The sequence below is a fragment of the Lytechinus pictus genome, chromosome 9, assembly GCF_037042905.1.
Source record: "Lytechinus pictus isolate F3 Inbred chromosome 9, Lp3.0, whole genome shotgun sequence".
NCBI lineage: Eukaryota > Metazoa > Echinodermata > Echinoidea > Temnopleuroida > Toxopneustidae > Lytechinus > Lytechinus pictus.
Window position 1 is genome coordinate 18069287 of NC_087253.1, and position 72089 is coordinate 18141375.

Below are 72089 nucleotides of genomic sequence, written 5' to 3' on the forward strand. Positions count from 1 at the left end.
CGATTTTGATGAAATTTTCAGTGTTATGCTAGTTTGATTTTTTTCTATTTATTAAAATCAACATTTTTCTGGGGTGGACTTGACCTTTAAACGGTCAATTCAGAATGCAAAATAAAATTATTTTGTACAATAAGAGATTTCTCCCTTTTTTAACCAAAATTTGAAAACAGTGAAGGTGAGGTTCCCACACATTGCCAATTTAGACATTTTAGGGATTACAACTGAGATAAAGATATTGATTCATAGAAATATGCTATGTGTAGATCCTGTTTTTGTTTCTTCTGCTACATAAATTTGCATGATATAAAAATATATGCAAACGCCTGCTATTCTTATTTATTCATTTATTTTAATCAAAATTTGCATATGAAAACAGTAAAGGTGAGGTTCCTATACATTGCCAATTTAGAAATTTTAGGGATTACAAGTGAAACAAAGATATTCATGCATAGAAATATTCTATGTGTAGATCAATTTTTGTTTCTTCTGCATGTACAGCAATTTACATGCTATTAACACTGCAAACGCCTGCTAAAGTGAATAATGAATCTGTCATAAATAAATGCAAATAGAACTACATGTACAGTAGAAATATAAAATTTTCATCTTTATTTATGTAATTTCTTTCTTGAGAATTCCATTACAAAACATACTATACACAAAGCATTTTTCGGTTGATAACACAGACCAGCTAATATTTAATATTCATGAATAATGATATCATAAACTCTCATGATAATAACAATAACATGCAACATTTATATAAAACCTAATACAACTTATTCTAAGCCTAAGGGCTGCAATACTACCTGACGTTAGCTCGACTATTGGGCGCTTAAACATTCAAGGAATTCTTCCTACCAATAATCCATTTACTACACCTGGGTTGAGAGTGACAAATTTACGCATTTGAAGATTTTGAACCCTGGACCTTGCACATGTAGTCCACACACATATCCACTGAGCCACATCATGTCTATCACATCTATTCCAGAGAAAAAATATAAATCAGTGGGAATAAAAATCACATCATGTAAAACGATGTCTTTTTATTCAATTAAAAGCTATGAGGCGCCGTTTGTACCAAAATTATATAGAACAATTATTTGTTATGTAATCATTATTTAACAAATAATATTAATTATATAGAATAAACATTTTATTTATCAATAATTACTATTATTTATCAATAATTACTATTTTATAATTTAACAATTTTCATTATTCATATATAATTACAAGCCACGCTTCATTATTTATAAATAATAGCAATTCAACATTCTATTATTAATAAATAATGATTATTTCTTTTCATTATTTATAAATATTGATTATTGTTTGATTGATTTTATTTTATTCATATATATATAATATATATACATCATTTTCAACATTACATGATATTCATATTAGTATAAACATTCATATTATATATACATGATTGGAGCATCTTAAGCTCTATGAGCTTGAGAATGATGTTCCAAGAAAAAAAACAAAGATACATTATACATTGGCTAAAATAATACATTCAATGATGCAGACATCAACTAAGAGTTAAAGGAAGAGTAAGAGAGATAGAGTGAGGGGTGAAACAAGTGGAATGCCTCTGGCCGTCTCACCTGCATCACGCGATTCAATATAGCAGCAGTGCTGATTTTGAAAACTACAATAACTCGCACAAGATGTTCAGTGATACTTGGTTACTCTTATTTCCACGTTTTATGAACTAGACCAATACACTTATAGAGATATGATGGCAATTCAACAAATACCCCCAACGTGGCCAAAGTTCTTTGACCTTACATGACCTTTGACCTTGATCATGTGACCTGAAACTCGCACAGGATGTTCAGTGATACTTGATTACTATTATGTCCAAGTTTTATGAACTAAACCAACACACTTTCAAATTTATGGCTGTAATTCAACAAATACCCCAATTTGGCCAAAGTTCATTGACCCTAAATGACCTTTGACCTTGATCATGTGACCTGAAACTTGCACAGGATGTTCAGTAATACTTGATTACTATTATGTCCAAGTTTCATGAATCAGATCCATAAACTTTCAAAGTTATGATGGTAATTCAACAGATACCCCCAATTCGGCCAAAGTTCATTGACCCTAAATGACCTTTGACCTTGGTCATGTGACATGAAACTCAGGCAGGATGTTCAGTAATACTTGATCAACCTTATGGCCAAGTTTCATGAACTAGGTCCATATACTTTCTAAGTTATGCTGTCATTTCAAAAACTTAACCTCAGGTTAAGATTTGGTGTTGACGCCGCCGCCGCCGTCGCCGCCGCCGTCGCCGTCGCCGCCGCCGTCGGAAAAGCGGCGCCTATAGTCTCACTCTGCTATGCAGGTGAGACAAAAACAGAGTGGGAAAGAAAGAACTAAATAGAAAGAGAGAAACATGAAGAGAGTTCTAACAATATATAAAATACAAGACATCATGTTTTGATAACGAAAACTCGTTGTTGAGGTATTTTGTTTGTATAATAAATACAAACAATAGCAAAAAAAAGGAATTACATATGTGTGATGGTATATTATTTAACCATGCAATGGTAATACAACATACATGACATTATTATCAGCCTTGTGCTTCATATTTTGAAAGAAGGACATTTTTAACTTGCTTCTTAAAGGAGTTTTTCGTAGGACACGAGCGAATGTATATAGAAAGAGAATTCCAAATATCAGGGCCAGTATGTCGAATAGATCTATGGGCAAGAGCTGTCCTTGGGTTTTCTAAATGAATATTTGTAGAGGTTTGGGTTGGGTAATTATGAATAGATGTATTGAAACGGAACATTTTTAAAAGGTTGTCTGGAAGTTTGCAGATTTGCAGATCTGTACATGAAAAGAACAATTTGAAGGTAATGAATGTCATGTATGGTTAGGGTTCTCAGCTTATGGAACAATGGGTTTGAATGAGCTGATAGTCTGAGTTTGTACAGATACGAACAGCTTTTTTCTGAAGAAGAAATAAAGACTTTTAAAGAGTTGATTTTTGTTTTTTTGACAAGCCCATACAACATTACAATATGAAATATAAGGCAGTATGATAGAATTATATATAGTAAATAATGTTTGGCAAGGAATAAATGATCTGACCTTATATAATACACCGACTCCACGTGATACAGAAGTAACAATATTAGCTATATGTGTATTCCAGTTTAATTTATCATCGACAGTTACACCTAAAAACTTTTGTTTTTCATTATTTATAAATAATCATTATTTATTAATGATGACATTTCACATTTCTTTATTTCCAAATAATTGTCCATAGTTTCATATTCATATATAATGTTCGAGTTTCCATTATTTATCAATAACGATTATTTGTTAAATAATGAAATATCTACCTCATTAATCATAAATAATGAAAATTCATTGTTTCATTATTCATAAATTATAATTTCGTTTCACTATCCCATTATTTATAAATAATAATTATTTATAAATAATTTCTACAGTTTGCAATTATATACAAATAATCATATATAAATAATGGAAAACTCACCTATAACATGCAAATGTAGGACCGCCCATAATATGAATATCATGAGGTGCCGATTGTACCATTATTACATAGAACAATTACTTGTTATATAATTATTATTTATTAAATAACAATTATTTTATATATAATTTATATTTCATTTGGAAATAATTACTATTATATAAAATAACATTTCTAATTATTTATATATAATTCCAACTAATACTTCATTCTTTGAAAATAATAATAGTTGGACATTCCATTATTTATATATAATGATTATTTGTTTTTCATTACATAGTAATTATTTGTTTTTCATTATTTATAAATAATGATTATTTGTTTTTCATTATTTATAAATAATGATTATTTGTTTTTCATTATTTATAAATAATGATTGTTTGTTTTTCATTATTTATGAAAAAATGATTATTTGTTTTTTCATTATTTATAAAAAATTATTTTGGTTTTTCATTATTTATAGATAATTGCAATTTGTTTTTCCATTATTTATAAATAAGTTTATCAAGTTTTCTATTATTTATAAATAATAATTATTTATTAAACAATGCCAGTGCACATTTCTTTATTTATAAATAATTTGTTGAGTTTCCCATTATTTATAAATGATGATTATTTGTTAAATAATGAAATATCTACCTAATTATCTATAAATAATGACAACTCATCGTGTTTCATTATTTATAAATCACAATTTTATTTCAATTTTTGATATCCCATTATTTATAAATAATCATTATTTATAAACAATTTTTAGTTTGCCATTATATACAAATAATCATTATTTATATACAATTAACCATTATTTATAAATAATGGAAAACTATAACATGCAAATGTAGGACCACCCATAATATGAATATTCATGTTCAAGTGCGACCTGTATTCTAGGGTTCAGATACACCGTACCATTTACTTTTCAACCCACAACAACCCATCTGTCCTGCTCTCTCGTTCCAACGGCCGCTATCATTGTCCCTTAAACGTTTATGTGAAAATTGCATGGTTATGTATTTTCTTAATCATGAAGTTTATTAATAGCATGATTTTGAAAAATTATTACTATATTTGTGTTAAATTTACGCGCCTTAGATAATGTTTGGTGATAAGGCTAAGCTCTGGCCGCTTTAAGCATGCGGTATAGCTAAGCATGCAAGCGCGAAAACGGTGCAATACAACTAACATTATAAACAGTTGCCAAAGATCTACTGCCGGTGCTTTATTCTTCTTCTTCCAGTAAAGTACAGACTGCCGTTGGCATATTATCGTACTTGTTGTGCTTGTCTACTTCAGCATGAATTATGGAAGAAAACATAAGAAATGTCCCTTATAAAAATCGCCAATGGTATTTGAATGGTGGCGAATGGTAGTTGAATGGTGATCTGAATGGTAAATGGTACGCGAATGGTATTTAAGTGGTGTTTCAATGGTAAGTTCTTAATGGTAAGTGGTAGTTTATGGTAGTTGAATGGTGATCTGAATGGTAAATGGTACGCGAATGGTATTTAAGTGGTGTTTCAATGGTAAGTTCTTAATGGTAAGTGGTAGTTTATTTAATGGTAAATGGTATACCATATACCCAATGGTGTCTCAGTGGTATGTGTCTAATGGTATGATTGGTATGATGAATGGTATACCATACCCAATGGTGTCTCAGTGGTATACAATGGTGTCTCAGTAGTATGTGCCTCTAATGGTATGATTGGTATGATGAATGGTATACCATATACCCAATGGTGTCTCAGTGGTATTCAATGGTGTCTCAGTAGTATGTGCCTCTAATGGTATGATTGGTATGATGAATGGTATACCATATACCCAATGGTGTCTCAGTGGTATTCAATGGTGTCTCAGTAGTATGTGCCTCTAATGGTATGATTTGTATGGTGAATGGTATACCATATATCAATGGTGTCTCAGTGGTATACAATGGTGTCTCAGTAGTATGTGCCTCTAATGGTATGATTGGTATGATGAATGGTATACCATATCCAATGGTGTCTCAGTGGTATACAATGGTGTCTCAGACTCTCAGTAGTATATGTGCCACTAATGGTATGATTGGTATGGTGAATGGTATACCATATACCCAATGGTGTCTCAGTCGTATTCAATGGTGTCTCAGTAGTATGTGCCTCTATAATGATATGATTGGTATGGTGAATGGTATACCATATACCCAATGGTGTCTCAGTGGTATCCAATAGTCTCAGTGGTATATGTGTAATGGTATGATTTGTATCAATGGTATACCATATGCCCAATATGGTGTCTCAGTAGTATGTGCCTATATAGTGGTATAATTAATGGATAGTTGTTGGATAATTGTAACGCAATTGTGGCTTAGTGGTGTGTGCCTAATGAATGCTATTTATGTTAATGGTGAATGGTATGCCCAATTAGATTTAAAGAAAAAAAAAGATCAAAGATTAAAAATTAGAATTATTAAAATTTTTGAGTTGTGACTTTTATGCGAGCAGCTTCCCCAAATCAGGCCCATTCGCTCATGATGGCAAACATGGTATGTTGCATTCTTTTAAATTGTCTTTGTCTTTATTAAGTAAAAGGCCTATATGTGTTTAATTATAATTGAACCAGTGCTTAAAATACAATATTATTAATTTTTTATATTTTACAATTGTACATATTACCTTCTAAATTTATATCTGATGCATTGAGTGCAAAAATAAAAGGAGTCAATGAAATCTTATTTGATAAAAAGGGTTTTTATTGTACCTTAATATCAACGGACAAATTATTTCACAGCCACTCCCGAAAGGGAAGAATATAATCATCATTTACCGTAAAAATCTTGAAATTAAAACATGCAAGTTTTAAAGAGCATGAACAAGATGTGTATCGTACTAAATAGAAAATTGTACATTTCACCATCCTTTCTTTTCTCTTTTTGTTTCTTGGTATAATTTGAACGGCACACCACCTCTCCTATCTGTACGGTATACAGTTTTTTATGTAACGCCCCCCCCCCCTTCTTGAAAGTTTTGTTCTATTTTTAAATTAATTTTCTTATTTAATTATGGCCACTTTTTATAAAGAGAGCTATGGGGTGTTGCAAGAAAATATTTGCAGTCAATCCCAAAATTCGGTTGCAAATTTACAAGTGATAGACTAATTTCATCTAAAGTAAACAAATTTATAGATTTATTGATGGAAGAAACAATAAATCAGTTGCAAGTTTGCAATGAAAAGTAAGACTTTCAATTGATTTTGGAGTTTGAAATTGACTTGCGTTCAATTGCAAGTTTCTTGCAATGTCCCATAGGTCATTATTTTGCTTAAAATGAATTCACTGTTGGTTGTCTTCCTCACCCAACCCCTATTTAAAATTCCCATCGGCAAACCCTGATTTTGGTCTGCAACGACCAAAGCCCCCTCCCGGCCAATTTATATTTAGCTACTACTGCTTTTGATCATAAAACGTTCCTCTTTTTTTTTCTTTACAAATTGTGTTTTAATTATTTTTCTCACTCATGGATGGTGTTTATAAAGAGGAGAGCTATTCTAGGCCGGTCATTACTTGCTTAATTGAAATGATTTGTCTGTTATTGTCTTGCCCCCCCCCCCCAGTATCAAAATTCCCTGCCGCCAGGTTAGTACAATATGTAACAGAAAAAAATCTAATGAACGAAATTCTCAATTGCAATCAAAACAAAAGCGAAATTAAACAAAGAGAGAAAAGGAAAAAAGAAATAAGTAAAAAATATATATATCGAGAAACAGAAAAATAAATTTAAAAAAAGAAAAGAAAAAGACTAAGACAAAGAAAAGAAGAAAGACTGAACAGAAAAAAAGAAGGAAAAAGAAAAAAAGACAATGGAAAAAAAAAAAGACATGGAATTATAGAACAGAATAAAATTGAGCAAAATGATTTTTTTCATAGATCCTTTCAAAGGATAAGCAGTGGCAAAAATTGACTGCATGGTTAATTGCCAACCCAGAACCAATCAAGAAAAAGACACCCCTGATTTGGTCTTACATGCAATTCACTCCTCCCCCATATCGGGATGTATCTTGGCTAAGAAGCCCCCTCCCCCTGATTTGGTCTTGATTTACCCCCCCCCCCCCAATATTGGGATGTGTTGGCTGCGCTGCTAGCTAGCTCGCTCTATGTTTGTAAGTGTTGTTCTCGCACGCGCGCGCGCACGTACGCATGTAACCGCCAATTGCAATATTTGAAAAAAGAACCCGATCAACCACTGTTTTGCTGTTCAGAAGTCCGTCTATAATTCATCATAAACTAAAGGAACACAGGTCAGATTCGGACAACGACTTCAAATTCATTCGCAGAATACGCTAAACAGTAAGTTAGATAACAATTTTCTTTGATATTGTTTTCGTAGTTAGTGGCTCGGCCTGATTTTCTAGAATGTTACTGTTAGTGTTACTGTTAGATGTCGTTGTACTGCCACGGGGTTTCACTGCCACCGTACCGCAAGCCCCCGAAGCTACCGCCATTTTGTTTAATCCATTAGAAGCTAAAATAAGCCCTCATTAATATTAATTTCGTACGATGCTCCCTCGTCGACTGTGGTTTTGTACGTGTATTAGACAATACGCACATCAGCGCAATGACAAAGGTCAACTTGGCAAATTCATTAATGTATTCATTTTGTTACGCGCTCGTGACGCGAAGGATTCAGCGAATCAAGCAAGCGCAAATCTGAGACGATACATTGCGCTCAATAAAGTATCGATATCACAATCGATATCACTTAAAAACAAAGCATTGTTTGTATTGTGTCTTATAGGCCTATAAAGGGAAGATGAAAAGAGTAGTCTTCAAGTCGTGATTAGTTAAAGAGGTCTCAAATGCTTTTGCCATCCCCAAATTGTCACATGTTAAGATATACAGCAATCTTAGTTTTTAACAAATGTAAAGAATCAATATTAATTAATCAATATTAGGGGGGCCTACATTATACAAGCTCTGCTTTTCAGTTGGCCCTCCCTCCCTTTCAATCATTTATATTTCGATTTGATAATTTTTATTGTAATTTTATAATGTTGTCAATTTTTGTATGTACTTCAATTGTGATTATATGTTACTTTGTCAATTGTATCATAATTGTAAATATGAAATTGAAAGTGGAAAATAAAATAATTGAATTGAATCTAGACTCTAAATAGCCGGCAGAGGCCGCCGAACGGATCAAAGGGGGCTGTTGCACTGACCCAAAAGTCTTGTTTTCTTTTTTTTTCTAGAGAGGGGGGGGGGGGGCGGGTGGGGGCAGAACATGGTTATTACAATTTGATGGTAATTTTCACTGGTTGAGTATGGTTACTGAAAAAAATAACTGTCACCACTAATAGAGTTCATTTCTTGTTACAAATTTCGAGAAGCAAAAAAAAAATATTTTGTTCAAGGTATAATACGTAAGGGGCCGGCCCCGGCCCTCATGGATCCCCGTGCCTGTTTTCTTCATCTGGCGTCCGTTTCATAATGAATTACAGCTATTTAAACATCGCTGTTATTGTGATTACCGTGGTAACCTAGATTATGATTGGTTATAGCAGTTACCATCGTAGTTAACTACGATGGTAACGGCTATAACCAATCATAATTACCATACTTGTAACTCATGATGAAACGGGCCCCAGTTTATCATGTTTAATACGTTTCATGTCCCCTCTATTCTCCATGCAGCATTTCTTGCTCTGTTTTTCCATTTAATAATTTTCCCACTCACGTTATTTTGGTGCCGCCTTTCTCCTACATATATTTCCTTCTTCTTTTCCCACTTGTTATCTGTCTCCTGGTTTCCATAAATCTCGTCTTATTTCTCTTCCACCCCTTTCCACCCCACCCCTACTTCCCACCATTCGTGCTCTCTTACCCCCCCCCCTCTAAATTATCTCTTCATATGTGCCCCTCCATTTCTTTCTCATCTCTTTTCAACCCCCTTCTCATCACTCTTTCTCTCTCTCGATCTCCATCTCATTTGAATTTTGCCAATTCCAAATCCCTTTCATTTTAGCTCTGTACAAATACTATATGAATACAAATGAAAGACATGAAGGTATTTTCTGGTTAGTTGTGAATTTTATTAATAGCCAGAAAAAATATCACATTATCAGAGGATTTAGGCTTACTTTTTTTCTTAAGCAGGGGCAGCGATCCTGGGGGGCACAGTTCCGGCCCCTACTTTTTGAAGCACTAAAAAGTGCCTTTAATTTTATGTAAGAAAAATGCCCCCTCACGAACGTGTACTGTGTCCCTTTTACCTGACGAGAACCTGTTTTAGGCGTTACCAAGTGCTCTTCCTTGTATGCAAATTTTTACCAAAAAATGCCCCCCGAACGTGTTCTGTGCCCTTTCATCTGAGGGCCCGTTTTAAGTGTTAAAAAGTGCCCCCTCGCCTTCTTGTAAGTGCCCTTTCTCGAATAACTGCCCCCTTTTACCCAAGAAAAGTGCTCCTAAAGAATTTGTTCTGTGCCCCTTTCACCTGAGAAGGACCCGTTTTATGGTCACCATGACGAGTGCCCTTTGAAACAAGAAAACAATAAGGAAATCCTTTGTGCATTAAGTTTAATAATTCATGTGAGTGGGGGTAGATAAGCAGTTTCGTACACTACATATGGAGGGGGGGGGGGGCTTGAAGGACTCTTGCCCCCCCCCCCCCCCAAAAAAAAGGGTGAAATATATAATTCTGAATATTTTGTCGAAATCTATCACAAAATTGGATTTTCTTTTTAAAAATGTCAAAATTTTGCTCTCTCGCAACTTCTTTAAAATTTCACATAATACAGCATTTTCCCTGTGCCCCCCCCCCCCCACTTTCAACTTCACTTCGCCGCTCCTATTTGTATGTTTATAGCTTTTCCTTTTGCAACCAGTTTAAATGAAAATCGACAGGAAATTTCATACTTCATGAATTTGGGGTTGTGATGATAATTAAAAAAAAAAAAATTGGACTTGAAAAAAAACAAACTTTTCCATCTTTATCAAGTGCTTCCTAAGCTAAGTCACTCTTCAATTTGTTGGATTTCTTGAATGAAAACATCTGTTACACCAGTCCTGCAGATTGAAAAAATAGAGAAAGAAAATCAATGAATTTAAATTAAAATTGTCATGATTTGTAAAACATAATTGTTTTAAGAAAAGTAAGACTATACATACCGGTATATAAATTTCTTCATCACATAACATATGAAATCTTACTTCTACTAATTATAAACTTGTACTTCTACAAAGCATATCACTTAAACCTGTTCTATGCAGTTTGCATACCACTCTCCATTATAACTACATGTACTCTATAAAAAAAAAATGTCAGAGATTTCCCATAAATATGAATATATGAATTAACATATATAAATTATATATAATAGTCAGAATTAAAGATGATATGTTTTGTTGCACAGAATATTTTGATCTGCGAATAAAAACAACACCTAACTATAACCTAAAAGCAGAATTGAAATGTTTTTTTTTCAAAGGCAGGTCTATTTGTTGCCTAAAAATATTGTGAAAACCCCCCATTATTAAAAATAATCACTTATTAACTCACTCATATAACTGCTGTAGGTTGTATTTCTCTTTGTGGTCCTATCACTGTTCTATTAGGCCTACTTCACCAATTGTTTATCATCATCAATCACCTCCATGGAAATTGTAGAGTTGCATCATCCTATTGGACAAAATGTAAAATAATAAGATTTAAAAAAAATTGTAAATCTACAAATATGAAATATGAATATCACACTAAAGAATGAATAAAATGAATTTTATAAAATATAATCATGAAAAATAAATATTGCTTTGTTTATAAACAAATAGGAAATAAAAAGGCCATTTAAATAATAGTAGATCAAGGACATGACCTTATTTTATAAATTTGCCCAAGGTACATAACTTTTGGCATTGGTTCTATTTTAGACTCGAGAGAGTCGAGAGCCTGTATATATAAGAAGTGTTTATTCAGTATAGATCCTACCTCTTAGCAGTGGCTCAGGTTATTTTTATTTAATGTAAACATGGTTAACATTCATTTCAATGCATGTAATGTATCTGCAATTTTTTATGGGTTAGTTTAACTTTTATACCTGGATGAGAATCTGCAAAATGATACATGCACTTATGATCATCATGTTTAACCATAGGTACCAGGTAGACCTCTACTGTTTTTCTTGTTCTTCAAACTCAACCTGTTTGTGAAAGAAAAGAGAGAACAATAAGTGTCAAGTGATCTCTTTTATGGCCGTATGTACACTGTAAAAAAAACCCTGATTTTACAGAAAAAAAACAAGATTTTGCAGAAAGCAATAACAGAATCATTCTGTAAATTCATAAAACAGGCAGTTTTCTACAGAACAGGTCTGTTTAAAAAGGGGAAAATGGTGTTTTATTTAAGGAAATTTGTAAGGTTCCATACACCAAATACCAATTTCCTGTAATTTTACATGATATAATGTAAGATTATGCAATCTGGTAAAATTACAGGTGTTCTCGAGACTCTGCTGCAGGAACTTCTTTTATTTTAAGAATAAATTTTCAAACAGTGTAGGGGGAGGGGTTTGGGTGGGAGCTGAAATGTGAAAACCTTCATAAAAAAAAAGAATTGCATGAAATCCTTCAATTTTACTTTAGAAAATGCAAAAAACAGCCCTAGGCAATATTGGTAGCTTCGGGCCCTCACTTTCTGAATTTCAGGTTTCTCTAATTTTTTTTTTTACATGTCTGCCCCCCCCCAAAAAAAAAAAAAAAATCTGCATCTCATTATTCCGAATCTTAATTCATTTGATTTTAACAACATAATTTCATAATCTCATGCACTAGGTCTAGACTAGATCTATTTGTAAGAAAGTATAGATCTAGTCCAACCAGAATCAGTGCTGCGTGACAGCATTCATGTATCTAAATAAGTTCTAGATCTAGACTATCGATAGACTCTCGATCTATTTAGACCTAGAATGTAAAGCTAACCCTTCGGTGACTTTACCTAGATGTATATCGATTTAGAAATTTGTGATGTCTGACTTTTATTCCTGGCTAAACCTTCATTGCCATTATTGACCGAGGGTAGATGATTGCATCTAGATCTAGTCCTTAGTCCACCGACAGTCATACTCGTACATGTAAATGTAGTCGTTTAGGCCCAGACCTATCTAGGCCTAAAATTATAGACCTAGATCCTAAGCCCTGGGGGTACGTGTCGAGGGTTGGGAAAGTATAAGTTAGATGACTAGATTTGAATTAGGTAGGCCGCCCAGATCTACGTACAAGCATCGATGGATAAAAGTAAAGTAACATAAACCATGTAGGCCCTAGGCCTAAACTGATAAAGTAAAATTAAGAAGAAAGACTAGGCTCTGTTAACCAGAAATTAGATCTTGATCTATTGATAATGAGAGTGAGACAAACATGCAGAGCAGCATGTTATTTCTAATACCGAGTCTAACTATATAAATGACAATAAGAATTAAAATGGATGGGGGCTAAATGCAGAAGAAGCCTGAAGTTATGCAAAATAAATTTGATATCTGAAACTGACGAGAATCTAGTGAGGATTGACACAATGATGACAGGCATATCTTCTTCCACACTCCGCTTCACAGTATTCCTGACCGAGTCTCGATCTACTGAAGATAGATGCTGATCTCCCTCTAGATCTAACGTTATACAGTGTACAAAAAGAAGCTTCATTCTTCTTGTTTTAATCAATCGTGGGCTCCCGGCCCGATTTTCTCTCGATGCCCAGCCGGCTAGGAGCCCGTACAAAATACATGTGGTTGACACAGCGGCATAACCACTGAAAAGCAACATACAGGCTGCACTGGGCCGGGCGACGATGACAATCTAACTTCAATTTCAAAGACCAAATTCTGCTTTTCTTTAACAGAAGAACGATAGCAAACTCTCTAATTAGTTAAAGAAATAATCTAAGATCACAAAATACAGTGTGAAATGTGTAAATAGTCCACATAATTAATGTGGTTATATCAATTTATACGTACTCACCGGAGTGTTCGTAGGTCCATTTTTGTGTGGAAAGAAAAGTTTCATAATGAATAAATTAGATGACGTAATGAGGTCAAATGAATAATTAATTCTGCAACACGATACCACTAGTATCGATGACAAAGAATCGGGGAAATTGCGTATTAATGACGCTCTTAGCCAATGAAAAGGCCGGATTATGAATATCTTCATGCTCATGAATGTCAATGAGGGCTTATTTTTGTCTTCAAATGATCGCGGTAGGCGGAGCCTAATCTCATTTGTTTTGTGCTGAACGCGCACGCAGCTTTCGGTCTAGTAATATATTATAAGGTCTTTGCCGTACCGCCACTGCCCCGTTGGCGCGGGCCGGGACACGCCTGTCTCTGGCGAGATGGATTATGGGGTGCGTTAATATGCTTTGTATTGGCTGAGGTGAGCTGAGCCGTGCATTGTCATTGAGTAGTAATTCGCTCGTAGGGCCTGATATCTATTGTCAATGTTTTACAAAACCATATTTGAATACCGGTATGAATTTATGAATGAATGACTTGTTAAATTAATGCTGTACAGTGCAGTACTGTCATGACATTGACTGTCAAAGTGTCAATTAGGCCATTGGTTACTGCACAACATTGACATTGTTTCACTGAAATGGAAACCTTGCCGAAAAATATTGCTCTGGAATGAGGCCTATAATTTGTTGTTGTTGGTAGATAATGTTGGTAAATTAAGATGACATGGACATGGTAGTATTCAGGTGAAACATGGTAAGGTGTCCTAAATTTTAAAACATAAAGTAAAGCCTTAAAGGCTACGCAGGCCCTAAAAAGCTACGCACCATTTATTGCGCATGCAATTTCAATGGTAAAATGTGCACTTTGTGTGCGGAACTGTGACTGGAGAGAGTGACAAACGATTCCTATTCAATTTTTCTAGAGAGACTGCAATAATTATTCAGAGAAAACCTACAACTGTTTGGAATTAACATATTTTAGAAATTGAGGCAGATAAATATTCCATGATAAATCAAGAAGTGTTCTGAAAACATGGCGGGATTTTGGTATTAGTGAGTTATGTGATATTTTCTTCTTGGTTAGGCCTAAGGTTTTTTAGAATATTTATTACATATGAATACGATATAATTTGTTCAAATATAAAAATTGGCATAGTTTTTTACGTTTGTAATCAAAATTTGTAGTTTACATGTATATGTAAATGTATCCCCCCAAAAAGGGCCTATGCTAATCTGAACTCAGCCATGCCAGCTGACTAAAATCACAATTTCTGAACTTTTTCCTTGGGATTTTTCCGTGGGATTGGGCGCTAATTTCGCACCGACCAACTTCGAGCAAAATTCACCACCAAATGTTGTTCTCAAATGTCATATCAAGTCTGAATTGCATTTGAATGTCCATATGCCCACCGCTTTTCCGAATATCGCGGGAACAGCTGTATATCGGCTTCGATCTCTACGTCATTGTTTGAATCCTCATGCGTTGCTGTGCCGTAATTTTGATATGGACTGAAATTTAACGGGGGTTTTTTTTTTGATGGTCAGACGACAATCGCACATTATAGACAGCCTAAAATAATGTACTGAAAAACCGGATATGAATCGTGCATTGCATTCTAGGTAATGTAGGGACTTTCCCTATTGGCAATCGGGGCTAAAACATGACCGTCTTTGGTCGAAAGAGGGCCAGTGATCGATCGGTGACGATCATTGGCCGAAAGGAGCTTGTGTAAACAATCGCCCCGGGCGGTCGTCGTAAAAACCGCGTAAAGAGAAAGTTAAGGGTTAGACAGCGATTTTGACAGCTGGAAACAGGTGGTGGTCATAAAGAGCTCTCGTTGAATGTCCATTCGTAATAGGTCCATGCTTTAACAAGCACAAAAAAGGAGATCTTTACTTGTGTATGAGACAATTACTGTGTTTACACTTGATCGGCTTTTGGTTCAGAACCAAAAGCTGATGCAGAATCGGCTTTTGGTTTATCTTGCACTGCATTTACACGCTGTTACAGCTTGCGGTGCAGAATCAGCTCGCGTGTCAAAAACCTTAATACGCTCACCAACAATATACGTCATAATAAAGACAACGCTGGATCCGTGCGCTTACAATTATGTCACAATGGTAAAGTAAATGAAATGCGCACCAATTGCCGATGCAGAATCGGCTTTCTGTTTACACGTAGTAAAAAAGCCGATTCTGCATCGGCTCGTGGTTCTGAACCTACTACTTTGGTGGTGCAAATTGCTGATTCTGAACCGCGAGCCGATGCAAGTTAATCGTGTTTTACACGCTATGAAAAAGCCGATTAAGTGTAAACACGGTATATATTTCCGTTAGAAATATTTGCTGTAACTTTCAAAAGGAGGGATACACTTGTGTAAGGACGCCATATTTACATTAAACACATTGGCCCGAATTCACAAAGGTGGTTTTGAAAACCCACGGTTGAGTCCATGGTGTATGCAGATTTCCTGTATAAATTACGCTTAATTTAGCATGTATCTGGCGCGTGTATAAAAAATGTCAAATTCTGATGCGCGCTTTTGTCGCAGTGCGCCAAATTGACGCCTGTTACCATGGTTAGATACGCTATTTTATTCATGAGTCCACTGTTTGAAGAGTGGACTCATTAATTCAAAACAGTGGACTCGTGATTAAAATAGCGTGGATAACCACGGCAACAGGCGTCAATTTGGCGCACTGTGACAAAAGCGTGCATCAGTATTGGACATATTTTGATATACGCTGTAAATAAGCGTAATTTATACAGGAAATCTCCATAAAACATGGACTCAACCGGGGTTTTAAAAACCACCTTTTTTATTTTTGAATTCGGGCCATTGACTATTGCTCTCAAGGGGGGGGGGGGGGGCACAGGTCAATTGTGCCCATCTGGATCCGTTACTGTGATTGTCAATACCAAGAAAAGAAAATCATATTGAATGTTATCAATTAATTGATTAGGCCTACCTTTTGAAAACTGCTGCTCTGGAAATATGACTTCAGATCATTCTTTTTCTATTAGATAATTTTCTCTTCCATATCTACATGATTGCTGATCAAAACACGTTACGCAGCAGAGTAACTGTGTTATATTGATCTATATATTTCCAGCATGCACACACAGAAAATCTTTGGTGGGGGAATTTTATTTCTGTGACATCAATTTGAAACATATTTTCAAGTGAATTTGCTGCATATGTTGAAATAAAAATTATAATGATGCTGTATATGAGTGAATCATTGCATTTTGGAGCTTAAAGAAAGTTTTACTATATTAGTATTATATTTTTGTTTTTATCTGCACATGCATATTTTCCAACACTCAAATTGATTTTATTTCATTTAAGATTGGACGACGGATACACTGGATGATAATGTAGATGGTCCAGGATTATCTGAGAAGGAAACTACAGGTGTTGAACACAGAAAACCGTTTACAAGAAAACAACTGGAGTTTATGAAAGGTAATTGTGTAAGAATTCACTTCAGTGGAAAAAATTGCAAAGCTTCATTAAATTAAACAGATTGTACTCCTGCAGTGGCATAGCTGAAACAAAACTTGTGAGTAATGGTAAAAATACTGAAAAAGACCAAATGTCATCCCCATTTATAGGATTACACGTCCTTTCTAACACCCCCCCCCCCTGGAAAAAAATCAATATGCTGGCGGGGGGGGGGGGGGTAGACACTTTGGCCCAGGTATGCATGTGGTATGGTATTTGTCATCATTTGGGCAACCTCCCATTAATATAACGGGTTATTTTCTGCTAATCTATGGTTAAACATGAATTTCTTTATCATATTGTACAAAATGTTTTGTTGATATTTGTTAATTGGTACTATTCAATTGAAGGGTAGTGTATTATGCAAATTTCTCGATATTTTAGAAAAATATATCAATTTCTCAAGAAAGCTTGCACGCACGACAAGCATTGATGTTTTGAACCCGTAGCTGACATACTGTCCTTTGCATTGTTTTCATCCCATATTCTTTTATTACAGCTGCAAGAAATTAATCTTGCCGGGTACGCATTCACTTCACCTTGGTCGAGTGCAGCACAGTGGATAAATGTGTTGCTGAAGGAAAACACCATTGCTAGGATTCAAACCCACGACACTCTGTTGAAAGGTGAGAGTCAGAACCACTAGACCACGACGCACCCACAGTTAACAAGCTGATGTCATACCCCCACTTGTTCTTTTGTATTTTATAACAAGAAGTCATGTTTATTCACATTTTGACCTCCAAGAACTAAAAAGTGGAGTGAAGATTTATTTAATGTAAACACATGCATTGCTTGAAATCATTTTATGCTACGTGGGACATATCATACACACGTGTACGAAAATATGAAATTATTATGATTTCATTTTATAACATAAGCCTAACACATATTCCTGACGATCATGTGCACATTCCAGTAAATTTTCCCAAAATGTTGCTAAACCTTCAAATCAAAGACTTTGTTATCAGATTTTTACGAAATTGTCAACATTATGCTTTTCTGATTAATTCTCTTCCTACCTAAATCTCCCCTTTCCTCATGCTTTCTTTTTATGGTCCCCTTCATTCTCCTTATAACTATGTTATATGTAAAATGTAACCGGTCGTCCAACCCATTTGATTGAAGGGCTAGGTACTCTAGACTGAAAGTTATGTGATTTTAATTCAAAGAGTACATGAGACAAAAAAAAAATGAAAATTTCATCAAAATTGAATGAGGATTAACGAAATTATGATGAATTAAAGTTGTTATTTTTTGGTAAAACTGTTCTCTGCAAGTCCTCATGAATATACAAGATCCCAATTTATATATTTTTTTGTATTATATGAATTCAAATTTTGTCCAAGCTAGGTTGTAAAAAATTACGATTGACTACTGATATACTGTGTAAGACAAAAATTATATTATTTCTCACACATAGTTGAGTTATTCATCTGATTCAACACAACAAAAATAGACAAAAAAGAAATAAGTGGGAATCTTGTATATTTGAACTATGGGAAATAGTTATAAAATAGATGTGCTACTAAGAATTATTTTGTATATGATTTGCAAAATATTAAAAAAAAATGTCGCTATTTTTCTTGTTTTTTTTTTCTATTTTCATGATATATTCTTTATTATTCTATTATTCTATATATTCTATTTTTGATATAGATATTATTTATTTCTTTATGTATCTTTAATGTATTTATGATAAACTTTTGGCATATTTCTACAGAAAATCATTAAAAAGGATTTATCTTTTCCGGACTCGAAAAACCTTATTGCCCTTAAACCAACCTGCTTCTACAAACCAAATAATCTGATTAACTCGCTTTTCACGTTGCAAATACGGCGGAAATTGGAAAATTCAACCTATAACCTCACGTTGCATTGTACATATGTCCAAAATTGCATCTTCTTAGGAAAATTTTCAAAATTTGTGGTAGATCTCACTCAATGTAGCAGGTATACGTGTTGCACGATCAGCTGGCGAGATCGAAAAGGCCAGAATGTGCAAATTTATTTACTGCGAAATTGCACTTCCGGGATTAAGCACTTCCGCCAGACACGATACGCTATTTTGCCGTGTGTTTTTACAGAAAAGTTAAACGGATTAACATGGCAATAACCACCTCTCAGAGATGGTTATGAGAAACCATATTTTGCTTGAAACAGTTTATCAATAAACTGCATCGCGTCTGTTTCTACAAAATTCTACAGGAAAGTTTTCCGGGATTCTGGATACTTACGCGGGTAATACCTTTTAACGATTCTATGTAGAAACACGCCGTTTGATATATCTTTTAGGTGAAAAGAAAATAGAGAAATATTAGGAGGTTCTATTTTTATGGGGGTACTATTTTCCCCCCTTTTGGGGATATTTATTTCCTCTAAGTTTGGTACTCTTTACCTTTAATCATTTGGCCATGTGAAGGCTATCACACATTTTGAGTTTAATCTTCGAAATTTGGTGTTCATCAGTTTGTTGTCCAAACTCTGTCTTACATTTAGATTTGTTTATAGGAAGATTAACATAATATCTATGTGGAGTGCAATCATTGACCTCTTGTAGAGTCGTGCAGTCACATGTATTCATAATGCTGGTGCTTTTATGCCATACATGTACTTGTCAATACTGGGTTCTACTCTTTTGTACTTGAACTTATTAGCAAAAAAAATATTTTATTAATGTCATTGAAGTAGCTGTGTGAAAGCAATTACACGCAACAGATTTAAAATCAAGGTTATTGTATTACAAGTATCAGGTTTGTTTGCAGAACAGTGGTTTTGCCAAGTACTCAATCCACGTAAAAAGCCATCAGAGAGAACATGTTTATTCTTGGAAATGTTATTCATTTGTTGTGCTTTTCAATTAAACTCTGTCTTGATACATGTTTATTTTAGATACCAAGATTGACAGAGTATAGATGTCAACGAGGAGCAAAGTCATATATATTCATAACTTATGTGCTTTAATTATAAAGTCTATACTTGTGAATACTGTGTTCCATTTATGCTGTACTTAAACTTCTTATAGTAAAAACATTTGACGTTCTTGAAATAACTGTTATCATCATTTTTTTCTTGTGCATACTTAATCCATTATCAAACCTACCATTAACCCGAGCTATATATGCTGTTCACCATTGGTCTACCATTCACTGTACTTTATTGGCCTACTATACATTGTACACCTTTGGTCTACTAACTATCATTCAGTGTAAACCATTGGTCTACCATTCACAGTACACTTGTGGTCTATAATGTATGGCCAATGGTGTAAATTGAATGGTTGACCAATGGTATAGAGTGTATGGTATGGCAATGGTGTACAGTGAACGGTAGGCCAATGGTGTACGGTAAATGGTAGGTCAACGGTGTATGGTAAGCCAATGGTGTACGGTGATTGGTAGGTCAATGGTGTATGGTGTATGGTAGGCCAATGGTGAACTGTAAATGGTAGGTCAATGGTGTGCGGTGTATGGTAGCTAGTGTACAATGTATGGTAGGTCAATGGTGTATGGTGAATGGTAGGGCAATGGTGAACGGTGTATGGTGAATGGTAGGTGAATGGTGTACGGTGAATGGTACGCGAATGGTGTACGGTGAATGGTAGGTGTACGGTGTATGGTGAATGGTAGGCGAATGGTGTTTGGTGAATGGTACGTGAATGGTGTACGGTGAATGGTACGCGAATGGTGTACGGTGAATGGTAGGTCAACGGTGTATGGTGAATGGTAGGCGAATGGTGAATGGTGTAAGGTGAATGGTAGACCAATGGTGTCCAGTGAACGGTGGCTGAATGGTAAATGGTAGGCCAGTGAATGGTGGCTGAATGGTGGTCAATGGTAAACCTGTCTATAGTGGCCATGGTAGATCAATGGTGAATGGTGTTTGATCAATGGTATATGAATGGTAAATGGTGCTCATGAATATGGTAATAGTAACGTCCCAATTATTTAAATTAGTTTGAATGGTATACCATTGGGGCTTGAATGGTATACCATTGGTGTATGATGGGTGCTGTGCGAATGGTATTCCAATGGTATATCAATGGTGTTTCAATGGTGTATGGTGTATGGTATTTCAATGGTATACCATTCAATTTTTTTTATAAGGGGTAGTTAGGCGCGTGGTCATGGAGATGGGCCTTGCCCGTACTCCTTCAGGTTCAGCTCCATCGTCTTCGACTTCGACTCCAAATAACGTTACCGGTAGTGGCGGTACTCCACTGCCGCGGCCACCAGCACCTGCACCTGGCCTTGGATCTCCAAGTGCAAATGGAGAGACTCGTCGCCTGGCTGAAGACGTGGAGGCAGCCGTAGCCGTGCCACCAGCTGCAGCTCTGACGACACGTGCCAGCCACAGGTACACTTACAATTAACTTTTATAAATCATTTAACTTCTGATAAGTACTGTTACTCCAGTTGGAGATATATATGGGCAATTATCATGGTATATGCTCCCTAGATTTATTTCTTATGCTGACCTAGACCTAGTCTGGACTTTTTGAGCCTCTGCTCTGTGACTGTGAGGAGCCATGCCCATGAAAACATGTCACATTGATAGATAATCAACTTGGGTCTTGGCTGCCAGAAATTGTGAAGATATTGCTACATTTAGCTACATTGTTCACTCAAAATATAGAATGAAAATTTGAAGCAAATTCACATCATGACATAAACAACTCTTTTGACGGAAGTCTAGTACAGCAAAACCATGACAATGCCCCAATGCAAATCTGGTGCCATTGCCCACGTCCACCCTAACACCTAACACAGACAGCTCGCTATCGTGCAGCCACCATATAGGGGTTGACAATGCAAAATCCCTCGACGGGCTCATCGATTTTTTTGTCTTTCATAATAATATATTGGCAAAAAGAAGCTGCTGAAAACTGCTTATCTAATAAAAGAGAGCCAATGGAGTAAATTAGAAAATCAAAAAGGGGCCTAAGCTTTCGATCCTAGCAGAATCTTCGTCGGAGGCAAAATGACAAACATATAAAGTGGAACAACCATAATATAGACCACAAACAAGCTACAGCAACGCTAGAAACAAGGAGACAAAAGGGGCATAAGTGAGTAGAGAAGACCAATCGGGTTAGTGAAGGGGATGAAAGAAAAGGAGTAGGCAGACACAAAGGGAAGTTAGTGTAAGTAAGGCCAGTAAAAGACCTCAAGCCAAGAGGGATTAAAATAATGAGGCAGGCAACATCAAACAGGATCTGGAACAAAACAGTGATAATGGGATGAAAAACAAGAGAATTAGTGAGAGGTGGGTCAAACAGGTTACAAAGAAAGGCTTAATAAACTGGTGCATAAGAGTGGGGGGAAAAAAGAAAAAGAATGGGGAACAACTGATAATGTGCAAAAGACATATAAGTATATATGATAAAGCATTAAACAAACTAAGAGAAGAAGGTAAGTGTAAATATGTATCTATAAGTGATATGTATATAAATATATCCAAAAAAGAAATGTATATGAAAAAATATAAAAAAACACATATGGTGTAACTGATATTGTAATCCGCTAGGTGTGACGGGAAAAAAACATAAGACTATATAGTAGGGGGGGAAAAAGAAAAAAAACTGTATATGTGAAAAAGAGGAAGCAAATTGCCTAAAAAGGTAAAAGCAAATATAGAAGAGAGGGGGTGTATTATGAAGAAACCATAGTATACATGTAAATAAGCAAATGATGTGGTAAATCTAAAAGAGGTGAGTGGAGAAAAAACAAATATATATATATAATAATTATTATATCGCCTGAATAAGGAAGGAAAAATTGGAGCTGAGCTTGTATGAGATATGGGAGGAAAGTAGAGTAAGAAACTATAATGTAACTATTCAAAAGAGCTGAGGGGAAAAATTATATGTATATATAAATTGAAAGTGGATAGGAAAGAAAAATCAGTCGTTCCCCTCTTGGATGTTCAGGCCATGAGGTTTGGTGGTGCGAAGTCGTCTCATCCAGAGCTTCTCCCTGCTAGTACGGACTGAGTCAGGGCGGGTACCTAAAGATTCGATGCCCTGTAGCATCATGTCAGTGATGGAGTGGTTGGGGAGGTTAAAATGGCGGCCAACTGGAGTGTCCAGCTTTGCTGTGTTGACGGTGGATCTGTGCCCGTAGAATCGTTTCTTGAGTGTGGTCTTGGTTTCCCCTATGTATTGTACCCTACAAACTCTGCAAGTGATGAGATATACAACATTAGTGGTAGTGCATGTGATGTTGCCCTTGATTTGGTGAGACAGAATACCGCTTGTGACCACCTTCCATCCCAATCTACCCCCTCTCCGCAAAATCCTGTTTGATAACCACCACATTTTACACACTTCTGATCGTCTCCAACAGGCCGTTCCCGACACTCCCCTTCTAGCATACCGACGCCCACCGAATCTCAGGGACCTCATTGTCCGTGCTGAAGTGCCCTCCCTCACTAACCATTCTTCTCCCATACAGCATGGCAATGCACCAGCAACAGGTGCATCATATGTGAAATACACATTCACGAGGGCGACACTTTCACCAGCAACTCTACCAGCCTGTCTCACCAAATCAATTATTATTATCATTATTATTATTATCATTCCTCTAAACAGGATCAAGTCCTTTTTTTTTCTTGAAGTCCGTATTTTTTCTTCGTATTTTTTTCTTCGTATTTTTTCTTCGTATTTTTTCTTCCGTATTTATTCTTGAAGTCCGTATTTTTTTTTCTTCAAGTCCGTATTTTGTCTTATTATCATTATCATTATTATTATTATCATTATCATTATCATATCATTAATATAATGATGGTGATGACATTAATATTGATAACAGCAATGATGCTAAAAATATAATCATGGTCATAACTATAATGATAATAACAATAGTAAATGATAACAAAAATGATGAATAATGTTATAAAAAATACATGATTATGACACTGCTAGTATAAGTATAAATAGTAGTAGTGGTGGTGTTGGTGTTGGTGGTGGTAGAAGTAGTAGTAGTGGTAGTAGTAGTAGTAGCAGTAGTAGTAGTAGTGGTAGTAGTAGTAGTAGTAGTAGTAGTAGTAGTAGTGGTAGTAGTGGTAGTAGTAGTAGTAGTAGTAGTACAAGTAGTAGTGGTAATAGTGGTAGTGGTAGTAGTAGTAGTAGTAGTAGTAGTAGTAGTGGTAGTAGTGGTAGTGGTAGTAGTATTAGTAGTACTAGTAGTAGTAGTAGTAGTAGTACTAGTAGTAGTGGTAATAGTGGTAGTGGTAGTAGTACTAGTAGTAGTAGTAGTAGCAGTAGTAGTAGAAGTAGTAGTAGTAGTAGTAGCAGCAGTAGTAGTAGGAATAGTAGTAGTAGTAGTGGCGGTAGTTACAACATCGCAAAATATGTATGTTATAAAATATCGAAAATCTATTTCTAGACGATAATTCACTTTCAATCTTTATTGATCAAAGTATAAATTACAATATTAGATAATTTTCTTACCTTGTTCCCGTCATTCGCTGCTAAATGCTGTATCGCTTCGACGACTTCGATAGCAAAGTGATCGGTATTGGGTGAATAATGATCGGATTTTTCCTTGTCGTCTGCTAGCGTACTTTGGAGAACATTTACCATAAATTCAGCGTTCTTTGGGCTTGTGTTCAATTTATCATTCTCATCTTCAGTCACAATGTAGGCTAGGATATTCAAGGCCTGTAAAGTATTGACGTAATTACACAATAATTGCGAAACATGTATATTTTTTTTAAATAAAGGGAAAGTCCGTGGGTCTTCACTTTAGAACAACTGGGAAGTACGAATGTTTGGTAGCGAAAAAGAACAAGATATATATTTCGTAGAATTGATCGAATATTGTTGAATCATTAACTCAATTATGTCGGCAAGTGTTTTGCTAATTTGACTTCTTACAGAACCGTGTCCAAGGGTAAACATCAAGAGGTCGACATTGCGGAAGGAAATACGTCGTCATGATGGCATCTCCTCTTTAGAAGTCGACTTTGCATGATACTGTCGCAATGTAGACTTAATAATATTATAAGGTAAATATATATTCTTTAAATGAATAATTGTTTGGTACCGGAAAATCGTTAAATATTAAAAAAAAAACGGAAATACTGAAGCTTTTCGACATGTAGGCCTACGCCGTTTAGCGTCCATTTTCTCTGTCGGTTCTATTATACATGTATATTGTTTCGCTATTGCGTTCTGGTCATTTTTACTCTGATGAGTGCATTGTTGAAAAGCTTCAGTATGTTCGTTTTTAAGGCTATATATATTTTACGATTCTTTTACACCTCGTCAACTTGCTGATATTTTACGGAAGGAAGCCTCAAAAGTATCCTCTACTTGAATTTTGAGATGGTGAGACACGTTACCTTGCCAAGTCGACTTACACACTTCATAAAAAGCAACATGTCTCCATGGACAGACACATCATTTTACCAAGTCAATTTATAAAGACCACCGCATACCTTACGATTGGCCTGCGACCCAATTTTGGAATAAAACGTATAAATTTGATGCAGATATTAAAACATGGAACATCTTACTTTGTAAAGTTCTAAATCATCATACGAATACTTCAAATATGTGACTATACTACCATTCTTATTAGAATGAAAGCGAATTAAATATCTTTTCGTGATGACGTCATTGCAATCGTACGATTCAGGGCTGTGATTTGAAACCAATTTGGCATTTACTCCAAATGAAAGGCTTGTAATTATCTGAAATGGTTATATTAGTATTTGAACCTGAAATACAAAAGACGCATTTCAGATAGGCCTAAATTTGAAGAAAATAAGAAAAATGTGATTTGTTCCAAAATCGGATCGTAGACCAATCGTAAGGTGTGCAGAGATTAAAAAGTTATATCGTCATGCATGGTTATCTGTTACATATCTCACCATGTCGACAAAATACCGTCATTAAGTCGACAAGGCACGATACATATTTTTGTATATCTAAACATAAAAAGCTGCTAAATATAATAGTTTTTAAATGAATACAGATAAATATATACCTTCGCCCGGAGAACGAATGAGCTGCTTTCAAGGAAAGTTTGTATGTAACTTGCAGCATTGTGCATTCGTAGTACCTCCCTATTATCGGGATACTTCCTAAAAACGAAAGATAAAATGTTTAAATTAAATTTTCCTTGTTTGTAATACTAAAATCAGCTCTTATTCTGTTGTGTTTTATTTCAATATCAAGTTCGATAAATGCATATATCTTTCATAAAGCCTTTTCCGTTTCATATTAGACAGATTCAATTTTGCGACACACCTGTCAAGAAATTTATTGGCCCCCCTCCCCCCCCCAAAAAAAAAAAATCATGACAGTCGCCCGGGGGGGGGGGCCACTTACATTGACGAGTGGATACCATGCGCGACCAAAAAAACACGTAAAAAGGATGTCTTTTTCAAGATAGGGCACGTTACGTACGTAACGTGATAAGGGTGTCAAAAACACAAAAATATTGAAAAAAGGGTATCTATTTTGCCCGGAAAAATATACGTGTTTAGGGTCAAATGTGCGGGGATGATAAAACAAAATCAAAATGTTTTATAAAGGATGTCCTTTTTGCCCCAACACTACGTGTTTAGAGTCCGATTTGCGCGAGGTGTGGAAGATGGGACCGTACTTAACCAAAATAATGGTGTCTAAAGGTAAAACCGACGACCGACGGACGCGTGACATAAAAATAAAATATATCTGTACTTGTTTAGGGGTTCATTTCAGGGAATACTTGCTAAGAGTATCGTTTTGTTTCCAATACTTGTTGAGGGGTGCATTTTCAGAATATGGAAAATACATCGCTGTACTTGTTTAGGGGCTCAGTTCTGGGAATACTTGCCAATAGTATTTGTTTCCAATACTTGTTAAGGGTAGGGTTTCACACGCCAATACTTGTTAAGGGGTGCATTTTCAGAATATGGAAAATACGTATTTAGGGTGCTTCTCAAGACCCCGTGGTCGCGCATGGTATCCACTCGTCAATGGAAGTGGCCCCCCCGGGGACAGTCGGGACAAACTAACGCAAAGCAATTAAGGAGTAGCTCTAATTCTGCGCAGGTATAAACGTGGTCATTTAAGTTCTTGAGCTTGAGTTTCATTTCTATAAGCTGGAAATGCTCTAAATGTTGGTTTCCTGAGCATTATTGTTCATAAGATTTCCAGTTCTTCATTTAGAAAACAATCTTTTATAATCAATATTGTCTACAAACAAACGAGAGAGCTCAGCTCCGACAACAGAGGATGGCGTCATATAATTCAGGTTGTTGAAAAGCGCAATGAAGCCCTTCGTCGAGAATCACGAGTTCAAGAGATTATAAAGCAAAGTACCTAACCGATAAGCAGTGAAAGGGCATGAAACTTGTATTAGAGCATTCTGATTTTTCATATTATATAAGTGTTTGGCTACCCATACGGTCTTTAATATAAAGACGAAAGGCTGCTATAATTATTCTGGTATTATTTAGGGAACATGCAATATAATATATGTGGTATATATATTTTTTTTAGAGGATAAGTTGCTATTTCATATTGTGATATATCATTCCGAAAGCTGACATTTACCTCAGACAATTACAAATGATGCTAAATATCTTTTTCAAGAACTCTTTTCTGGACATCCATCTCGTTTGCTCATCGTCACCGTTGAGGGCGTCACACGAATAGAAAGGATCGTTGAGTATCGATAGCAACGCGGGAAGACATCGTCTGCCCATGTCTTTGCAAAGTGCCTGGTTCACCTCTGTGAATCGTTGAGTTGCATCCAACAACAAATTAACAGCAATATATTGACCAGGATACGTCAACTTTATCAGAAAGAAAGGAAAAAGATGACAAAGATAATATATAGGTCAAAAATGACAAACACATTTCTAAATTGCCATTCATATTTTGAAATAAAATTTTGTGAGATCTTTCGAAAAGTGCTACATTATATTTTGATAGAGACTGCATGTATAAGGGGTCTTTCATAATTGCTCTTGCGATCGTTTGCGATCATTTGGTCACAATACATGTTGCACACAATCGCAACGGTTGTAAGCAGTCGCACCACCAATTGTGAAAAGGGGTTTAAGGCCAGTCTATTTAGAAAGTGTTGTTGTTGTTATTGCTTCTTCTCTTTTTCTCCTCCTCATCCTCCTTCTTGATAATCGTGACGATGATGATAACCTCACAATTTATTTATATAACATTATTTCATGTATAAAACTGAAAGAAAAAAATGTTAAAATTAAAGTTGCCAAAAACAAACACCTAACCTGGTCTTTGATGTCTATTTGATTAAGCTTGAGCCAGACTGTAGCGAAGAAATCTGCAAATCCTTTCTCGGTTGCGATCTCCGCAAATTGGCAACTTATCCGATCGACTCGTCCAATGGCACTTAGCTCACGTAGATTCATGAGAACGTTCACCTCGGCAAAGGACTCGGCTTGCAAGACAGTATTCATTATTCGTTCAGCAAGCTGAAATAATTATCACATAATAATGATAATTTTATATATTATAAGGGTCAATATAGGTCTATGCACGTTCTATCAATATAGGCCTAATGACCCTGAGCTTTCAACCCAATTTAGAGAGTGCATATAATGCGAATTTTACGTAAATTATACACTGAAGTGCAATATTAATTCAGAATTGAGAGGATTAGGTCTATACTTTTACTATAATTTTTCAAGAATTTTCAAGTTCATGTGAATGGTTTGATTGAAAATAATACATTCTCAGGACTAGCCCTAGAATAAAAATAGTGGTGATTTATATCAATATTTATATAATATAAAAATATAAGGATATCATTTTTAAAATCTATTCAAATAATAAGTCATGATGAGACAATTTTTATATAATTATGGCCATTTATGTTGTACCCATTTAGTATCCAGTGCTCAAAGTTTGTATATTACATGGCATCCTACGATGTTCCACATGGTACTTTGCTTGGTTGGTCAACAGTGTACTTCAGTATGTAATATTTCACTTTTTCTTATACATATATATATATATATATACAGTGCGTCCCACAAAAAACGAAACCGAGATTGATCGATGATTTATCATAACTTAATCACAAATACAATAGACAAATGACCTACCATTGTAAAGCTTAGAATCTCCTCGTTCATATGAAATTATTTAGATTATTTTTCATTCACGCATGAGTGAGCAAAAACAATTTGAAGAGGGGATACCAACAAGTCATTTGGCGGGCTGTATCTGGGTTTCAAAAAGAAAACCATACTTTAAAAAGTTAAATATCTGCTCTTTAATTTGATACCTCAATTACAGAAAATGGTTAAGAAATAACAAAGTTCTGGTTATTTGAAATAAGGCTTGAATTTCAATAATTTCATGAAATTAAGAGGTTCTACAGGCTAGCGTTCAAACTCACTTGACACTCCGTTCTGTTGACGATCAGCCATGCATTAAGTCTTTTGTTAACCATGCGATAGCTTCTGTGGGAAACCGATGAAAACACGTTTATTTAATGAAATTATGGAAATACAAGCATTGTTTCGAGGGAACATAACTTTTTACTTCTCGACCATTTTTTGTGAATAAAGTATCAAATAAAAGAGCAGATATTGAACTTTTTAGGCATTGATTTTCTTTTTGAAATTCAGATACCCCCCACCAAATGAGTTTTTTGTATCCTTTCTTCAAACTGTTTTTGCTCAATCACAATGGGGAATAATCTAAGTAATATCAGATGAAAGAGGAGATTCTAAGCTTTACATTGGTAGGTCATTTGTCCATTGTATTTGTGATTAAGTTATGATAAATCATCGCTTAATCTCGGTTTCGTTTTTTCTGGGACGCACTGTATATATATATATATATATATCTGTAATGATGGTAAGCCCTAAGCCCCATCTTCAGAAGAATACGGTCTGTATCACAACAGGTTAAATGAGTCTTTATATATCTGGAAAAAAGATGATTCAGATTTAATTTTGAATGCATACCGTCGTGCATGCCGTTAATACCTTGGTCACATTTGCTCTACGGCGGCCGTACGGCGAGTCGAAAACAGCCGTTTTATTAATTTTGATTCAAACCACCTAAATGTAGTTGGACAAAAAATGTTAAAACGGCTGTTTTCGACTCGCCGTACGGCCGCCGTAGAACAAATGTGACCATGGTATAAGAAATTGAAGAATCGCAGAATAGCATACCTTTATCATATTATCTCTCTTATCGCCATTCTCCTCCTTTTGATTGTTGTTCTTCGATCGGAATCGGCTCAAGGTGACGCTATCCGAAAGATGCCGATGACACATTCCGAAGTCCTCGGTCGTGAATCGGGAGACATCGGCATTTCCCGCTTTGTGTATTCGGTTCAGTTCTTGGATGTTTGCTGAGGATACCGGAGACGCGAGGTGAGTCGAACCTTGCATGTTCCCTGGAAACGGTGGCATCTCCGCAATGGTTCCCATCGTACCGCCCGACGACATGGCCATCTTCCTAGTCGTAACGGTGGTCATCATTTGCGAAGTGCCGTCGGAGAGACTCGGCACCTGTGACGTCGAAGTCTCCGTCGTCACCGTCATCTGTTGCCCCTGGCCTGCTGCAGCTGCCTTGGAAGCTGCTTCCATTGTGGCTGCCAATGCAGAGGCGACTGACCCGGCATTTTCCCCAAGAAGTCCCTGGCCGATTTGGGAAGGGCCCGACGACGAAGACGACGAACTGGAGTACGAACTCGCCATCATGCCCGATGGTAATCTCGTCGTGTTTGATGACATCGAAGAGGAGGAAGACGCGCTGCTCCCACCGCGCATTTGCATCTTCTGTTGTCTGCCATTGCCCTTCCCGAATCCCTGGAAGCCGGCTTGGTTTCCACCCCCTGACATGATGCCACTAGAAACTTCTCAGTCAACACACAATTTGAAATATCCCTCTGATCAAATACCACATCGATCATCCACTACTAGAATCGCTACTTACATCTTGTCCACTAAACCTTGTATCCAGATCTTGCATGTGTTGCCAACTTGTGATGAAGAGAAAAACACCTCTGAGACGGAAACGCCAGATTAATCAATTTTCATTCATTCATTTATTTATTGACGTTTTCTTTAATAGACGGGGTGTTCCAATTTAAGACCAGAATAGAGCTAGTTATGCTGATGTTAAAAAACACCTCGCTTCAAGTGAGGGGTCTGCGGACGTCAGATCAGATGAAACACAGTTACATATGCAAATGGTTGTATAATCTACTCCCTCGTCATCTAATATATTATCACCTTCACAATGAGGACGGGTGTACGCTGTACTTCGTCAACCTAAGATATGAACTTCGTCACAGTTCTGGTCGAATCCACATCGCAGGAATAAAATCCTGATTGCACAGCTATTTCCAAAACCACTAGTAATCCGTAAACTTGAATGTTTTCCCGTCGAGAGATAGGTATTCCGATGTTGGCCAGTTGCAGCAGATGAAGTGGACTTGGGTGACTTTGGTAGAGCACACATCATCTATACCGCATGCCAGTGTTAGAGGTCGGTGAAGGCCATTCGGCGTCTCGGAGAGAAATGAAATGATATATTCTTGTTATGAGGTCATGGGATAATCGTTGCGCCTTCTGGCATGTGTGTAATGAGAACCCAACGCGGATATCTGGTGGTTAATTGGAGAGGGGAGGGAAGGGGTATGGGACCTCTCTACTGTTCCTTCGGGAATGTGGCCTAATTAGCTGAGGTGATCTAATAGGTTTTGATTGGTATTTAATTTTATTTAATTCATTATTGATATTATTATTATTATTATCATCATCATTACATTATAAATGCAGATGGCATGAGTGTGTACAATGTGATCATGTAATAACAGAAGAAGAAAATAATGTGTAGTGCAATAAGTAAGCTGAATGTGTCGAAAAAAAGATATTAGTGGATTAATGTCTAGTTCATGGTAAAAATGTAATGAGTAAATACGTTACCATGCTATTCACAGGTTTGATCTGGCATGAAATGGCAGATAGCATGCTCCAAAGCACAATGAGTCCAATTCCTAAGGGACGCTGGGCTAATATGGGGGATTCATGCAACTTTCGGGCAATTACATTAAGCAGTTTAACTGGGAAAGTGGTGGAGTTGGTGATTATGAAAAGAGAAATTAATAATATATGCACTACTGAGTTGGAGTGTGGCTTTAAAGAAGCGTCGTCAACAACCACACGCACCAGTATGATAAAAGACGGTGTCAAACTTTGTTCACGAAAAGAGTAATGGATTTTGGTTTGGTATTGGACGCAAGCAAGGACATTGATAGAGTTAATTGTGTTAGGTTGTTTAAATTCATGTTATACGAAGGGATTCTCATGTTCTGTAAAGTTTTCTGGAATATGTATTCAGACCAAAAGATTTGTCTTAGACTGAAAATATTATGATCTGAACAGATGATGAAAAATCAGATAAATTCGGACAAGGAAGAAAAAATTATTACATTTTAAAGATTTGCATAATTACAGTGGAACAGTTCTGTGCATGTCTTCATGAATATTCAATGAACAAACTGATGATGTCATATCCCCCACTTGTTCTTTTGTATTTTATTATATGAAATTATGTTTATTCAATTTTTTCCCCTAAAGAACTAAAAAAAAAGTTAGACTGACAACTGATTTAATGCATTAGATATTCACTGCTGCAACTTATTTTATAAAAACAGATCATTTCACGCTTGTATGAAAAAAAATGAAATATTCATGATTTCATGTTATAACATTTAAGAAAAAGGAAAGTGGGAATGTCACATCATCAGCCCATCTAATTAATGTTCATGACGAGGTTCATAACTGTTTTCACAAAATGTTGCGAAACTTTAAAATTCAATAACCTTGTTATCAGAGATTTTAGGCCTACTCTATTTATTTAGAACATTTTCAGCCTGGAGTATCCTTTTAACCTTTCAATCCTTACGGAACGGAATCTGCCCCATTTTCTTCATTCATTTATTACAAATTATGTATTGTTTATTATAAGTATGTATTATTCTATTATAATTAATAATGTATTGTTTATTATTAATGCATTGTTCATTATTATTACTTATTATTATTATTGTAATTATTTACATATATCTAATTTTTATTCATGTACCCCTTTCATTATTATATGTCTGTGTTATGTAATTTTTTTTATCCCGAATCTGTAAATTCTTGGAACAATCCCCCCACCCCCCCCCCCCTTAACGGAACGATGTATCTGCCCATGGATATTGACACTGTTCGTGTTAACTTCCGAAACGTGTACTGATGTTGATAAACCACTGGAGGCGCAGGGAGGGGGAGGGGAGCGGGCGAACGGTATTCAAAGGGCACACCTCCCTAAAGCCAGAACCATCTTTGAAATATAAGACCGGTGAACATGGTTAGAGCCGCCCTTTAGTTCTTGCAAATCTCCCGCAAAGTTTACATCACTGTTAAATGCATTAGAAAGTAACATGAAAAAATATGACTTATAAGGATGGTATGAAATAAAAAAGTGTTTTAGTCGATATATTTTGGATTTTAAATGAGGCAAAAATAATTGTCATCTTTTTATACAGACCAACATCAATCGATCATGAACGGGCTGAAAACTTCCGCCAATTTTTTTTTGCAGCTATTTGATTTGAAATTACTAAATTGGATAGACATTCAATATTTTGCGTATAAAACTTATAAAATAATATGGGGGCATAACGTACGGAGAAATTTCCAAAATAGACGAGTAAAAATCATGACTGAAATGACCTATTATGAATGGAAGTATCATTTTGTGACAAGACTTTATCCGGAAAATGCCTTACTTTGAAATACATTTTAAAAATTTCTTTCCTCTGTTTCTTCGAATTTTTCTTCTTTACTCCCTATCGTGGGATTGCTATTTCAGGGATTAATGTTGTTTAAAATAAACTCGATTGAATCTGCTATCTGGAATGCTGAAGGAGATGGGAGCTTAAAGGGATGGTCCGGGCTGAAAGTATTTATATCTTAATAAGTAGAGTAGAATTCACTTAGCAAAATGCCGAAAATTTCATTAAAATCGGATAACAAAGTTATTGAATTTAAAGTTTAGCAATATTTTGTGAAAACAGTCGTCATGAATATTCATTAGGTTGGCTGATGATGTCACATTTCGACTTGTTCTTTTGTATTTTATTATATTCACATTTTTTTCCTCCAAGAACTAGAAAAATTTGATTGACAACTGATTTAGTGCATTCGATATTTATTGCTGCAACTTATTTCCTTATAAGGGAGACATATTATTCACACAAGTATGAAATAATGAAAAAATAATGATTTTATGTAATAACATAAGAAAACGGAAAGTGGAGATGTGACATCATCAGCCCACCTAATGAATATTAATGACTACTGTTTTCACAAAATATTGCTAAACTTTTAACTTCAATATTTTTATTATTTGTTATCCGATTTTGATGAAATTATGTATTAAGATATAAATACTTTCAGCCCGGACCATCCCTTTAAATAAGAATGGAGTTGCAGAGAAAAAAGTATACAATGATATATAATTTACATCACGCTTTGAGGTTAAATTTTGAATGTATTTTTGTGGAGATGGATTTTATGTACAATAGGGTGTACGTACGTGAGTGAATGTCATGGTTTATTATGTACCTTTGTGTGACGAGATAGTTACTTTGAATGATATCTCGCGGGAAAATAAGTGGAATATAATTATGCACACGTGATAGAAGAAAGAGAAATAGAGTGGGAGAGAGATAGAGAGGGAGAGAGACGAGAGCTTGAGAGAAATACAGACAGAAAGAGGGCAGTTATGAGAGGAGATTATCATACATGATCATAATGTACATATACAGGATTAACATTGAAATTGAATTGAAACTTTACCACAATCTTCACATGATTAAGGAAATGAAAAGAATTGGTGCTAAAACAAGGAAAAGGGATGTGAAGGGAAAAAAAGGGTCAGCATTCGAAAAATATGACTTGTCTACATAAAAAAACACGCACACAAAAATCATGAGCCGCCCCACCCCCAATATCTCCTTTGCATTTGGTACAAGACCCGCCCACTACATACCGTTTCGCTCTGAAGTAAATGCATGGTATGCCTGTCAGTGTATTGATACAGTCAACACACGTCACTGCGAATCCGAACTGACTGGGGGTATAGCAATACTAAATAAATGACATCGATATCTATATCGAGCCCGATTACTCATCTGAATACCCACCAGGTTTGATCGGTTTTTCAGTCATTGTCATTAGGAAGAGCATCGCTGATGTGTGGTGTAATATTTATTCCATTAATTCAAACCGCGGGGGACCACTTCCATTGACGATTGGATACTGTTACAATACTGCAACAAATAACAATGAAAGAATTTATCACAGGAAATAATTAAGCATACACAAACAAATCAAAAAATGATTATGATCTTACGTCTCTTCAAATCAGTTCTGGCAATTAATCCAAATGATAGTATCCAGATAAAAGTCCTAGTTGGCTGGCAAAAATTCCTTAAGTTTAAGTTCACAACGATCAGACGATGGCGATGATGAAACTGATATTGAAGCACGATGAATAACAAGAGTCACTGTAATGAGTTGAAATGTCCGTGAAGACGATGTTGATGAATTCAGCAATCCATGGGTTGAAAAGCGTTCAATAAACAGGTTGATGATCTCGATGAGAAGTGAGTATTCATCTCTCAAAATAACTGCAAACAGTTCATTGATGGCTGGTAAATAATTCCACAGAAGATTAATATTCCTGGTGGAAATAAAGTCTGCTCTGAAATAAAGTCTGGCGTGAAACTCTGAGTTCTGATCTGATATGATGATGTCCTTGAAGAAACTGCCCGTTTATATACAAATTATTCACTATTCTAGAGACTTCTAGCATTCACTATTATGGAAGGTTGTAGTATTGTCTTTAAAAAAACATTCTCCTTTCAGGAGCAGTCAAATTCCAGAAGACTCTTGAATGACCTCAGTGCAATTAACATGTCAATAAAATAGCTAAGCCTATTGTTCATTTCCACTTCCAATACAAGTCTATTTTAAAGCAATCTATTTAAAAATCCTTGACCTTTTAGTCGGCAGAGGCCTGCATAACAAAAGCTTTTACAAAGACATCCTGGAATGTTCTTTATCATTCTATGCTATGAATATCTTTAAAGAGAAGATCACGAAATAAATGAATGTACTTGGTATTACAATTCTTCTTATATGTAACATTACCAGGTGTGACCAGAGAAACTAAAAGGATCTCCTTTTCACCTTTTCAAGATTGGGCACGTTATGTTCGTAACATATGGATGTCAAAACACTAAAATACTGAAAAACTGAGGGTATATATTTCGCCAGGAAAGCTATGTGTTTACTGTCAAATTTGAGAGGGTATAAAAAAAGTCGAAAATGCTTTATAAGGATGTAGTATTTGCCCCAACACTACATGTTTAGAGTCCGATTTGAGTGAGGTGTGGAAGGTAGGGTGGTATAACCAGGGCCATGTTTCATAAAGGACTTCTAACTCTTGTAACTTTGCCATAATGGCAACTACCATGGTAACAAGGCTCAGCAGCCAATCAGAATCGAGGTTACCATGGTAGTTGCCATAATCTGATAATGGCAAAGTTACAACAGTTGCAAGTCCTTCATGAAACGGGCCCCAGATGTAAGTAAAGGTAAAGCCGACGTCTGTGATCACGTTCTTGACATAATAATTAAAATATCGCTGCACTTGTTTAGAAGTCAATTCAGGGGATACTTTCCAAGGGTACCGTTTTGTTGACGGGTTGGGTTTCACACGAAATACTTGTTAAGGGGTGCATTTTCAGAATATGGAAAATACTTGTATAGGGTGCTCATTTTCCGAACCCCATGATCACTGGCGTACCTAGGATTTTCCAGAAAGGGGGGCAAATTTTTTTGAGGATATTCCGTCCGCGAAAAAAATTGGACAAAAAAAAGAGGGGGCACACGTCTCTTTTCATTGCGTTTTTACATTACATATTATTAATTTGGCTTCTCAAAGGGGGGGGCACGTCACCTAGATCAGTTGTGACTCGTCAGGAGGGGCACAGTCTGCCACCCCCCCCTGTTAGGTACGCTAGTGCCCATGATCGCGCCTGGTATCCTATCCATTGCAAGTGGCCCCCTGGGATTCAAACACTTGAGCCACCTCCAAGTACATCCGCAATCACATACATTCACCCACACACAGTCTTGTAATTTGCCAATCGGGGACTCACTAATCATTAATCGCCGAAATGAGGACGTGTACATGGGGTCTCTTGCACTCAGAAATTTGAATTTAATCCACTAATAACGGGTAACGTGCGCAAAGTTCGCCAACCGGGGACGCTCCCTACCCTCTATGCACACATACACACAACATGTAATTAATAATTGGCCATATTGGAACATTTTACAAATCATGCAGGCGTTTACTATATGAAACGGTTTGAAATGAGATTGGCATATATGGTTGTCTGGACCAGGGGCCGCGGCCGTTTCAAAATGCTGTTCGTAAGTTAAGAATGACTTTAAAAACGACTGCTGATTCTTTATTACGCGCTAACCCATCGCCAATGAATGTACCATTTACCACAAGAAAGGATCACCAGTCGATCTAAAAGTCACTCTGAACTTACGAACAGCTTAATGAAACATCCACCTGGAAGGCTGGAACGTCCCCGTTTGATGGATAAAATGCAAGAAAATGTCCCCCAGAATTAGATCATTACAAACCCACACAAAAACGCACAATCGCTGGATCGTCGAAGACTACGAAATAACAGAGGCTAGGAAAGCCGCTTTAAATTGGATAGTTAGGCAGGCTCACTACCGTGTATTATTCAATCTGTATAAACATAAGAAAACGAAGTGGATCATAAATATATGTCCAATGCTTTGACAAAAATAAATGTTTTCATAATATTCCCAAAATTGTCATCTCTTTTAAACAATAAGGAATATAAATCTAATTATCATTCATATCAGGTGTATAGAACGAATATATATAAACAAATATCCGAGTTTTCCTCGATAGAAAAACCAGTTTAAAATTTGTCCATTTTCTTTAACGTCTTGAAAAAGACTAACTTAAATACATGCATACATATTTGCAATAAATCAAAGTGAACTGCTTAAATATATACCTTTAAATCAACTTTGCGTTCCCACTTAGTAATTTCTATATTCTGAACAAAATTACCTTAAAAGGTAAACAGACAGCAAACTTGTCTGCTAACTTCAGCTTATATCCAAATAAGTCCGGTAAGAAATAAATTACCAAGGTGTTTCATTATTATTTATCCCAATTTTGACATTATCAGAAAAATCTAAATTATAGACCGAAAGCTTTCTTTAGCTAGCGGTTGCACACTAAAATTGAATGTGCGAAAAACGGAACGAGTGACCCTGACATGACCTTGCACATAATTAAGCCTCGTTCGTATGAAAAACTTCTGACCAAAAATTGTCTTAACAAGTCAAAATTATTTTGGTTACAAACGCACAAATTCTTAAAGTGCTTTATAAATGTTTACTCAAATATATCTGACTGAATATAATTAAATGTAAACAAATCACGCAATTTAAAGACCACGCCCATACACGCACGATTCGTGCCCATCAAACTCCTAAAATTCACCTTTGTTCATTTCATAAGCTTAATTTTCCTTTAACTCATACTACTTTACTTTTCTTGAAATAATCTAACAAATCCATTAAAAGCTTTTATTTAGTTTCACAACTTCACTCTTCTCATAAAGTACAACTAACCTCCTAATTAAGTGTGCATAGCTAATCGCGTTCATTTCACATCCACTGATTGTACATTACACATATCTATGGCGTTCATTACACATACTGCGTGTTCATTACAGTTCAAGTATCTGCATACGATTTTTAATGCACTTTTTCTGCTCATTCACTGAAAAATATCTCTAGCTTTTAGCACCTCCAAAAAATATAACATTTCTGTCATCAAACTTACTTCTTGGGCGGCATTTCCCAGTCAACATCAAGTAAAACAAGATAATTTCATTTTCAAGCGTCCCTTCTCCCTGTTCTCTGCAAACTAACAACGTGGCATCTGCGAAATGCATATTCATGAGCAGAATTACATTACTTACGAAAGCTTCAGGGTAGCACCAAAGTGACAAATTAAACCTTGAAAATACATATAATAAAAATGTGAAAGAAAAAGACAAATTCATAATTTTAAGGTTTGTTCAGCAAACCATCCTCCCCCCGCCAACAGTAGCGGAAAAGAGCTAAAATTCTCCTGACTGAATGAATTCTGTAATTATTATTATTATTTTTTTTTTTTTGTTTACAGACCAGATGAAAAATATTCAAGTTTTGCACCGACATAAAATTCAGGAGTATCAAAAGCAACTTTCTTTCAAAAAATTCAAATTTTGCACCGACATAAAATTCAGGAGTATCACAAGCAACTTTCTTTCCTCAATGGCATTGAAAAACCAAAACACAATTTATGAACTCCATATTGTCTACTCCTCATACCCTTCTGCCGGATATATTACAACAATCTTCGAAATCGGCCGCTTATAATCAGTACCTTTAGATTGTACTTTAACTGTTCGAACTTTCCCATCAGTCCCAGGATACACTTGGATAACTTTACCCAATGTCCACTTTCCTCGAACTGCATTAGGGTCAGAGAGTATAACCACGTCATCGATTCGGACGTTCCTTCTGTCACTGTTCCATTTTCGTCGTGGCACCAGTAGTGGAAAGACGTCACGCATCCAACTCTTCCAGTACGCGTCGACGATTCGCTGGACAAACTCAAAGCGATGTCTCGGGTTCTTCGTCTCTCTGAAGGGTCCTTGAGGGACTGCGCTCGAAGATCTTCCAAGCAAAAGATCGTTTGGACACAGATATGCTCCATCATCGGGATCATTCGGAGTTCTTCCGATAGGGCGCTGGTTGACGAGATTTGCGACCTCTTGGAGACATGTATGCAACTCAAAGGGTGTGACCAGTTGATCCCCGACTGCTTTCTTCAAGGCGATCTTGCAACTTTTAACTAACGCTTCAGCACATCCATTGTGATGCGGTGCAGATGGAGTGGTGAACTTCCATGTCGTTCCTCTCTCGGCGCAGAAGTCCTTTAACTCCTCATAGCTCCAACCTCTCACCATCTCCCGTAACTCTCTTTCTGCCCCTACGAATTGTGTACCGTTGTCACTTAGCAGTAATGCAGGCTGACCCCGCACAGCAAAGAATCTTCGTAGTACCTGCATGAACTCCATGGATGAGCAATCAACGGCCACTTCAAGATGTACCGCTCTTGTATTCAGGCAGGTGAAGAGGACCCCATAGTGCTTGGCGGTCTTGTTCCTTCCAACTTTGACTGATATCGGTCCAAAATAGTCGACAGATGAGAAGTGAAACGGTGGTGTATATGGGGCAACTCTCTCATCTGGTAGATCAGACATGACTTGTGACTCAACCTGATGCTCCATGCGTCGGCAAATCACACACCTATACTTTACAGTCTTAGCCAGTTTATGAATTTTCAGGATCCAGTATTGACGTCGAACCTTCGCTGCAGTAGCTGCCACGCCTCCGTGTCCTAGCTGATGCATATGTCTCGTTATCAGCACTGATACCCAAGCTCCATGTGGCAGCAGAGCAGGGTGTTTGTGCTCATAAGAAATCAGAGCCTTGTCTAGTCGCCCTCCAACTCTGATAATTCCCTCGTTGTCTATAAAAGGGCTGAGAGTCTTGAATTCTCCATTCTGTACACGTTGATACAAGGAACTCTGGGCTTCCTTAATTAGAAAGTGTTCAGCTTTCTGCAACTGAGTTGTCGATAAGTTTCCATCTCCAAGATTGACATTAGACTTTGCCCGAAGTACAGCTTTGAGCTTGTCGATGAACTTTAAAACATAAGCCGTTACTCGGATCAGTTTTTTCCAGCTGGAGAATCTCTTGACATCGATCACATCATTGTTCTTGACTGAGATATGATTAACCCTTCGTCGTTCTGCTTCAATCTCAGTCTCTGCTTCTGGAATAGCCTTTTCTGACGGCCATTCCTCGTAAGATCTGTACAAGAACGCAGGTCCTTGTTTCCATCTTTCTGAGAGCTTCCTTACTGGCAGGCCCCTGGAGACGTCATCTGCTGGGTTCAGCTCTCCGGGAACATACTTCCATTGTGCAGGGTTGGTATAACTTTGGATTTCTCCAATCCTTGCTGCGACGAATGGCTTAAATCTCCTACCCTCACTTCGAATCCAGGAGAGGGCAATCATGCTATCAGTCATGAAGATGATCTTTTCAGGCTTCAGACTCAGTTCTTTCATCACTGTTGTGTAGACTCTTGAAGCCATTACTGCCGCCTGAAGCTCAAGTCTAGGCACAGTCATCTTTTTCAGGGGAGCAACTCGAGATTTGGCAACTACAAATCTAACAGCATATTTACCATTTTCCAGCTTCCACTGCAAATACACACAAACTCCAAATGCTACCTCAGATGCATCAGCAAATATGCACAGTGAAGGGTGACCAACAGCCATTGGTGGAGTCAGGCATCTCTCATATTTGATATCATTCAAGTCCTGCATCTCTTTCATGAATGTCACCCACCACTCCTGTAGATCGGGAGGCAGAAGTTCATCCCAATCATATCCTCTTTGCCACAACTGCTGCATTCCAATCTTTGCACGAACTAGAAAGGGGGCAGCAAATCCTATCGGATCAAATATTCGTGCAATTCTACTCAGAATCTTCCTTTTGGTAAGTATACTCGATTCTTCTTTTCCATCATTAGGAAAACTGCTGACTGTGTCCTTCAGTTTGTAGAAGAACATATCTTGCTGGTTGTCCCATGCTATTCCCAGCACTTTGTCTTCCAAGGCGGCTTCGAGGATTTTTGTTTTACCTTCCTTCTTACTTTCTCCTCTCAAAGCTTCGTTGCTGGTCCAGCCTTTAACTTTAAAGCCACCTTCCAAAAGTACTTGATCAATTTCACTTGTCAGCTGCTCTGCTTCGCCTACATCTCTCACCGAGTCACATATGTCGTCCATGTAGACACTCTCCTTCAGTACCTGTGCTGCTTTCGGATATCTAGCCTCTGCTGCTTCTGCTGTCATCCTGAGTGCCAACTGGGCCATAGCTGGTGCTGGTTTGTCGCCAAATGTAACAACTTTCATAATGTAAACATCTGGCTTTTTATCAGTCTCCATATCTCGCCACAGGTACCGATGTACATTCATATCTCTCTCAGGAATTGAGACCCTGTGATACATCTTAGAAATGTCACCACAAAATCCTACTTCATTCATCCGGAATCTCAGCAATACTCCAAGCAGATCATTGAGAAGATCTGGACCCTTTAGCCAATAGTCATTTAAGCAATGACCCTGATATGATGAAGACGAATTGAAGACGATGCGTACAGGGGTACTTCTCTTCTCAGGCCGGAGAACAGCGTGGTGGGAAATGTAGTGAACAGGACCCTCGTACTGAGCTACTTCATTCTCTGTTAACTTTCGTGCAAATCCATTCTCTATCAGTTCCCTCATTTGTTTTCTATATGCATCTGCATGGTCTGGGTTTCGAGCTAGTCTTTTCTCAGTCGAACACAGTACCTTCTCTGCTTGTGCTCGATTGTTAGGAAGTAGGTTGGGATCCTTTCTCCATGGATAAGCAATCTCCCACTTGTTTCCAACCTTTCTACTAGACTCTCTGATAATCTGCTCCTCAACCTTCTCCTGCTTGCTCAAAGGGCTTGGCTCACAATGGCAGGAACTAGACTGCACCCCCATAGATTCTGAGCTCCAGAAATCGGTCAAGTCAATTGGGGATGTCAACTTCACATGCAGCACATTCATCCTATCATTCCTTCTTTTGGGAGCACCAAAGATGACCCAGCCCAGTGGGGATTTTCGGGCTACTAACTGTCCCTTCTCTCTCGTTTCACCAAGATGCATCTTTGGGTAGTCAATACCTATGAGAAGATGAACTGACCCACTTCCTCTGCGTAGATCCTCAGACTTCAGATTAAACTGCTTGGAAATTTCATTCATCTTCACTTGTGCAATATTTTCACTGATACAGGGTAATGCCACTGCTGCTAAAGAATGAATGGCATTGGTAGAGAGGGACCTCACTTTTATCTGATACTGTTTGGTTTCCATCTGCTCTTGCTCTCCACCAACCTTAGTGATTGTGATATTTATGTTGCTTCCCTTCAGATTCATCTCCTTAGCAACAGACATCTTGATGAGGCTTACTTGAGCTCCAGAGTCTAAGAGCACATTTCCCTTACAGACTGCTCCTTGTTGCCCCAGGATCTCCGCTGTAACTACGGGTAACAGTGCCTCAGAGTTGCCCGCAAAGGCGACATCTACATTTCCACCTCGGACCTCTGTTGAAGCATGAAGGAGGGGGTGGTGGAAGTACTTGCATGGTTCTCCGGCAGTAGTTTCACTACATCGACGTTTCCGTTTACAGTTTGACATTCTGTGATCCTTACCAGCCTTCTTTAGACAGCTAAAACAGGCATGATGATCCTTGAGTAGCTTCAGTCTCTCGGATTGTGACATGGCTAAAAACTTACGACACTGATCAAGCCAATGTGATGATGTTTCACAGAGCCAGCATTTGTGAAATAACCTCTGGACTTTGTTTTCCTGGCTGGCTACTGTCTTCCCGACTAGATGTACACCACTTGACTTCGAATCACTTCGGACTGGGGCCGAAGCTCTCATCCTTGACTTCAGTTCAACTGTAAGCCATGTCAGAAACATTTCAAAGCTTGCCTTGCCACTTGCCTCTTGATGCCTAAACCACACCAGTCGGTCTTCCGGGCTTAGCTTCTTTTCCATTATGGCAAGCATATGGCTATTGTTCAAATTTCCTGGCTGGTTGATTTCCATGAGGGTATTGTAACTCCTCCGAACGAGATGCACAAACTCACAAAATCTTTCATCTTCTCCGCTTTTGAGTGGTTTGACTTTTGAGATGTCATTGATTATAGCGTCGGCAACAAAGCGCTCATCTCCATATATCATGTCCAACTGTTCCCATGCTGCTTGGTAGTTATGCCCAATTCCTTTAATCAACTGCAAGGGTTTGCTCTGTAAACATGACCTCAGAATCATTAGGGCATCTCTATCCTCATACTGTCTGCCAACAGCATGTAAAAAATCTGCCTTGAAAATGCAGTAATCACGGATGTTGCCATCAAAGGTGGGAAGTTTAGGCCTTTCCATCCTATAAACAGATCCTGACATTCTCCTTCCTGCTTCAGGAGGCTGATTTGTCTGTCTTGGTGACTGATCTTGCTGTTCATCTGCTGATAAAGTTGTTTCCATACTCTGATGGCTTGTCGATGCTCTAAGATGATGCTCTTGGAGCTGCTGTGCTTCTCTATGGCTCTCATTATCTTTGCAATAGTCTCTTTCAAGGATCTGTAGCTTCAAAAATGAATTGTGGCACTCTTCCATCCACAACTCTTCTCTTTCAAATTCCTCGTCATCCTCTAGCACTTCCGAATAACTGTCATGCTTATTTTGTAAATCCTCAAAAGCACCAGCATACTGTGCAAACGATTCCTGAACTTCTGGAACAGGTCGCTCTCCATCGATCAAGCTCTGAAGGGCCTTTCCAAACCTGGTCAACTTGGCTTTTGCCCCTCTCCGCTGCAGGCGCAGATTCTTAACCTTCTCGGCTGACATATTTCTTAAAGACTTCTGATCCCTGATGTAAAGAGTCGTCAGATCCAGACAGCAGACTACTTGTGGTGACCATCAGACCTCTTCCCAGATGAAAGAAATTGAATTGATGGATCGTCGAAGACTACGAAATAACAGAGGCTAGGAAAGCCGCTTTAAATTGGATAGTTAGGCAGGCTCACTACCGTGTATTATTCAATCTGTATAAACATAAGAAAACGAAGTGGATCATAAATATATGTCCAATGCTTTGACAAAAATAAATGTTTTCATAATATTCCCAAAATTGTCATCTCTTTTAAACAATAAGGAATATAAATCTAATTATCATTCATATCAGGTGTATAGAACGAATATATATAAACAAATATCCGAGTTTTCCTCGATAGAAAAACCAGTTTAAAATTTGTCCATTTTCTTTAACGTCTTGAAAAAGACTAACTTAAATACATGCATACATATTTGCAATAAATCAAAGTGAACTGCTTAAATATATACCTTTAAATCAACTTTGCGTTCCCACTTAGTAATTTCTATATTCTGAACAAAATTACCTTAAAAGGTAAACAGACAGCAAACTTGTCTGCTAACTTCAGCTTATATCCAAATAAGTCCGGTAAGAAATAAATTACCAAGGTGTTTCATTATTATTTATCCCAATTTTGACATTATCAGAAAAATCTAAATTATAGACCGAAAGCTTTCTTTAGCTAGCGGTTGCACACTAAAATTGAATGTGCGAAAAACGGAACGAGTGACCCTGACATGACCTTGCACATAATTAAGCCTCGTTCGTATGAAAAACTTCTGACCAAAAATTGTCTTAACAAGTCAAAATTATTTTGGTTACAAACGCACAAATTCTTAAAGTGCTTTATAAATGTTTACTCAAATATATCTGACTGAATATAATTAAATGTAAACAAATCACGCAATTTAAAGACCACGCCCATACACGCACGATTCGTGCCCATCAAACTCCTAAAATTCACCTTTGTTCATTTCATAAGCTTAATTTTCCTTTAACTCATACTACTTTACTTTTCTTGAAATAATCTAACAAATCCATTAAAAGCTTTTATTTAGTTTCACAACTTCACTCTTCTCATAAAGTACAACTAACCTCCTAATTAAGTGTGCATAGCTAATCGCGTTCATTTCACATCCACTGATTGTACATTACACATATCTATGGCGTTCATTACACATACTGCGTGTTCATTACAGTTCAAGTATCTGCATACGATTTTTAATGCACTTTTTCTGCTCATTCACTGAAAAATATCTCTAGCTTTTAGCACCTCCAAAAAATATAACATTTCTGTCATCAAACTTACTTCTTGGGCGGCATTTCCCAGTCAACATCAAGTAAAACAAGATAATTTCATTTTCAAGCGTCCCTTCTCCCTGTTCTCTGCAAACTAACAACGTGGCATCTGCGAAATGCATATTCATGAGCAGAATTACATTACTTACGAAAGCTTCAGGGTAGCACCAAAGTGACAAATTAAACCTTGAAAATACATATAATAAAAATGTGAAAGAAAAAGACAAATTCATAATTTTAAGGTTTGTTCAGCAAACCAATCGCCATCCTGCCATATGCCCCTCACACCCACACACACACACACACGCATGCGGCACGTACCAAGCACGTCCCCACATCATCCACCGTGACACAAACATACACATATGAAGAGTTTACTTGGAAAAGGGGTAAAACATGTTTTTTTTATTCTCACTTAATGCAATATTCTTATGAGAAACTTAATTGTCATGATGTACTCCCCTATCATGTGAACATAAATTGAGTATAAAAGAAATCTACCTGTCTTCAATTTTTTTCTATATATTTAAAAAAGAATTATCATTGTGGACCTAACCGCTTTTGCAAGTAAACTGAAATAAATCCAATCTCTTTTGATTAAAAAAGTGATTTTTCTTTGCCAATTTCATTCACGTTTTCATTTGAATTTCAAATTTTCTTTGGAATCATCAGAGTGACAAAAATTTAGAGGGTTAGAGACAGAAAACATTAAAATTTAAGAAAAATTGACCTAACCCCTTTTGACAAGGGTTCTTCAGAAGTGTTTGGTTGCAAAAGGGGTTAGGTCCACTCCAAGGAAATCATTTTTTTAGTTCTCCCATATTGCAATATTCTTATGCGAAACTGAATTTTCATGATACCCTACCATGAGAACATAAAATTGGGTATAAAAGAAATCTACCTGTCTTCATATTTTCTAAGATATTCTTTTCCCAAAAAAAATTCTGTGTGGATCTAGCCCCTTTTGCAACTAAACTGAAATGGACCTAACCCATTTTGAAAAAAAAGGTGATTTTTCTTTGCCATTTTAGTTCACTTTTTAATAGGAGTTTCAACTTTTCTTTGGTATCATCTTATAGAGCTACTAAAAATCTATACATTGAGACATAAAAATCAAATTTGATGAAAAATGGACCGAACCCCTTTTGCAAGTGAGCTCTTCATATATAGATTTGTTATCTATAGTTTTACCTACCTCGAATAAAAGGCATGAGAAAAACATTAATTGATAAATAGAACATATTTGTCAATACCATTTTTATATACCTAATCGAACATTTTGATATACTGTACATGTACAAGAGTTTAGCAATATTATGGTTAAGACTTGTATTTCCCTCGTCGGAACTTTTTTAAATTGACACCATAATGGACTCGACCCATGTGAACAAGAGTAATAACAATCGTGTTTGTTACAAGAATTACGACCGAAAATGTACAATCCACACAAAGTCATTGGGAATGTCCTGTCACCAACATGGTTCAGTACCCCGCTGTTTTGACTATTAATGATGCTATAATACTGCACTACGTATGGAATTATTGATTCTATAAAATGAGAATCTATATCTTATCAACGAATATTGGGTCAGTACGATTAATGCAATTTCCAAAGATATCTTTTTTGTACCTATTTTTTTTTTTACATTGATAGGTAATTACGGACCCCTAAATCTACAATATATTGATTATAATAGAGGTGCTAAAAGTTAGTAAATCACACCAGAAAATGAACAGATTTAAAAGTGCACAAGTTCTGCCATGCTTTAGATATTTTGATTGTAAAGTCGGGTGATAAAATATCACATTCAATAAAGTTTGCTTCCCCGGGCTCGCCAAACATTAGAGTGTCACGGTTGTCTACATTCAGCACCCAGAATGAAGGTTTGTGTTTTTGTAGTGAGGTTCACAAACTTTACAGCACAATTGCCTGTAGGTCTACATTTCAAAGGTTGTTGGGAATTCCCAGTCACTAAAAATAGTCTGATTTTGAACTCAAATCCGTAAACAACTCTAAATTTGCATACGATTCAGTACCCCACCATTATGAATTATGGTTCAGTACCCCGCTGTTTTGACTATTAATGATGCTATAATTACTGCACTGGAATTATTGATTCTATAAAATGAGAATCTATATCTTATCAACGAATATTGGGTCAGTACGATTAATGCAATTTCCAAAGATATCTTTTTTGTACCTATTTTTTTTTTTTACATTGATAGGTAATGCTGCCGCTCGCATCGTTTCTCTATCCACCAGGCGCACTCACATTACTCCTATTTTAAGATCCTTACACTGGCTCCCTGTAAAACAGCGTATTATGTTCAAGATTTTGTTGTTAACTTTTCATTGTGTTCATGGCTCATCTCCCCAGTACCTTATTTCACTTATCAAAAGTTATACCCCTTCAAGATCCTTACGTTCCTCCTTTTCCAATTCTCTTGTTACCCCCAAAATTGCCAAAACCTGGGGTGAAAGATCATTTGTTTACTCATCCTCTAAGCTATGGAATAGCCTCCCTCAAAACATCAAACAATGCTTGACTTCTGAAACTTTTAAACATTACCTCAAAACATTTCTGTTCAATTCTTCTTAATTTCTTTTATAATTTCCTAAAAAGCGCCTTGAGCACTCTACAGAGTGGATTTGGCGCGATATAAGTCAAATTATTATTATTATTATTATTAATTACGAACCCCTAAATCTACAATATATTGATTATAATAGAGGTGCTAAAAGTTACTAAATCACACCAGAAAATGAACAGATTTAAAAGTGCACAAGTTCTGCCATGCTTTAGATATTTTGATTGTAAAGTCGGGTGATAAAATATCACATTCAATAAAGTTTGCTTCCCCGGGCTCGCCAAACATTAGAGTGTCACGGTTGTCTACATTCAGCACCCAGAATGAAGGTTTGTTCTTTGTAGTGAGGTTCACAAACTTTACAGCACAATTGCCTGTAGGTCTACATTTCAAAGGTTGTTGGGAATTCCCAGTCACTAAAAATAGTCTGATTTTGAAATCGAATTCGTAAACAACTCTAAATTTGCATATGATTCAGTACCCCACCATTATGAATTGATATAGCCATTTCGATTGTGCTAGACTACATCCCGTATAACATTATAGCCAGTTGCGTACCGTGGGTCACGGCTTGGGGGGGGGGGGGGACCAGCAGAAATTTTTAGTCACTTAGTGGGCGCGCGAAGCACGCTCAATTGCCAGGTTAACTGACCTAATAGAGATATTTTAAGGACTGTGCCATTAAACGGATATGTATCTCACTGATCAAATAATGAGAGCGCGAGCTGAATTTTTTTTCAAACCTAAAAAGGGACATTATAAGCAAATTTTGGTAATCATTATACGTACCTGTCTCGCTAAACAACCAATGCGAGCGCGAAGCGCGAGCTAAATTTTTTGTATATATTGTCCCCAAACAGGGACATTTTAAGGACTATTTCTGTAGGAATCCATCAAGAGTATACATATCTCACCATAGTTAATGTTAGTGCCAAGCGCTTGCTGATATTGTTAGAATTACATTTAAACACATGAAACACTTTTTGTAGTCATTGTAATCATGATTATCATACACATCTCAATAATCAAATAAGCTTGCGCTGAAAATTTAGACATAAAGAGAGGCATTCTAAGGCTTGTTTGTAGGAATTCACTAAGACCATACGTATTTCACTAACCAAAATGATGCGAGTGCGAAGCACGAGCTGAAAATTGTTGATATTCAGATTTAAAAAAGGGACATTTTAAGGACTGATTTTAAAGAAAACCAAAACCCAAGAAGAGAAGCAATCTTATTGGAAAGAGTAAAATGAGAGGAACAATTAAAAAACAGTTTCATCAAAATTGGTTATGAAATAAGCAAGTTATGGATAATTAAAAAGTCTTGTTGTACTTGCTATGTGGATCCTCAAATTGGCAAACGTGCTTCAAAATGGCTGATTTTGTGGACAACTCTCCATTTGTTTTGTACACATATTTTCAGATTTCCCCTTTATTTTACATATTTCACATTATCTCCTCCTGACCTTGACATATATGGTGTGGATTATATTTTCCCATGACATTTGTTGTGCTCAGAAGAAGGCAAGATGCAATTTGAAAGATAATGAGGAAAATCTGAAAATTTGTGTACAAAACAAATGGAGAGTTGTCCACAAAATCAGCCATTTTGAAGCACGTTTGCCAATTTGAGGATGCCCATAGAAAGTACAACAAGAGTTTTCAAACTCCCATAACTTGCTTATTTCATAACCGATTTTGATGAAACTTTTTTTTTAATTGTTTCATTTTACTCTTTCCAATAAGATTACTTCTCTTCTTGGGTTTTGGTTTCCTTTAAGGACTGAAAAAGCTTTTGCTTATAGTGCTCTAACTTTGCAGAATGCACTCTCATCAACAATACGCAATGCCAAGTCTATAGAGTCATTCAAAGCCAACCTTATGACATATCTATTCTCATCATATTTATCTTTTCGTTATATTCATAAATGATTTGTCATGCTCTCTTCGTAAATGTTCTTCTCATTTATATGCCGATGACTCTGTTTTATATTTCTCGGACAAAAATCCACTTGTGGTTGAAAGAACACTTAGTAATGAACTGAAAAATGTTGCAAATTGGATGAGCAAAAATCGATTAAAACTTAATTGTAATAAAACCGTAAGTATGTTTTGGGGTACTCGGCATATGTTGGCAAGACATATAACTCTTCACTTACGCATTCGCGAAACAGATATTCAAATGGTAGAAAGTGTTAAATATCTTGGAGTTTTCATTGATAGGGAACTTATATGGAATGTTCTTTATGATTACATGTGTTCAAAAATTGGTAAAATGTTTGGTTTCCTTGGCAGACTTAGGCGATTTGTTATTGAATCTAGTTCAAAATTAATATATTCTTCGGTTATCCTTCCACACTTTGATTATGCTGATATTGTTTGGCAATCTAAATTTTAAAAATATTTTAATTTACTGCAAAAGCTACAAAATCGTGCAGGAAGAATTATTCTAAAAATCGATCCATATTTGCATACTTCATCCTCATATATCCATGATATTTTGAAATGGAAGACTTAAAATACTCGGCAAAAGGAAAATATGTGCGTAATGATGTTTAAAGTTTTGAATGATTTTGCACCTGATTATATGAAAGCACAATTCTCACGTAAATCATACCCTTACTCTCTGCGTACCGAAAATCACCTTAGTCTCCCAAAACCAAAGTCAGATAGCTGTAAACGGACATTTTTGTATGGGGGGGGGGGGGGGGGGCTACACTTTATAACAAATTACCGATGAATTTGTCGTCTAGTTCAACGATTCCGTCCTTTTAATCCAGTATTCAATTGTATCTCGGTTTTCCATAATTGAAGAGCTCACTTGCAAAAAGGGGTTAGGTCCATTTTTCATCAAATTTGATTTTTTTTTTGTCTCAATGTATAGATTTTTAGTAGCTCTATAAGATGATACCAAAGAAAAAGTGATCTAAAATGGCAAAGAAAAATCACCTTTTTTTTTCAAAAGGGGTTAGGTCCATTTCAGTTTGGTTGCAAAAGGGGTTAGGTCCGCACAGTATTTCTTTGGAAAAGAATATTTAAAAAAATATGAAGACAGGTAGATTTCATTTATACCCAATTTATGTTCTCATGGTAGGCTATCATAAAAATTTAGTTTCGCATAAGAATATTGCAATATGGGAGAATAAAAAAATGATTTTCTTGGAGTGGACCTAACCCCTTCTGAAAACAAACTATTCTGAAGAGCTAATTCGTCAAAAGGGGTTAGGTCCATTGTAAATAATTTTTTATTGTTTTCTGTCTCAAAACCTCTAAATTTTTAGTCATTATGATGAAAATAACGAAAATTTGAAATTCACATGAAAACGTGAATAAAAGTGGCAAAGAAAAATCACTTTTTTAATCAAAATAGATTGGATATATTTCAGTTTTAATAGTTGCAAAAGGGGTTAGGTCCACGATGATAATTTTTAAAAGAATATATATAAAAAAAAAAATGAAGACAGGTAGATTTCTTTTATACCCAATTTTATGTTCACATGATAGGGAAGTACATCATGACAATTTAGTTTCTCATAAGAGTATTGCAGTAAGTGAGAATAAAATACATGGTTTTTCTCGGAATGGTAAAAAGTGGTCCTAACCCCTTTTGCAACTAAACTCTTCAATTATTTTGCCTATTGTTGCATTTTTTTGTTTAATGGGTGGGTAGGATGGGGAGATTTTTTTTTCTTGCCATGCGTTTAATTAAGTTTTGTGTATATTTATGTACTTGTTTTATATGCATGTATTTATGTTTTAAAGGACCCCACGTAGAAAACAGTGGTATTTTATTAATACCGCTGAAATGGGTCATCCTCCATATAATATGTACGTTATGTTAAATTGAGCATGTATATATTTATTTTTTTTATATGGAAATAAATACAAACTATACAAACATAGGCCCTGAGCAAATTATGTTTCATAAAAATATGAATAAATATTTCTTTCATAACATAACATAATATATGATATGATATAGCATATTATAATGTACAATAATTTCTTCTTTCCCGCTACTTTTCTCTTCCTCCCCTCCCCCTTTCTCCTTTGCCCCCCCCCCCCCCCGTAGCTACGCCACTGATTATAGCTTTGATCAAACTAAGATCTGTATTGTGCTAAATGGACAGAAGAAGATTGAGGTAGGTATATTGAACAATTATGTATTTTGACTATTTTCCAAAGATATCATTCCTGTATCTGTTTTTATTTACATGTATATATATATTTTTGAATTTACACTGACATGTTATCATGAACCCGTAAATCTACCATATATTGAACATGTCAAAGGTTGTTGGGAATTCCCAGTCACTAAAAATAGTCTGATTTTGAAATCGAATTCGTAAACAACTCTAAATTTGCACACGATTCAGTACCCCACCATTATGAATTGATACAGCCATTTCGATTGTGCTAGACTACACCCCGGACAACATTATTGGTTTGATCAAACTGAGATCTATATCGTTTTAAACGGAAATAAGGAAGACCGCGGTAAGTAAATTAAACTGTACATACATCTACTAAAATTATATTTCCATCCATTTTCCCGTTTTTTGTCACAAATGTAATAGGCCTATTTTCATGTCTATCAGGATATCTTCCAGATCAGAAAACTATTGGGTTTGAAATCACACACGTTTGTTGAAGCTAGTGGCCAGTGCAATGGTTATATTATTTTCAACGTTATTGTATGTTGATTTTAGTTGCTAATTCTTGTCAAACCTTACACATGGTCAGTGAAGAAATTATGACGTTGGAGTAAAGGAAGTGAAATGATCGAAAATATAACATTAACAACGCCATTTGGGAGAACCAGATTTGTTTGTCAGCCCGGAAGTATCTAAATCTTGATAAATAGCCTACCCTACAAATGGGTGTGGCAAGTGAGGAAGTTATGTTAGAGCTGGATGAAGTGGGAAAAGCTTTGTATATTGGCAAATTTTTCTTTCGCTAGGTCCAAGATCCACTCTTAAAAATCTAAGAAGCTTTCTTTGTCCTGTATTGGAAGACATATTTTTTAGAGAAGCAGATAATGGTTCTAAACATCTTTTTAGAACCGTTTGGGGGTTCTAAAATAACTATTTAGTTCTTTATACACCCTATGCTGGTGTAAAGAATCCCATAAGTTGTATAAAGAACCTAAAAGGTTTCCTTTTACAACAACAAAATACGAGTCAAAGAAAGGTTATGAAATTCGCAAAAAAGTACACATTGTAGTTTCCTCATAACTATAAGGTAAACATGCCATAAATACTATAGATAATATACAGAAAATGGTATTTGCCGGAATTTTCATGTTTATATTTTTATGCGAATAATCATTAACAAGGGGAAGGGGGTTTAGGGTGATTGGGCAACCACCAACATGACCAAGGTCATGTAGATGAACCGAGACGGAAGTATATAGTGGTAATTGTGATAGTGAAAGGAAGGATGGGAAAAAGTCGCATATAATTTGGTATAGTTTTCAAATTCCTTTTCATTTTTCTCTCCTTCCATTGTCCATTTTCCATACATTTGTTTTACTCCAGGATAGTGGGTCCTATCCTAGAAACTTGAATTGTGCTCCTTAAAAATGTATCCTCTTTAAAGGTAAATGCTAGTTTTGGTAACGATATCAAAATGAGTTCGTACAGAATCCAATGAAATGACCACAAAAGTGTCTGTTTGTATAAATAAAACGTATGTGCCAATGGATTCTGGAAGAAATTGTGTAATTGCTGAGAAATCAGCAAATAAGCAAAGGATTCGGGTAGACCTAGCGTCGGGCATGACATTCAAAGCAATTATGATTATACACTGTCCCACGTGCGCTTATCTGTGTTAGGGATCTTCAGTCTGAACATTTTTCAGCGTAGATTTCAAGATTTCACGAAGTTCAGTTTATGCAACTGTACCAGATCTAGATCCTCGATCATATACTGACAATTAAGCCTTGTTTTACAGACTTTCTCATGAAATCAGTGTTTACTGCAACTACTGGAATTTCTCTTTAAAGGCGATAATTTCCCCCATGCTACCCCCCCCCCCCGGCCCCCGCTCTCATGATCTTTTTTGCTATATATTTCTCTTCCCTTTCCTTCCTAATAATAATTATCATTATGCTCCTCCTTCCCCATTATATTACCCTTTCATTATTTTTCCCAATTTTTAGGGATGGGCTCTGAGGCAGGGTGAGTATGGGATGGGGGGGGGGGCAAGGGCGGGGCATGATCAGACAGTGAAGGCTATGGAAAATATTTTCTAAGTCAAGTAGCTCACATTCAGAGTTTTAATTTAACCATAGCTTACCCTCTTTAATGTTGATGTAAGTCAAACGATGCTTTAAATTATTTCATTGTATTTATTTTGCAGTATTCATGTCGAATTCTAACCATGGCAGACGCAGTGATTGCCAAGTCCCAGAGTATGCAGTGTCCTGTATGTCGTTCTACCTTTACTGATCCCAGGATCCTATCATGTTCTCACACTTTCTGCAAGACTTGCTTGGAAAACCTCTTGGAGTGCCATGGTAACTGCCAGATCCGATGCCCTGTCTGCAGAGCTGTAACGCAGGCCCCAAACCAAGATGTCGGCAAACTACAGGTAAATATTTCCTTGAAGAGTCTAATAGAGGACACGAAGGACCATCCTCAGATTTGCACTAATTGTAAATCCGATGAGAAACCCCATGCTGATGTTTACTGCCAAGACTGTGGCAAGTATCTCTGCACCTCTTGTCTTCATACGCACTCTCAATGGGGAGACTTCATCGGTCATGACGTCATCGCCATGAGTGAGATCTCATCAGGAAAGGTTTCTGTACGTAGATACCGCAAATGCAGCAAACACCCGAAGGAAGATGATGAGTTCTTCTGTTCCACCTGCAGGAGATTCACATGCTACAGGTGTGTTGCTATTAAACATAAAGAGGAGGGGCATCAGGTCATCGAGGGAGCTGCTTATGAGGTCAAACACATGAAGAGCATCGAAGACCAAAAATCAAAGGTGGCCATGAAACGATCACGCTTTCAGAAGTACATTGATTTCATAGATGAACAGACGAAAAGCGTTGGCATTGCTAAGAAACAGCGCACAGGTGCCATTCACAAAACATACATTGAAGCAGTCCAGCAGTTGAAAGCAAAGAGAAAAAGGCTACTTAGAGAAGATACAGAAATAACTAAAAGAGTAGAGAAAGAACTGGAAAGCCTGAAGACATCGGCTCAGAAGAACATCACTCAGTTGACGACCATTGCTGACATGGTAACCAATAGAACAAAGATTCCATTAGATATGGACACTCTGGCTGCACACGACACTCTATGTGAAGAGTTACGAGAGGTCTTTGATCAAAAGGATCCTGACTACGAGCAGCCGAGGAAATCAAGCAAGAAGGGGAAATGTGTATTTAAGAGAAACATTGGAAAGAATGAGCTAGGCCTTGGTAAGATTTTTAATGCAGTTGACACGAACATCGCTTTTTCTACTGAGGATAGCATGAACGCCATGGTACGTACACCAGACGGTATGATGGCAGTAGGATGTGCTACAGGTGGCCTGAATATCTTCTCTGCTGATGGTAAACTTCAGCAATCAGTTTTGAAGGATGTTGGAATTTTTGGGGTAGGGTTCCTCTCTGATGGTCGATGTGTTGTGGTTGATACTTCACACAATATTACACTGTACACACCGCATTACAAAAGAATGGATGCAAAATTTGGGATTGAAGTTGAAGATGAAGATGAAAGTGAAAATGAAGATGAAGATGAAAGTGAAAATGAAGATGAAGTTGAATGTGAGTGTACATTATATGATCTCACTGTTGATGGTGATGATCTGATCTATGTGTGCCACAGCGAATTCAAGACGATCCAGGTATTTTCAACAGCAGGTGGGCAAGCAGTCAGTGAGATACCATGCAACGGGTATGAACCTTGGCAAATCACTAGTTACCATGGTTCTCTGATCACTACATCAGTTGATACTATCAGATTGATAGACAAACAGGGTGCTGTACAACATGAATTAAAGAAACCGGGTAGTCACCTTTACGCTGCTGTATCTCAATGGGATACAATCTTGATAGCCAAGGTGAAGCTTGGTGAAGGTTTGGTGAGCATTGACGAGTATACATATGAACTAAGGCGCATCCGAAACCTTGTTAATAATTACAAGATTGAGAAGCCAAAAAGACGTTGGTACTACCTCCAGCAGTACCGATCAGGAGAGATCGCCTTCTGCACCCCGAGTAGTCTCTATATATTGAACTAAAAACCATGGACTACACCAACTCTGATGCAAAGTATGTTTTCACTATCTCGTATAAGGGGCCGATATAATATCACTTATTTTCCCTTTTGCGTTTTGAGTATACGTGGTGTACATTTTATATAAATATAGTATAAGAGATCTCTTTCTGCACACCTGATAGACTCTATGTCTTCCACTCAGGGGTGGTTATACAGGGGTTCACCCCCCCTTAATTTGTTAGATACCCATAGCCCCCCTAACATTTTTGAACACCTTTTTTCTTTTCTTTTTGCTTGTCACATTTTCATTCTGCTCGAAACCCCCACTCCTCCCCCCTTTAAATAAATCCTGCGTACGCTACTTTTTCCACCGAAAATAATGGATGACATCAATATTAATGCATGTTGAATGATATCACTGTCTTGGTGAACAATTTAAATGATTTTTTTTGTCTACTCGCATGAAGGAATTTCAAAGCTTATTACAATTTTTTCATCGTTTTTAATTGGCAGGAACGTCTTTCGAAAATGAAACTTTTTTTACAATGAAAAAAAAAAAAAAACATGTACTAGTATGTGACCATTCTCTTTTTTACCTTGAACAAGCCATGCATGGATAACAATATAATCATAAAAAAACGTCATCGCATTGTGTCTTTCTGTTGCTATAAACGACACTTTAACATTTTAATCTATATAAACAAACATTTGATAATTTAGAAGTATTCATTTTCAGTTCAAACAATAGCGTCTCGGATCGGACGTGAAACTATTCTCCGATGAACAGTATGTCCATATGAAGATTAATTTTCTCTTGGTAAGATTGAAAACTCTTATTCACGTTTCCTTTAAAATTATTTTCAAAAATAAAAAAAAATCTAAATCATTCTAATCTTTAAGATTTCTATCCCATTTTGATGGGATTTCCACCGTTGTACTTGTTTTATTCACATGATTCACTGGCTTCATTCAATTCATTTTGATATGTGACAAAATCATTCTACCAGTTATTTAAAAGAGTGTGTTAATATCATAAACAATTGTTATTTCATTTGGTATTACAGGTACGGAAATCATGTATATAAGAAGGAATATACATATAACTCCATTAGTCATGTTAGTAACGGAGAATAATTTTATATTTTATATTCTACATTTTATATGTTCTGCCTATTTTGTGGCTGCTTGTGATACTTCTATTTTGAATATGAAACACAGCTTATTTTATCTTGGATGATCAGATATCGAAAATATAATTGTGTTTAACGGCTTATTCCTATTCTATTCCAGTAGATACTTTACGTAAATTTAAGTTTGATATTCACCATGTTATTTGTTTTGTCTATATTTATGGCTGCTTGCGATGTCGTAATATGTGAATATTATGAATAAGAATCAAAACATATTCATACGGGGTTACAGGTGTGGAAAACATAATCTGATAGAATGTAATATAATGTGCATTATATACATGTATATTACACCAGTATAATCAATGAGTATCTTTTATAGCTGCCTGCGAAATTCTAACAATACAATATGAATATTATAAGAATCAAAATTATTTCATTTGGGAGTATAACGAAAATGATGACATTTTTCAATACTTTACGTAATCTTAAATTTCATACTCAACCTGTCATATCTGTTTTATGGCTGCTTGCGATACCGTAATACGTAAACATGATAAATAACATTCGAAATTTATTTCATTTGGGATTGCAGGTGTGGAAAGCATGTATTTATAACGTGGTATATCTATCTATCAGTATATTACTTTATACAATTATCAATAACTACACTTGTCTTTACTACAGGTTAACCTAAATTTCATACTCATACACGTTATATCTGTTTTAATGTTTTTGTGACTGCGTGTGATATCATGATAATGTGATATTATGAATAATAATTGAGTTGGGATTATAGAAAAGAAAATTGTGTATAACTAGAAATATATAAAGTAACACACATTAGGGGAAAAAACATAAATGTGTGATGATTACAAAAAAACTAAAAAATTGATTTTCAAAGGGTAGTCTTTTTGTGTGTTCTTTTATGTATGGCTCGTTGCGATATTGCTACATTTTTTACATTATAAATGGAAATCATTTAAGGAATAGGCCTTAAGTACAATGTTGTATCATTACATACTTACTACTTGAATAGTTATGATTTTTAGTACCACAATAAATGCGTTAGGTGATCCGAGAGAAATATTGAAATGTTTACAAACTTCATAATATTTTTATTTCACAATTTTTTTTACGAGTGTAATCAGTCGAAGAAAATTAGGCTAATTTTTTGTTCAGATAGTTATTATTTCATTTTAATAAGCGTGTATTGAGAATATATTTAATTGAACGAAATGTTACTTTTGTTTTTTCACTTTCGATTTTACACTTATATTTTTTCAATACCTTTTTTCCCCAGAAGATTATTTCATTTCAATATAAAAGCGTGTTTTGAAAATTGTAGGTTGCAAAACATGCATGTTACTTCATTTTTGCACTTTTACATTTTACATTATCATTTTGGAAATACTTTTTTCGGAGAGGGGGATACTTTAAACTTGAATGTTATATTCTATATGCTAATTGTTTTTTTTTTCTACTGAAGCTTGTAATATAATGATTTGTAGATTTTATTTCTTGGATGCTTACGATATTACAATAATCGGAATATCATAAATAATGCTTATTTCATTTGGTATTACAGGTGCGGAAATCATGTATATAAGAAGGAATATACATAATTATAATTACATTTGTCATGTTAGTAACCGAGAGTAATTTTAGATTTTTATATTCTATATGTTACATGTTATGTCATGGCTGCTTGTAATATTTCTATAATTTGAATATGAACCACAGCTTATTTCTTTTAGGATTATCAGATATCTAAAAATATATGTTTAACGGCTTATTCATTTTATAGTAGATACTTTACATAAATTTAAGTTTGATATTCACCATGTTAATTTTTGTCTATTTTCATGGCTGCTTGCGATAACGTAATATGTAAATATTATAAAATAAGAATCAAAACAAGTATAATCAATGTGTAATTTGATATTCTAAAAATATGAATATTATAAGAATCAAACTTATTTCATTTGGGATTATAGGGTATAAAGAAAATGATGACATTATTCAATACTTTGCGGAATCTTAAATTTCATATTCAACCTGTTGTATCTGTTTTATGGCTGCTTGCGATATCGTAATATGTGATTATGATAAACATGATAAATAAGAATCAAAGCTTATTTCATTTGGGATTGCAGGTGTGGAAAGCAAGAATTTATAACGTGGTATATCTATCTACCAGTATATTACTTTATACAGTTATACATATTTACACTTGTCTTTACTACAGGTTAACCTAAATTTCATACTTAACAGGTTATATCTGCTTTTAATGGTTTTTGTGACTGCGTGCGATATCACGATAACATGGATAATGTGATATTATGAATAAGAACAGTAGCTTAGTTGGGATTATAAGAAAGAAAAAATTATATAATAGAATATAACTCGAATTAACGAAAAAACATAAATGTGTGATTATTACGTGAGATTTTGATTTTCAAAGGGTAGTCTTTTTTGCCTGTGCTTTTATCTTTGGCTCGTTGCGATATTGCTATATTTTAGCATTATAAATGAAAATAATTTCTTAGGGAGTAAGTACAATTTTATATCATAACGTACTACTAGAATAGTTATAAATTTTGGACCACAATAAAAGCGTTAAGTGGCCCGGGAGAAAGGTTTGAATGTATATATACAAACTTTATAATATTTCATTTTTTTCACATTGTAATCGCTCGAGGAAATTAGGCTTTTTTTTGTTCAAATAGTTCATTTCATTTTAATAGGAGTGTATTAAGAATATCACATTGCAAGACATGTTGCTTTATTTCTACACGTGGGACTTTACACTATTAATTAGTAAATACTTCGTTTGTTTTTATTAGGAGGGAGTGTGTACGAGTGTACATTTCAACTGGTCAGAAGCTGACACTGGCATCTCATTTTAGCGATATTCATGTACGTGCAAATGCTATGAAGTAAAAAGGATCGTGTAATGTTTTGGTTTTAAGAACGTAGTTTTCGGCAACAGATTATTTAAATCATTGCTCCAACTGGATGTTTGTTGTTGGATGTCACATAAATCATGAAGTGAACAAACGTTAATTTTGAAAGTTATGTCTACAGTATTCGTAGAGGACAATTAAGATGGGAATTAGACTGTTTTCTAATATTGCAAAGTGGAGAGGCTTTTTTTTTTTTTGGGGGGGGGGGGGCTATCGTGAGATCATAGCACTTAATCCAAAAGAGGATCGAAGTTTAATTTGGAAAAAAAATCAATTGGTGAAAAAAACTAATCGTGAATGTTGCAGTGACAGTCAAATCCCTGGTATGAACATAAAGGGTATTGATCTTTGTAGAATTGCATGGTGGAGTTTGTAACGTGGAGGTTTACGGTTCACCATGTGTAGTATGAAGAAGGAAAGGAAATACAGGCAGAAAGATTGAAATGGAAAGACGAGATAGAATGAACAGAGAAAATTAGATGTATTCTTTTTTTCTCTCTCTCTGTTCATTCTATCTTGTCTTTCCTTCCCTTCTTCATATTACACATGGTGAACCGTAAACATTCTCCACGTTATGAATGGTATTATTTGCTATCTTAAAGCAGCAAAAAATCAGCCACCTTAAATAGCGCCACCTCACGTCCTCACTCCACTACTGTCATCTGCCAGCATAATGCAACATTGTGAGGTGGGTAGTCTTGTAACACAGACCCACTTGAATAATGAATGATAACGCATTAATTCACGACTTAATACACTCTTATCACACGAATTATGTTACCAGTTAGCAAAACAAGTATTTCCTCCTAAAAACATTTGTTTCTCTATTTGTGTCGCTATTAATTGTTATCTCAAAATGTATATATTTATACTAAGTATTAAATGTTGGTCACCCTTCGAGCTTAAAGGGGAATCCAGCTTTGGCCATAAAATGTTGTGTTGGGAAGGAGAAAAATAAACCAAACAGAATAGTGAAAGTTTGAAAGAAATCGGACAAGCAATAAGAAAGTTATAGCTGCTTTAAAATTGAGATCACTAATAGTATGTAGATTTCAAATTGGCAACTGGGTAAGTAAATTATGACAAGGGGCAAGGACAACTTTCCCATAGGCCATGTACTTTATTATCAGGGATTTGTGGTTTTCTCCTAAGTACCCATTCCCCTGGGGCAGTAATCTAAATATAACCCAGGTAGTATATTGTTTTATGTCCTCATGAAAAAAAAAAAATAATTTGAAATAAACTTTTGGGAAAAATGACATTTTAGCCATAATATGTATTGGAGTACATGGAAGAGTAGTCCTTGCCTTACATCACTATGACATCCCATATGCAGCCAATTTGAAGTCTCCATGAGTATAGTGATCACCAATATTTACAACTTAAAAAAAATCATAACTTTCTTGTTGTTTGTCCAATATTGTTCAAACTTTCACCTATCAACTTGTCTGATTTTTCTTTTTCTTATAAAAACAAGTTTTTATTTGGGTTGGATTCCCCTTTAAGAAAACTTGAAACATTATTAGTATTCATGACGATGGCGACAAGACAGCCACAGTTACTGTTTTATAGACCAGTTCGTAGAACACTTTATGGGCAATTTTGGTCATTATGCTAGGCAGATTTCAAGGCAAGATATTATGTAAGCATGCCTTACATAGCAGGATGAAGAAATTGAATAGATCAGGTGACTAGAATAGCACACCAATGAACACTGAAGGTATGTGTTGCATTTCTACTTTGAATGCAATAGCATGTTGTTATAAACAACTTGGCCAAGTATGAATACCAGTTGCGAGTGGACATATTGTTTTGTGTGGACCTAATGAAAAACAAAATTCAAAAGAATATATGAATAATCAAGAAATGGCTTATATATATGGAAAGGTGCATTTACTATCCTTCAAGAAACATGGAATTTTTACATTTACTACGGTGACGCTCTCTGCAACGCACGGCCAATACCTTTGAAAATGCAAGTCAAATCACAATGGAGAGCTGAATGGCTTTTGTGTCGAAAGTTGGTGGACTGGGGCAGCAGATCATCCGAAGATTTGCACCGGACGATAATTGCAAATATGTCGTTGTCCAGAGTCAAGAGATTCCGAAGGGATTCCGATGCTGTCCCCGTCCACCAACTTTCGACAGAAGCCGCTCAGCTCTCCATTGATATTTGACTTGCATTTTCAAAGGAATTGGTGCGTTGTAGAGACTGTCTCCGTAGTAAATGCGAAATAATATAGGGCTTATCGGTACTGTATAGATTTGATGTAAGGAATAAAATACTCTTTCTTTAAATGACATTGAGTTTGCTTGTGTTTGTTTCCGAATTTAAGGAGTTTATTTTTGCCTAAGTTTTCTTCTTATTTAATTCCTGACATGACGACCCCTCCCCCAATATAAAATTCAAATACCATATAATCGTAAAATGCCAAAGTTGAATTAAACTACAAACATTTAATGAACATCTATCCCATTACGATAAAATCCTTTTTTAATGTATTCACTATTTAGTCATTATTGTTTCTTTATTTCCTTTTTTTTTTTTTTTCTTTCTTTCATTTTGTTTCATTTTTTTTGGGGGTAGAGGGAAGCAAAGACCAACGATGGCTATAAATGTATATGTATGTGAATATTGGTGAGTGTGAGGGGGTACGTGCTTGTGGGGGTGTGATCTTCGGATACATTCATAATTCCGAAGGTTCGGATATTCCGAAGGTTCGTTATTCCGAAGGTTCGTATTTCGGAAGGTTTGTAATTCCGAAGGTTCGTAAGTCCGAAAACGAAATAAGGTTCGTAATTCCGATCAAGGTTCGTTAGTCCGAAAACAAAGTGAGGTTCGTAATTCCGAAGGTTCGTTTATCCGAAAACGAAATGAGGTTCGTAATTCCGAAGGTTCGTTAGTCCGAAACGTAATGATTAACAAACCTTATTTCGTTTTCGGACTAACAAACCTTTGGAACAACGAACCTTATTTCGTTTTCGGATTACCGAACCCTCGGAACAACGAACATTATTTCGTTTTCGGACTTACGAACCTTCGGAACATCGAACCTTATTTCGTTTTCGGATTATCGAACCTTCGGGATAACGAACCTTCGGAATAACGCCACAAATGTTCGGATTAACGAACCCTTTTACGTTTTCGGATTAACGAACATCGAGGTATAGGCAATTTACGTGTTTCGAAATTACGAACCTTCGGAATAAAGAACCTTCGGAATAAAGAACCTTCGGAATTATGAACCTTCGGATTTACGAAGTGTAACCGTGATCGTAGCTTAGCCATGGTGGAAAACGATGGCAGACACTAACTTCATAATGGATTTCTCAGGTTTTGCAATCAATAATAACAATCCCTGCAATAATAGTTTATACCAACTGAAATCATTCAATTTAGTGCATTTATATTACAAGTCTTTATAACACGGTTCCCAGGTCTTGGTTTGAAAAAAAATTAAAGGACAAGTCTACCCCAAAAAAGTTGTTTCGAATAAAAGGAGAAAAATCTAACAAGCATAGCATTCAACATTTCCTCAAAATGGGAAGTAAAATAAAAAAGTTGTGACGTTTTTAAGTTTCGCTCAATTTCAAAAAACAGTTATATGCACATCCTGGTGGGTATGCAAATGTGACGTCATCTATTATTTCTTTTGTATTTTTTATATGAAATATTACAATTTGCTCCCCCTTGTCCTGTGGAACAGTTTTCTCCTCACTGAACATGTGGAAACCATTCTTTTAACATTTTATGGTTTAGTCATAATGGTCCTTATTGTCAAAAAAAAAAAAAAAACATTCATTGTATAATTCAAAAAAAAAAAAGTGAGGAACATCATTGATTCTCTCATTTGCATAACACTTAGTTGTGCATGTAACTGTTTTGTGAAAAATAAGCAAAGCTTTAAAATGTCATAATTTTTTTTTGCATCCAATTTTGTGGAAATTTTCTGAATGATGCTTATTTGATTCTTCTCTGTTGATTCAAATCAACATTTTTCTGGGATGGACTTGACCTTGAAAGGTAAAATATCATGGTGAAACATGCACACAGGGAGGGGGGGGGGGCACGAGCATACAATCATTACTTTATGCCTCAGTCACATTTAAGCTGTTTTCACATTTTTCTTACAGCTACATATAGCTGGTTTCAATAAAAAATGAATAAAACGGCTGTTTTCGACTCGACATACAGCCGCCCTAGAGCAATGTGACTGAGGTATAAATAGTAAGAATCTCCAAGTTCTTTATTGGCCTTGGAACATTGCGAGCAGATGAATGTTTAGGGTTGAACCTTTGTTAACCTACACTAGCTCACCCCCCCCCCAAAAAAAAAAAAAAAAAAAAAAAAAATGGTGCCCAGCTGTCACTGAGATCCTATACTCCTTTCTTTAAACGGTCAATTCAGAACTTAAAATTTATAGCCAAAGTATGTGTATGCAAAATAAAATTTATTTTATACAATTGGAGATTTCTTCTTTCTTTTTAATCAAAATTTGTAAACAGTGAAGGTGAGGTTCCAACACATTGCCAATTTAGAAATTTTAGGGATTACAACTGAGATAATGATATTGATGCATAGAAATATGCTATGTGTAGATCCTGTTTTTGTTTCTTCTGCTACAGAAATGTGCATGATATAAAAATTTATGCAAACGCATGCTATTTTTATCTATTCATTTATTTTAATCAAAATTTGCATATGAAAACAGTGAAGGTGATTTTCCTTTACATTGCCAATTTAGAAATTTTAGGGATTACAAGTGAAACAAAGATATTCATGCATAGAAATATTTGATGTGTAGATTAATTTTAATTTCTTCTGCATGTACAGCAATTTACATGCTATTAAAACTGCAAACGCCTGCTAAAGTGAATAACGAATCTGTCATAAATAAATGCAAATAGAACTACATGTACAGTAGAAACATAAAATTTTCATCTTTATTCATGTAATTTCTTTCTTGAGAATTCCATTACAAAACATACTTTACACAAAGCATTTTTCTGTTGATAACACAGACCAGATAATATTAAATATTCATAATAATAATGATGATATCATAAACTCTCATAATAACAATAACATGCAACATTTATATAGAACTTAATACAACTTATTCTAAGCCTAAGGGCTGCATACTACCTGACGTTAGCTCGACTTTTGGGCGCTTAAACATTCAAGGAATTCTTTCCTACCAAGTATCCATTTACTACACCTGGGTCGAGAGTGGCAAATGTACGCATACGCTGTGGCAAAGGGCGCAGTTGCTTAAGAGAGATTTTGAACCCCGGACCTTGCACATGTAGTCCACACACGTATCCACTGGGCCACAGCATCTCTATCACATCTATTCCAGAGAAAAATATATATCAGTGACAATAAAAATCACATCATGTAAAACGATGTCTTTTATTCACATAAAAGCTATGAGGCGCCGTTTGTACCAAAATTATGTAGAACAATTATTTGTTTTATAATCATTATTTAACAAATAATATCAATTATATAAAAAAAAATACATTTTATTCATAAATAATTACTATTTTATAATATAACAATTTTCATTATTTATATATAATTACAAACCACGCTTCATTATTCATAAATAATAGCAATTCAACATTCCATTATTTATAAATAATTATTATTTGTTTTCCATTATTTATAAATTATTATTCATTTTCCATTATTTATAAATAATGATTATTTGTTTTCCATTATTTATAAATAATGATTATTTCTTTTTCATTATCTGTAAATATTGATTATTTGTTTTTTATTATTTATAAATAATTATTATTTGTTTTTCATTATTCATAAATAATGATTTTCGTTTTTCATTATTTATAAATAATGACACTACATACTTCATTATTTATAAATAATTGCAATTCAATTTTCCATTATTTATAAATAATATTGTCGAGTTTCCTGTTATTTGTAAATAATGATTATTTATTAATGATGATAGTGCACATTTCCTTATTTATAAATAATTGTTTGAGTTTGCCATTATTCATAAATAATAATTATTTTTTTATAAAATGAAAATGTATACTTCATTATTTACAAATAATCATTATTTATAAATAATTATTTTTGTGATTTTCATTATTTATAAATAATAATTAATTGTTAAATAATGAAAATGCTTACTTCATTATTTATAAATAATCATTTATAAATAATTATTTTTGTGATTTTCATTATTTATATGATGACATTTCACATTTCTTTATTTCCAAATAATTGTCCATAGTTTCATATTCATATTCATGTATAATGTTCGAGTTTCCATTATCTATGAATAACGATTTGTTAAATAATGAAATATCTACCTCATTATTTATAAATAATGAAAATTCGTGTTTCATTATTTATAAATTACAATTTCGTTTCACTATCCCATTATTTATAAAAAATAATTATTTATTAGTAATTTCTACAGTTTGCCATTATATACAAATAATCATTATTTATATACAAATAAACATTATTTATAAATAATGGAAAACTATAACATGCAAATGTAGGACCGCCCATGATATGAATATTCATGTTCGAGTGCGACCTGTATCCTAGGGTTCAGATACACCGTACCATTTACTTTTCAACCCACAACAACCCATCTGTCCTGCTCTCTCTTTCCAACGGCTGCTATCATTGTCCCTTAAACGTTTATGTGAAAATTGCATGGTTATGTATTTTCTTAATCATGAAGCTTATTAATAGCATGATTTTGAAAATTATTATAATTTTACGCACCTTAGCTAATGTTTTATGATAAGGCTAAGCTCTGCCCGCTTTAAGCATGCAGTATAGCTAAGCATGCAAGCGCGAAAATGGTGCAATGCAACTAACATCATAAACAGTTGCCAAAGATCTACTGCCGGTGCTTTATTCTTCTTCTTCTTCCTCCAGTAAAGTACAGACTGCCGTTGGCATATTATCGTACTTGTTGTGCTTGTCAACTTCTACATGAATTATGGAAGAAAACATTAGAACCGTAGTTAGGCGCGTGGTCATGGAGATGGGCCTTGCCCGTACTCCTTCAGGTTCAGCTCCATCGTCTTCGACTCCAAATACCGTGACCGGTAGTGGCGGTACTCCACGGCCACGGCCACCAGCACCCGCACCTGGCCGGGGATCTCCAAGTGCAACTGGAGAGACTCGTCGCCTGGCTGAAGACGTGGAGGCAGCCGTAGCCGTGCCACCAGCTGCAGCTCTGACGACACGTGCACAGCCACAGGTACAATTAAAATTAACTTTTATAAATCATTTAACTGTTACTCCAGTTGGAGATATATTATGGGCAATTATCATGGCATATGCTCCCTAGATTTATTTCTTATGCTGACCTAGACCTAGTCCTAGACTGGACTTTTTTAGTCTCTGCTCTGTGACTGTGAGGAGACATGCCCATGAAAACATGTCACATTGTAGGGATAATCAACTTGGGTCTTGGCTGCCAGAAATTGTGAAGATATTGCTACATTTAACTACATTGTTCACTCAAAATATAGAATGAAAATTTGAAGCAAATTCACATCATGACATAAACAACTCTTTTGACGGAAGTCTAGTACAGCAAAACCATGACAATGTCCCAATGCAAATCTGGTGCCATTGCCCACGTCCACCCTAACACCTAATACAGACAGCTCGCTATCGTGCAGCCACCATATAGGGGTTGACAATGCAAAATCCCTCGACGGGCTCATCAATTTTTTTTTGTCTTTCATAATAATATATTAAAAAAGAACTGGACCAAAATACAGATAATTCCGTTTTGGCCTAAAATGCACCCAAAGTTGCAAACATGAAAAATAAACTTAAAAAACTGGGGCAACAAAATTTGGCTTATGGGCTTAATTTGGGGTGCTGATTTCAAATATTGCCAGCCCCAAGTGATTTGACCATCGGGTCGGCCGCCATTTTGAAATCCAAGATGGCCACCATGAGAAATCATTAATGCCATTTTCTTGAGTTTTACATGACGTGTAACACTGAAATTTGGCATATAGGGGCATTTTTAGGCACTGATTTCAAACATTGCCGGCCCCCAGCAATGTGACCTTTGGTCGGCGGCTAAATGGCCATTTTGAAATCCAAGATGGCTGCCATGATGTATTATTGCAATCATTTTCTAGAGTTTTACAAGTACTGCGGTATTGAAATTTGGCATATAGGCTTAGTTTGGGGTGCTGATTTCAAATATTGCCCACCCAAAGTGATTTGACCATCGGGTCGGCCGCCATTTGTAAATCCAAGATGGCCACCATGAAAAATCATTAATGTCATTTTCTTGAGTTTTACATGATATGTGACACTGAAATTTGGCATAGGGGAATTTTGAGGCACTGATTTCAAATATTGCCGCCCCCAGCAATTTGACCATTTGGTCGGCGGCAAATTGGCCGCCATCTTGAAATCCAAGATGGCCACCATGATGTATCGTTGCAATCATTTTCTCAAATTCTATAGAGTAGGGCTATTAGCGACTAAGGGAAAATACGTGGAACAGTACCACTTCTTCAAGAGCAAAGATGAGACTTTCTTGAAGACTCCAGGTGCCTTAGATGACAGAGAGGCTCGATTTGGAATGTTGAATGCGACCAGCTACGACCAAAACACTCCCGTCAAGCCTCGCCTCGCAATCTTTGAGTAGCCATCAGGGTGGAGCAGTTGGTTGCGATCACGCTGTGGCTACTAGCTACAAGCATCGAGTATAGGACGATGTCACAGCTGTTTGATCTTGGTACATGTATTTCAACTGTTTGCTGCATATTTCATCAGGTAGATAATTTTGGATTCAATAAAAAAAAAACCTGATCACACCTATTTCGTGAACTATCGCGCCACATATTCATGACTCTCCATCACGTTGTTTGTGATTGGTTTATGCTTAGCCCACTTTTGTTTCATACATGCCATCTCTTATCACAGCAATAAGCTGGCTAATCCTGCTTTTTAGTAGGGCCAGATATTACCATAATATTTACCATGCTAGCCAACTTTGCTAAAAGTAGTGTAAAACCGAAGTGGGCTAAGCTTAACCCCGGGAAATTGGTGGGGATACGACCCCCCCCTGCCACCCCCTTAGCCCCACCTATTTCCCAGGGTTAAGGGAAATATGAGCAGTGTGAAAAGCATATTTGTAAAATCTTTGGCAGGAAAAAAAAGCCAATGGATATGACCTACGTACATGTGATAAAGTCAAAACAAAATGAGATCGCAAGCTTTAATTGAGCTCAGACAAGGTGGATGGAAAGGGAATAACATTTGGTGTTATACATGGGGGAGTGATGAAGGGAATGACACGGTACTCACATGACAGTGTGGCTATCGCATATGGGTCAAAGGCATTGGATTTCATACTTACAGTGTTGGTGTATCGACAGAGAACGGTATATAAACATTATTACATTAGTAGAACGCGAGCCATAACAAACGAAGTAGCCAATCAGTGTTGTGTAATAAACATTTTTAACTGGAAACAAAGACGTAGTGGTATTTGTTGCCAGCTACATGTAGGAGATTTGACAATTGATTTTATAATGGCTCTTATGTTTGACATATTGCATGCATTTGAAGATCATGATGAAGAATGGAAAGGCTCTCCTTGCACCAATCAAGAACTGATGAGGATATTCTATTTTTGCTCAAAGTCATAGTCCCAGTAACTTTGCCAAAGCAACAAATAGAGGCGGTATAATGTAAATGTAGAGATTTGTGAGCTTCCGAAGACAATATAAAAAAATAGGTGTAAAAAAACTCTGGAGCAAAAGCCATGTTTGCAGGTTATAAGGCCAACATCAAACAATGTTTTGGCGTTTTTTCCAATAAAGATTGTTTGGTACCTGCAAATGATACCAGGATAGTTACATACGGAATGGAGATTTTGTTAAATCTTTAACTGCTTGCATGCTCTCAAAATGGAGCATTTGTACCAATTCGGCTCCCTGGTCAAAGGGCTATTTGTCTAAAATGTGTGTCCTACTAAGTCCAGCTTTTCAGACTTGTTGAAAAGAAGAGCTATCGATCAATGGCAACCACTCTGTCCTTGCCCACAAAGCGACAAAGAGAGGGTTTTGAAAACAGACACACCATTTTAAGAGATGGAAAAACATGTTCTAACATGACAAGTTCAAACTCGGTGACCACAAAGAAATACCAAAAAAGAAGACTGTATATTAAAGAACTTGGACCGATATTTGTATTCATACTTTGAATTTCATCTTATTAACAACCACCACGCTGTATGACTGATCATGAATTACAACGCCACAGCTTCAGATATCGTGATGATTAAGCTCATGCTCCTGAGAGTACATCACCTTGATGAAGATGGTGAGAACAATAGAGCTGTAGTAGCGACTGTCTTGGGGGCCTGGCTTCGCGAAATCTTCGGAAGGACTCGGAGGGGTTTCATGACCCGCGACCCGGGGTCATATGCAGCATGTTTGCCCTCCACTGAGACTCGCTGTATGAACATTGAATGGAAAACAACCTTCTTTGATACCGAGTCAGTTTTGACAATAAACCAAGCCGGAGCAGGCCTAAAGATAGGTAAGTCATTATTTACTTATTTTTCTTAGGGCTCGCGCGGCTTCAGAGCTGATGCCAGATTTCATTGAAGTGGACAGCCAGTTAACGAATGAGAGAGTGAAAGTAGAGAATGCCACAAGCCAGCTGGACTGGGGCTAATAATTTTTTACAAAAAGACAACCTGCACCATGTGGTTGAAGCCTGAAACATTAAACTGCCTGGATTTTGTGGGCTACCTAAAATTCAGATTACCGGAGATGATGGACCGTACACAGGGCCTCCTGTGCTGCATTGAGGGGATAGACCCTGTAAACGGTGCATCAAACTTTTGGACAGGGAGAGGCTGCCGGTAAGTGGAAGCAGCGAGAAGGCAGCTGGACTCCGTCTAGATAAAGGGGTCTTGTCACCAGTGTTGGAGAGACTGTCAGCTGATATAAATATTGGCAAGATCTCCGAAGAATGCAACACCATTCTCGCCATGAAAGATGTTTCAATGTTTGGATGTGATCGACACAACAAATCTGCAAGAAGCAACAGACTTCATTATTCCGTATAGGATCGACAGAAGAAATCCACAGATTTATAGA

At 36.0% G+C, this 72089-nt stretch overlaps 3 protein-coding genes and 2 long non-coding RNA genes across 5 annotated transcripts; 2 read left to right on the forward strand and 3 right to left on the reverse strand.

Annotated features, from left to right (window-relative positions):
- Positions 1–7677: 7677 nt before the first annotated feature.
- On the forward strand, positions 7678–18525 carry LOC135155408 (uncharacterized). Its single transcript, XR_010294602.1, has 3 exons — positions 7678–7859; positions 16863–16979; positions 17518–18525. It is a non-coding gene; the product is annotated as an uncharacterized LOC135155408 (long non-coding RNA).
- LOC135155407 (uncharacterized) lies at positions 10341–11754 on the reverse strand. The gene is made up of 3 exons (XR_010294601.1): positions 11603–11754; positions 11068–11187; positions 10341–10574 (listed from the first exon to the last, which is right to left on the reverse strand). It is a non-coding gene; the product is annotated as an uncharacterized LOC135155407 (long non-coding RNA).
- Positions 18526–23691: 5166 nt separating the features above from the next.
- On the reverse strand, positions 23692–31483 carry LOC129267623 (uncharacterized). Its single transcript, XM_064104329.1, has 5 exons — positions 30180–31483; positions 28263–28466; positions 27568–27809; positions 26012–26108; positions 23692–24681 (listed from the first exon to the last, which is right to left on the reverse strand). Exons 1-5 carry the CDS (start codon positions 30852–30854, stop codon positions 24421–24423), a joined length of 1479 nt encoding a protein of 492 aa, XP_063960399.1. The 5' UTR covers positions 30855–31483; the 3' UTR covers positions 23692–24420.
- An 8022-nt stretch (positions 31484–39505) lies between these two features.
- LOC135155424 (uncharacterized) lies at positions 39506–44704 on the reverse strand. The gene has a single exon (XM_064104371.1). It carries the CDS (start codon positions 44702–44704, stop codon positions 39506–39508), a length of 5199 nt encoding a protein of 1732 aa, XP_063960441.1.
- An 8295-nt stretch (positions 44705–52999) lies between these two features.
- LOC129267622 (uncharacterized) lies at positions 53000–58858 on the forward strand. Its single transcript, XM_064104330.1, has 2 exons — positions 53000–53114; positions 54978–58858. The coding sequence occupies exon 2, from the start codon at positions 54999–55001 to the stop codon at positions 56874–56876; it is 1878 nt and encodes a 625-aa protein (XP_063960400.1). The 5' UTR covers positions 53000–53114; positions 54978–54998; the 3' UTR covers positions 56877–58858.
- Positions 58859–72089: the final 13231 nt, after the last annotated feature.

Bases quoted from the DNA above. Each gene is read 5' to 3' on its own strand.
- LOC135155424 (XM_064104371.1), bottom strand. From the start codon at position 44,704: ATGTCAGCCGAGAAGGTTAAGAATCTGCGCCTGCAGCGGAGAGGGGCA.
- LOC129267622 (XM_064104330.1), top strand. From the start codon at position 54,999: ATGGCAGACGCAGTGATTGCCAAGTCCCAGAGTATGCAGTGTCCTGTA.
- LOC129267623 (XM_064104329.1), bottom strand. From the start codon at position 30,854: ATGTCAGGGGGTGGAAACCAAGCCGGCTTCCAGGGATTCGGGAAGGGC. The intron at 26,109-27,567 runs GTAAATGTCAGC...TTTCGTTTTTAG, and splicing joins ATCATTTGTAATTGTCTGAG to GAAGTATCCCGATAATAGGG. The intron at 24,682-26,011 runs GTATATATTTAT...AATACTTTACAG, and splicing joins CATTCGTTCTCCGGGCGAAG to GCCTTGAATATCCTAGCCTA.